The 72089-nt window shown below is 35.6% G+C and overlaps 4 protein-coding genes and 2 long non-coding RNA genes across 7 annotated transcripts; 5 read left to right on the forward strand and 1 right to left on the reverse strand.

Annotated features, from left to right (window-relative positions):
- Positions 1–15726: 15726 nt before the first annotated feature.
- Positions 15727–19953, forward strand: LOC107791036 (uncharacterized). Of its 2 annotated transcripts, XR_012704094.1 has the most exons (5): positions 15727–17572; positions 17652–17780; positions 17853–18500; positions 18579–18764; positions 18834–19953. It is a non-coding gene; the product is annotated as an uncharacterized LOC107791036 (long non-coding RNA). The 2 variants fall into 2 exon arrangements; XR_001649161.2 differs by having other exon boundaries at positions 15727–17780.
- Positions 19954–22362: 2409 nt separating this feature from the next.
- Positions 22363–23318, forward strand: LOC107791040 (uncharacterized). The gene has a single exon (XM_075241154.1). The coding sequence runs from the start codon at positions 22467–22469 to the stop codon at positions 23025–23027; it is 561 nt and encodes a 186-aa protein (XP_075097255.1). The 5' UTR covers positions 22363–22466; the 3' UTR covers positions 23028–23318.
- A 952-nt stretch (positions 23319–24270) lies between these two features.
- Positions 24271–27269, forward strand: LOC107791037 (uncharacterized). Its single transcript, XM_075241139.1, has 4 exons — positions 24271–24717; positions 25182–26009; positions 26550–26927; positions 27021–27269. Exons 2-4 carry the CDS (start codon positions 25803–25805, stop codon positions 27120–27122), a joined length of 687 nt encoding a protein of 228 aa, XP_075097240.1. The 5' UTR covers positions 24271–24717; positions 25182–25802; the 3' UTR covers positions 27123–27269.
- A 3694-nt stretch (positions 27270–30963) lies between these two features.
- Positions 30964–33652, reverse strand: LOC107791034 (uncharacterized). Its single transcript, XM_075240484.1, has 4 exons — positions 33546–33652; positions 32565–33115; positions 31888–32459; positions 30964–31374 (listed from the first exon to the last, which is right to left on the reverse strand). The coding sequence occupies exons 1-4, from the start codon at positions 33650–33652 to the stop codon at positions 30964–30966; spliced, it is 1641 nt and encodes a 546-aa protein (XP_075096585.1).
- Positions 33653–46409: 12757 nt separating this feature from the next.
- Positions 46410–48492, forward strand: LOC142174783 (uncharacterized). The gene is made up of 3 exons (XR_012703837.1): positions 46410–46538; positions 46869–46936; positions 47855–48492. It is a non-coding gene; the product is annotated as an uncharacterized LOC142174783 (long non-coding RNA).
- Positions 48493–66314: 17822 nt separating this feature from the next.
- On the forward strand, positions 66315–68489 carry LOC107791041 (uncharacterized). The gene has a single exon (XM_016613028.2). It carries the CDS (start codon positions 66865–66867, stop codon positions 68224–68226), a length of 1362 nt encoding a protein of 453 aa, XP_016468514.2. The 5' UTR covers positions 66315–66864; the 3' UTR covers positions 68227–68489.
- The last annotated feature ends 3600 nt before the right edge of the window (positions 68490–72089 follow it).

Raw genomic sequence — 72089 nt, forward strand, 5'->3', positions numbered from 1 at the left:
CCTGGCCCGGCCCGGCCCGACCCACCCATTAGACAACTTTAAAAAAGAACTGCCATTGGCTCATTTTATCTACTAACTAATGTAGCAATAGTGTTGGAAAGTTGCGTTTGGACATTTTCTTTCTACTGTTGCAGTTGATCTATCTTGAGAACAGAAATTTAAAAGCATCCCATATTTATGTAAAGTTCAGGGAAGGGTCGCACCGCTAAGGGTGTGATGTAGACAATCTATCCTAATGCAAGCAATAGTGATTGCTTCCACAATTCGAACCCGTGAGACAATTTTACGATTGCTCCAAAGTTCCTTTCAAGAGGAGTCCTCGAGAGAGAATTTTAAGAAGGGGGTATCTATCCATGTTCTTTACTTCTTTAGAATTACGTTTTCAGGGGTGGTGAGATTATAGTTTTGATGAGATTGCATACAACTGGTTCAACTTGCCCCTCTTCCCATTCTTTTATATTGTGTGTGTTTTGAGTATATTCATACTCTAATTATATGTGGGGCTTGTTTGGTACGAAAGATAAGGAATAATTAATTATGCAGTTAAATTTAAAATGAGTTTATCTCATGTTTAATTAGAATAAAATTGCGTATAACTAATTTTGGGATTATAATATTTTTTTATTCCTGTAAAATAATTAAATAAATAATTTCTGAATAATTAATTCTGGGAAAACTTATTTCCAACCAAACGACCTATAGAATATAGATGAACCCCACAGAGTATAGATGAACATTTGTTAGTCTAATTAGCTTCTAAATACTCTTTTTTAACTTCAACTTTAATTATTCTTTTTCTCAAACTTATATTTTTTAATCATATTGATATAAAAAAAAATTACAACTTAGAGTGTTTTTGTATAATATTTTAATATTTAAATTTTAATTTTAAAAATATTAAGGTGAACTAATTCAATTTAACTTTCTCAATAAATAAAATATATCTTATAAATTGAATAAATTAAATAATGTATATAATTTAGATCTTTTCAAAGTACGTGAAATATAAACTATATGTACCGACTTTATCTCTAATCCCCCTTTATAATACTCCTCTATCTTTTTAACCCTCTCTCTCTCTAAAAACCCTCATCCAGACAACTCCCAATACCCCTCTTTTGCATTTCATTTTCCTTCCCTCTTTTTCTCTCTAGAAAATTCTTCAGAGCTAAAATCAATTATGGCACAGAAGAGAGAGAAAGAGGAGACCGAGCTGAAGGTTCCAGAATCCATCCCTTTGTGTTCCCCAACTCTACCAATTTCTGCTCCGCCGCCGCACCTCTCAGCCAACGATACGAAAAGGTCACCTGAGATCTCAGATCTGAAACTTTCGACTAGCTCGCTGGAGAGAATAGATCTGAAACTCTCTCGCACCAAAGAATCCAGATCTAGCTCCGATAGCTCGCCGAAGAGCATAGATCTGAAACTTTCCACTAGCTCGCTGGAGAGAATAGATCTGAAACTCTCTCGCACCAACGAATCCAGATCTAGCTCCGATAGCTCGCCGAAGAGCATAGATCTGAAACTTTCCAGCTCCGATAGCTCGTCGGAGAGATTAGATACGAAACTTTCCGGCACAGACGAATCGAGATCTACTTCCGCTACATCTCCGGAAAGTACCGATCTGGTAGGTCGAAAAGCGGCGATGAAGAGGCCGAGGGAAGCTAATAGGTGTTGTGGAATAGGTTGTCGTAGGAAAGTTGGATTGATGCCGTTCCGGTGCCGGTGCGGGGAAGTGTTTTGCTCGGAGCATAGGTATTCCGATCGGCATGACTGTAGTTATGATTACAAGGCAGCTGGTCGTGATGCGATTGCTAGGGAAAATCCAGTAGTGAAAGCTGCTAAAATTCTCAAAGTTTAAAAATTGGAAAATTTGAAGATTTTTCCCGAAACTCTTGAAGCAGTCAAGATGGGGGTGGTGGTTTTGGGTGTTGAATGTTGGGGGTGTTGTTGTAAATTTAACAAAAGGATGAGGGTATTGTTGTCATTAAGTTATTAAAATAAGTTAGTGGAGAACTTTTCTTTTTTCTTTCTTTCCTTTTTTAAGTTTTATATCTGTTTGTTTTAATTTTGTGTTGTGTTGTACTCCTGCATTGTGTCAGGAAAATTATTTATCCTTACTGCTAAAGTCATTTGTCCTTACTGTTAACACTAGTACTTAACCAAGTAATTTAGAGGGGTCCTTCGGTAGAATGTAATAATGTGAATATGGTATATTAGTAAAGCTGATATTAGTTATATTGACATTAGTTATGTTGATATATTTTATATTTTTTATTTAATGTTTGATTTGATATAGTACAATCACAAAGAAATATAGTTCATTTTTTTTACCTTTTAAAAATAGATTTCATAGGATAAAATCGTAATTTTTTATTCCCTGTTTCTAATATTTAGAATTTAAAATTAACTAAAATTTTACATATTAAATAATTTTCTTATTTGAACTACTATTTAAAAAGTCCTACAATATTTAGGATGTTATAATCAATTAGAAATTATCTTATAGAGCTACGTTGTCTTTTGTCATTTTGCTGACCTTATCGTATTACTTTTGACTTGCTTTTTTGAGTTACTTGCTTTTTTGAGTTAGCTACAGAAGGATCAATAATTATTAATTTCAGGAATTTATATTTTTATTTATAACTCACAGTTTTTAATATATTATTATACATTGCTTAAAAAAATAATCATGAATATAGAATGTACGTGCAATACTTATGTGATTGCTTTACAAAAAGTAATCCTTATACTAGTACTATAACTAAAGCAAAAAAGCCCTTTGCGAAATGTCGTTCGTCTTTTTTACCCTTTCAAAATAGATTTCGCACTAGACAAAATAGTAATTTAGTTCTTTTTCTAATATTTAAGTGTTTGAAATCAACTAAAATATTGACTACTACATATTTTCCTATCTTAACTTGTACGAGTCCTAATTTGCACATACATTGTATCTTTAATTTATAAAAGCTTTATTATTATTTTCTTATATTAATTCATTAATTAATACTTCTAAGTTTTATACAAGGAAATCAATTGATTTTTCCGGAAGTCAAATCTCCTACTCCTGATAATTGTCTAACGAAGTAAAAACAAGTTATGTAAAGAAAATATATTTCTATGGAACTCATTAATTAATTAATACTTTTTCTAAGTTTTATACGAGGAATTTAATTGGCTTTATCCCATTATGCTACCTCATAACATTAATTACACAATGTTAAAGAGGCACGTAAATATTATTAAATAATATATTTGAATTATAAAATAAAATTTAAAAAGTATAAGTCATTGAAAATAATAAATAATATATCTCGACTCTCATGAGTGATGATTGAAAATTTTATAATTATTCAAGTTCTTCGCTTGTACGTTATTCAAGTACGATTACATTTATAACCAATGCTAATTAAAAGAAGGCAATAATTGAGTTTAATTTATATAGATGTTAAGCCATCAAAATATACATATCAAAAGGAAGGTCCTAAAATTTCCTCAATTTCTTCTACGTACTTTTGGTCATTTATTAGCAACCAAAAAGAAAAATAGAGAAGATTGCTATATAACAAATAAATGTTGCTGCAAGCAAATTCATGTGTATCAAATCAGTATCGCCTTATCGCAGTTCGCACTTATTATGCAACAAATCGTACCAAAAACCATTCATGAACACACATATACCCTGATTATATTTCATAGACATTTAAAAGTTAGAAAGAACTATGCTATTTAAGAAATAAGATTTAATTCACCTTCTGCTTAGTGATGTATCTATAATTAAAAACAAAGAGTACAATAAAAAAAATTAAAAGGACACAAGAAATTTGCCCCAGAAACGGATGAATGTAAACAACTAGTGGGCATACAAATTGTATCTAATTAAAATATTTACATGTACAAGTTTTAATTTACTTAACACCGGAAACTAGTTCTTATAGTCTAAACAACCTCATAATTTGGCTATAAGATTTTCAATTTTCATTTGAAGATGAATTTTGAAATTTTTTTCAAAAATTTGAAAAACTCCAAAAAGTTGTTTTTCAAAAATTTCACTCATATTACTCACAAAACCTCAAAAATAGCCCAAAATTGTATTCATGTCCAAACACACTCTAATTTTCAAATACCATTTTTACTTTTAAAAAAAACCACTTTTTTTTTGGAATTTTACAGTTCTTATGTCCAAACGCCCACTTAATTTCTATAACGCGGTTTTTGTTCTAGGTTGCGATGCGTTTATTGGCATAAACTCTGCTAAGTTTTTACGTGTAATACCATAGTAATATTATTTTTACTGTATTTCAGTGTATAGATACTTTGGGAACATGGAATTTTACGCATTCATAATCAAATTTATGAATTACTTGATTTGATGATATTCCATATTGTAATACTCATTACATCACTCTATTTGTAGTATTTGTATGTGGTATTCTTTTAGATCGTTTGTTGTATCATAATATACTATGACACTTGAATCTTATAAAAGAAGATTCATACACTTTTAGGTTGATTAGAATTCACAAATTTTAGGGTTATATTTAATTTCTCCTTTCTTTTTTTCCTTTTAATTTAATATCGTAATTATTTCCGTTATATACTTATATGTCCATATATTTCTTTTTTCAAAGTTATCAAACCTATAGTAGCTCGTAGAATGGATTCGTTAAGATAATGTAGTTTGGTTGTTTAGTGGCTTTTTTACGGCTCTATGAATTGGACGATCAAACTTTAAATTGAGTTAGATAAAGTAAAAAAGGTCGATTCCTGCCACATTGCTCACATCCAAAATATGTAGGCGAGCCTGTTTGACCAAGTTTTTTGGGAAGTCAAAGGTAAATATTTCTTTTTAAATATACTTATTTTAGAGAGTTAAGGTATTTTGAGGTGCTTTCGAATAGTAGTAGAAGCTTTAAAAAAAAGTACATTTTCCGATAAACATGGCCAAAGTGTTTCTAAGCATGAATTTATCCCTAGAATTTAACTTTGTCATTACATTTATATTTTTAGATAAAATATTTTTTTTTTTCAATTAAATGACCGTTATATTTATCTCTACATCAATTGCTATTACACATAATTTATTTTTATTCAATATTCCATATTTTTTTTATCGATAGGTGCACAATACACGTGCAATGCACGTACACTAAAACTAGTCTTAAGAAAATTGGGTCCACTTCCACATATGAATGCTTATCCACTTCGCTCTATTTGGATTTGTGTGACACACTAAGCAAATAAACACCCTAGGCATCCTATCCCACATCGACAAAACTCGAGAAAGATGTTGGGTATATAAGTAGATAAGTTTTAGATCAACTCGTGAGGGCCTAGGTCCAGAGCACACAAAATCACTAAATTGTAGTGACGCGTTTTAAACTCCTGAGGACCTAGGCCCAGAGCGGACAATATCACTAGCGGACTGGGCTGTTACAGATGGTATCAGAGTCAACATATGGTGTGATACCCTAGGCAAATCTCACATCGACAAAACATGGAAGAGATAGTGGGTATATAAGTAGACATGCCTTAGACCCTAGTGACGCGTTTTAAACCCGTAAGGATCTGGATTCAGAGCGAAAAATATCACTAGCGGGCCGGGCTGTTACATATGGTATCAGAGCCACTCCGCGTGCAACCTTGAACGGTGGTGGGACAAACATCAACAAGGACAATGAGTCCCTAAGGGGGTGTATGTGATACCCTAGGCAAATCTCACATCGACAAAACACGAGAGAGATGATGGATATATAAGTAGACATGATTTAGATCCTAGTGACGCATTTTAAACCTATGACGGCCTAGGCCAAGAGGGATAATATCACTAGCGGAGTGGGCTGTTAAAACAATTTGTTTGTATTTTAATATATTTCTAATATTGACACTTTCGACCTTTTTGTTGATTTACATTTGCCAGATATAACAAATAAAATAAAGTTATAATTTACTATATGTAAAGCTAATATATTTTCATTTTTTTGTTATGCTTTGTTTACCTCGAAATACGAGTAACAATTAAACTTGTAATGTGGTTATAAGGATACGTGATCTAATTCAATGCCAATTGATAAATAGCTAAATAAATAAAGGAATTTAAGCGATTTAAATAGATCAAACCCGTATAATTGCAAGTTATCGACCCCGATCTGGATTTAGACTCGAGATCAAATGCCAAGAACAGTAAGAGTAGCAATATCAGGATGAATAATAAGAACTATAAAGAGTCAAGAACGAATAAAAGAGTGTTTGTATTTCTCAGTAGAAGTGTAAGCGAGAACTCATGTATAATGATAATTGTATTGATCTCTTACAAATGAATATGGTTCCTCTTTATATAGTAGAGGAATACTAAATAAGGAATGACTCTAATATCGGAAGTAAAATACATGATTGATATCATTAATCGTTAATGGTTCTACCGATTCCGACATTCTTGTTGGGGTTGATGGTCGATTGCGGATAATACATGACTATGTTACTGCAACATTAATCTAGCCTAATCTCGATTCCTCGGTCTTCACGTCCCTCGAGCCCGAACTCGCTTCTGTACAGGTTCACTCTCGAGGTATACCCCCGAGCTCATGAAATCGGGTCTCCTTGATTTTTACCTTATACAGGTAGTCCCCGCGTTTCTTACAATGGAAGAATAAGAAACGATTTGAGCCTAGATTTCTCGATACCTCGGTCATGATGTCGCCTCCATGACATAAGCGACAGATGTGACCAGAATGTCCCGCTGGTTTGGTTCCCAAGAACCATCAATGCTTGTCAGTCGCTGGTCGGCCCACTAGTGACATCCGTCGCACCTCCATTTTTTTTAAAGTGATAAAATAAGGATTATGTGTTTTTAGGAGGAAAGATTAGGGAATGGAGCCCTATATCTAAAATTCTCAACTAGGGAATGGAGGCCCTATGTTGGCAAAAAAATGCGACTAGGGAATGGAGGCCCTATGTCTAAAAATCTCAACTCAGGGATTGAAGCCCTAATGTTGGCAAAAGGAAACTAGGGAATGGAAGCCCTATGTCTAAAAATCTCAACTCAAGGATTGGAGCCCTAATGTTGGCAAAAGGCGACTAGGGAATGGATGCCCTAGGTCTAAAATCTCAACTCAGGGATTGAAGCCTTAATGTTGGCAAAAAGGCGACTAGGGAATGGAGGCCCTATGTCTAAAAATTTCAACTCAGGGATTGGAGCCCTAATGTTGGCAAAAGGCGACTAGGAAATGGAGGCCCTATGTCTAAAATCTCAACTCAGAGATTGGAGCCCTAATGTTGGCAAAAATGTGACTAGTGAATGGAGGCCCTATGTCTAAAAATCTCAACTCAGGGATTGAAACTCTAATAGTGGCAAAAGACGACTAGGGAATGGAGACCCTATGTCTAAAATTTCAACTCAGGGATTGGAGACCTAATGTTGGCAAAAAGGCGACTAGAGAATGGAGGCTTTATGTCTAAAAATCTCAACTAAGGGATTGGAGCCCTAATGATAGCAAAAGGCGACTAGGGAATAGAGGCCCTATGTCTAAAATCTCAACTCAGGGATTGGAGCCTTAATGTTGGCAAAAAAGCGACTAGGGAATGGAGGCTCTATATCTAAAAAATCTCAACTCAGGGATTGAAGCCCTAATGTTGGCAAAAAGGTGACTAGGAAATGGAGGCCCTATGTCTAAAAATCTCAATTAGGGATTGGAGCCCTAATGTTGGCAAAGAAAAGGCGACTAGGGAATGCAAGCCCTAATGTTGGCAAAAGGCGACTAGGGAATGGAGGCCCTATGTCTAAAAATCTCAACTCAGGGATTGGAGCCCTAATGTTGGCAAAAGGCGATTAGGGAATGGAGGCCCTATGTCTAAAATCTCAACTCGGGGATTGAAGCCCTAATGTTGGCAAAAAGGCGACTAGGGAATGGAGGCCCTATGTCTAAAAAATCTCAACTGGGGGATTGGAGCCCTAATGTTGACAAAAAGGTGACTAGGGAATGGAGGCCCTATGTCTAAAAATCTCAACTTAGGTATTGGAGTCCTAATGTTGGCAAAGAAAAGGCGACTAGGGAATGGAGGCCCTACGTCTAAAAATCTCAACTTAGAGATTGGAGCCCTAATGTTGGCAAAAAGGTAACTAGGGAATGGAGGCCTTATATCTAAAAATCTCAACTTGGGAATATGAGCCCTAATGTTGGAAAAAAGGCGACTAGGGAATGGAGGCCCTATGTCTAAAAAAATCTCAACTCAAGGATTGGAGCCCTAATGTTGGCAAAAAGGCGACTAGGGAATGGAGGCCCTATGTCTAAAATCTCAACTTAGGGATTGGAGCCCTAATGTTGGTAAAAAAGGCGACTAGGGAATGGAGGCCCTATGTCTAAAAATCTCAACTCAGGGATTGGAGCCCTGATGTTGGCAAAAGCGTAAAAGATTGAGGTTGGGAATCCTAAGCTATCATTTTTTTAATTTTCTTCTTATTTTCTTTTTTTTATTTTGTTTTCCTTTCTCATTTTTCTTTTAATTTCAAAGAATGAGTAAATGCGGGAAAGAAAAATTGGAGGGGACTTCCCTTTTTCATGGATTGTTGCTGCAAAGCTGTTTCTAGCACTTGCGCATTTTTTCCTTTTCTTTTCCAATTGCACCTGCTTCTTGCACGGTTGCTTTGGATTGCACCTGTTTCAAATTTTTCAAACAAAGAACAATTGTTTAGTATGAAACGGTGGTTGGTTTTGTGGCCTTGATTATTTTTGATCACTTGACCTCGACCCAACTTCTTTGATGAAGATCCCAATTGCAATTGCTTGTTTTGTGGGGATCAATTTCATTTCAGGCCCTGAGAACCTCTGGTTCTTTTCCAGATTTTGCCATGATGGTTGGTCGGTGGAACTCAACCTTTTCGACTTATTTTGCCTTCGTAGGCCTTTCCTTTCTACCTTCCTTTTCTTTTTCTCTCTTTTTTTTCTCTTTTTTTTTCATCATTTTTTTTCTTTTCTTTTCTTTTCTTTTCTTCGGAACATTGGGGAACTTTTGGCTCCTCAAATTTTGCTGCAACGGCTAGTTAAGTGGGACTTAACCTTTTCCAACTTTATTTCGCCTTCGTAGGCCTTTCATTTCTGAATTCTTTCTTCCAACTTCAATTTCAGTGCATTTGGGGTACCTTGACTTTTCGAACTTTTGCTGAGATGGTTGGCCACGTGGAACTCAACCTTTTCAACTTTATTTTCCATTATAGGCACTTCGATTTGATTTTCTCCTTCCAAGATTTTTCAATTCCGGAGCATCGGCCGCCATGACCAGTCGAGGTCGACTTGATGCACCTGCTGAGGCTGGGTGCTTTTTGCACATTAGCTCGTATCAAATGAGAACCATGTAAATCAGTCTTACCATCCTTTCTTTGTCTTAGTTTCGGAACAGAGTTAGACCGAAAGGGACTCGAAGAAAACAAACAATGGAATGGAGAATGAGTTTTAAAACAAGAAGTGTCCCTTTTGGGGAAAGGAAAGAAGGACTTATCTGGAGTACATGAGGACTTCAATGAACATGACATGCCTTTGGAACTGGATACCTCATCTGTGTAAACCGTCCGACTCTCAGAAATTCATCACAGCTTTGCCTTGAAACCGAGGAACCTCGCCAGGACTCTGTTGATGCTAATAGTTACGAGGATCCTCTTTTCGATCAGGGGCGCCCTTTGCGGGTTTTCACGGGCTGACCTCTCTTATTTCTCTTCTCACCATCGCCTCATAGTGCTTTTTGTGAGTTTTCACTAACAAGACTCTCATTTTCCATTTCTCTGCCTACCATCGCCTTACGGTGCCTGTGTGGGTTTTCACCGATAAGACTCTCTCATTTTATTTCTCTCATTTTGTTGTGTCAGATCCAAGTAGATGTATTCTCTGATCCTTGAACATTCTCACCGATTGATCAGAAGGACTTGAAAGGATTTGGGTAAAAATGATTTGGATGGAATTACAACTTTGGAACCATTCAGGCGGAATCATTGCCGAACCACTATAACATCTGCCCCAGTTTCACTTTTAGGGGAATTTGGATTTTTATTTTGGTGTGACTGAACCCCATAGAGAGGCTGCCTACGTATCCTTTCGGAATCAAGTCGAACGTAGTTCAGGAAACTTTGTTTTTAATTTTTTTTCTATTTTGTTTTATTTTCTTTTCTCTTTCTTTTTCCTTTCCTTTTCCTCTTTTTCATTTTTCATTTCTTTTTCTTCATTTTTTTTGCATCTTTCTTTTGCTTCTCTTTTTTTTTTCATTTTTGTATCTTTCTTTTCTTTTCTTTCAATCAAATTTTTTTTTAGCAACACTTTCAAGTTTCAAAAAGGGTAATCAAAGAAGAGTAACCGACTCAAAGGGTTTGCAAATGGTTGGTAATGTTTGGGTAGCGAGAATAAAAGTCTTCTTCATCCCAACAGGAGAACATTAATACTATATAAAGGATCCAACATAGTACTTTTTTACTGCATTTACATTGACAGTTGTTTCAAGGACACTTCCTTCGATGTGTCCCAGGTACAACGCACTCTTTTGGCAGTACTCTTGTTGTAATGTATGGACCTTTCCAATTCTGGAACCAATTTTCCTTCAGATGTTCCAACTCTTTGTTTTATTTCCTTAAACTTATCTTCATTGCGATCTAATCCTTAATTCATTATTTCGAGGTCTGACAACTTTCAGGATGTAGGCATGAAGTCCGCAAGCATGTCATGTTATTGAAATCTGCATTTAATAGAACTAAAAAGAGAATGAGAAAAATGACAATATTAAGAAAAGAGACATTCCTGGATAATGAAATATTAATTTCATTTGATTTTTTTTTTATTTTTTTCAATTTTTTTCAAATTTTGAAGATAGAAGGGTTTACATCGGAAAGTAAGACAATAAAGTAAAACATTTGGATCACACCCTGAGATAATCCGGACGCAGAAATGATAGCAAGACTAGCTACCGAGACTCCCGTATGATGGGATACTTTTAGGCTTGGCTACCATTTTTTTGCTTTTCTTCTGTCTCGACAATGGCTGAAATGGCCTTCAGTGCTGGATCAAATTCCTCAGCTTCACAAATCATTCCGACTATTGGCCAGATGTTGTAGGCAGGCAACCGATTGTTCATCACATTAGGAGCTTCTTCATCTCGAAAAATGATTATTTCAGCTTCAATCTGATCTCCAACTACCCTTTTGAGGGTCCAACAGTCATCTATACTGTGTCTCATTGCTCCAGAGTGGTATTCACATATAGCATCAGCTCGGTGCGAGGGGGACTCAGGGTTCGGCCGGTTCGGGGCCACTGGCTGCAATAGATTTAGCCTGATTAGCTTTTGGAACAAGCTTGAATACGATTTACCAATAGGGGTGAACTGATTCTTTCTGAAAGACTCTCTTATGGGAGAACTGTATTGGGGAACATTTTTTTGATGATTATATGGAGCTTCGTAAGGATGGGCATTTATGGAAGGTGGAGCTCGATTTTGTGGATAATGTTGTGGCCGCGCGTAAGATTGTGCACTAATCACCGCATAGGGAGGCAATGCCACGACATAAGCACCATCTTGAAGGGGGTAATAGTGTGGTGGGACAATAGGAGGCACATATGACTGGCTGAATCACCTACGGGCCCCCCTCGAGCTTGAAACTATCATGGCTCCCTCCTCACCCCCATTTCTGTTCATCAAACCCTTCGAACCATTTTGAACATCTGATGATGTGGCTTCAAAAGCAGCATGACTCAAGATTCGGCCCGTTTTTAAACTGTTTTCAACCATTTCCCCAATTTTGATAGCCTCAGCAAATGACTTTCCCATAGCGGACATCATGTTCTGGAAGTAGTCCGCCTCTTGGGTCTTTAGAAAGACCATGACCATTTCAATTTCATCCATTGGAGGCTTTACCCTAGCAGCTTGCTCACGCCATTTGACAACATATTCGCGGAAGCTTTCCACAGTTTTCTTTTTCAAATTGGACAAAGTGTTTCTGTCGGGAGCAATGTCCACATTATATTGGAACTGGAGGACAAAATCTCGGGCCATATCGTCCCACACGTGCCAATGAGTAACTTCTTGATCCGTATACCACTCGGAAGCGATTTCGGTGAGGCTTTCCCCAAAATAGGCCATTAGCAGCTCCTCTTCTCCACCAGTGCCTCTCAACTGGTTACAATATCGTTTTAGGTGAGCGACCGGGTCTCCATGCCCATCATACTTTTCAAATTTTGGCATCTTGAAGCCAGCTGGCAAATGGACATGGGAAAACATATAGAGGTCAGAGTATGACACACTGTTTTGGCCACTCAGACTTTGCATGTTTTTCAGACTTTGTTCCAGGCTCTTCATCTTCCGAGCCGTTTCCTCTTGCGCGGGATTTTTAACAACCTTTTCTTGCTCCCCCGAGAGATCATATTGAGGAGGTTGAGTGAAAGAGTACGGGGTCACATATGTTATTTCTGGTTAAAGCTGTGGACCTTGAAAGATAAATATTGGAGGTGGTGCCATTGAAGATGGTGCCTGGGGGCGAACCACAGAAGGCATGCCAGGATCATTGGAGGGCATTAGAGGGTGCCCGCATGGGATGAGCGGGTTGGGCATAAGGGCGTTGGTAACCTCACCTAACCTGGGGATCAATTCAGGGAACCCAGGGATTGCACTTGGCGGTTTCCTACTATTAGACCAGGCGTCCCACATTTCCAATATGCGGAGACGCCTCATCTTATTCTCTTCAGCAGCTGCTGATTCTAGCTGCATAATAGCCGATGCCGGGCTATCCTCAGGACCGATGATTGGTAGATTGCTTGCAGAGGCCATTTGTGCCTTTGGATCTTGTGAAGGAGGGGAGACTAGACTACCAACAAAATCAACCACCAAAACCTTGCTAGTTTGCACATCCAATAACCTTATTAGTTTTGAAATATTTAACATATAGGAAATTGCACGTGGGGATGCAATGCACCTAACAGTTAAATGTTTCTACCGTGTGTTTGAATGGTTGCATGTTTCATCCCTGCCGTAACTAGCCTTTTTCACTTTGTACCTCTTTTCTTTTATTTCTTCCTCTCTTTAATCACTCTTGATTTTTTTTTATTTTGTCTCGTTTTTGCCGCTCTTTTATTTTTGCACTCTTTTTTTTTTTTGTCACTCTTTTTATTTTTTGTCACTCTCTTTTTTTTCTTCTTTTTTTTATTCACTCTCTTTTTTTTTTCAATTTATTTTTTCACTCAACTAATTTTATGGCTATGATCGAATCCGATGAGGATTGCCTACGTATCATGACGCCGCATGAATCAGATCTTCCGTAGTTCGGAATGATCGAAAATGGAGTAAATAAACTAAATTTTTTTTGTTGGAATTTTGAAAGAAATGCTTTAAAAGAAGAAAAGAAATATATGTATATTTTTTATTTTGATTTTTTTGTTTTAAACTATTTGCTTTAAAAGTAAAAAGAAAATATTTTTGTTTGAATTTTTATTTGTTTTCTCCTTTTTCTAAAGAAGAGAAGAAAATATTTTTGGATTTTGAATGTTGCCTCTTAATTTTCAAAAGAGGGACTTTTAAGAAAATGTTTTGGATTTCTGTGTTTTTATTTATTTACAAAAGCACTTCTAAAGAAAAGCGAAAATATTTTTGGACTTCAATTTTTTCAAAAATATTTTTTGAAAGAAAGACTTTTAAACAAGGAAAAGATTTTTTTTTCATTTTTTTTAAATTTTTGAGAAAAATACTTCAAAATAGAGGAAGTCCGTATTTTGGATTTTGATTTTTTTTTTTCCGTATGAAAGACTTTAGAAAGAAGGAAACTACTTTTTTGAGTTTTTAAATTTTTTTTTTTTTTTTTAATTTTCTAAGGAAAGATTTCTAAAGAAGGGACTAAAGGAAAATATTTTTTTTGAAAATTGGGGTCGGAATCGATGAGGTTTGCTTACGTATCTCACATCCGGTGAGAATCAGACCCGCATAGTTTGGTCAGATTGACGGAACATGGGAAACATGACACTTGAAAATTTTGGCTCATTTTGAAATGACCTTTTTTTTCAGAATTTCGGCAGAGTTTCAGAATTTTCTAAATACCTACCTCTCACTCCTATTTTTGATTTTTGATTTTTTTCTCTTTTTTCTCTTTTTTTTTTAATTTTATTTTATTTTCTTTCCCTATTCTAAAAGTCGGTCAACATGCAAGCCGAAACAAACAGATGTGCAAGTAGCACGTAAGATGCATCAGGATGGTCTTTCTAATTTGGGTACACCTGTCCTAGACGGACCCAACCCCTGTGTTGAGTCCCCAAAGTCAAATGCACGTGATGCAAACAAACGTTCCTACTAGGGATCCGGCGTGAGATTGTGTTACTCTAGGTTTAAAACCCTAGGTGTATTGTTCTAGACCTGGCTTACCCGAGCGGACAGCTCGAGCCGAGGGGGGCAGCGTACCGGGAATACAGAAGCTTCACCGGCTTTGCAACTTGTCTGAACCTTGTTCTAAAATTGGGATATGACTCTAACAGAAAAGAAGTCACACGAAGTGCACACTTCCTAGATGATTTAGAAGACTCAGGCAGAAGAGAGTTTCGTAACAGTTTTATATACAATTCAAGCAATATCAAAGCGGTAAAAAGCATCATTTAGCATATTAGGTTCAAACACGTAAAAATCATATAATAAATAAAAGCCAACTATAATAGTTATTCCAAGCTCGAATTCTGAACTCTGAACCAGAGATTCTGGGTTCTTGTCCCCAACAGAGTCACCAGAGCTGTCACACCTCCTTTTTATACACCCGAGGGTATATAAAGGAGTTTTTTCCAATTTAAGTGACATTATTCGAAATGAGACTATTTTATTTATCAGAGCCGCCACTTGGAATAATTTATGGTGTCCCAAGTCACTGGTTTATTTTAAATCCCAAATCGAGAAAAGTTCGACTTTATTTTAAAAGTCTACGAACCAGAAATTCTAAGTAAGGAATTCTGTTAACCCGAGAGAAGGTGTTAGGCATTCTCGGGTTCCGTGGTTCTAGCACGATCGCTTAAACTATTAATATTGACCTATTATCTGATTTACTACATGTTTTAAACCTATTGTGCATTTTTTAGCTTTATAACAGCTTTTATTTATTTAATTTTTTTTTTTTTAGGATTTATGGATTTATTTATTGAACAAGTTAAGATTGTCGTACACTTGTTTTTTTGGAACATTCCGTGAACCAAGCTACATGAAATGTACCCGCGATTCGCGACATGTTTATTTTTTATTAATATTCGAAGTTGTTATGATCGAGTCACATTAAATGCACATCCGAATTTGGGGATTAGGTATCACAACTATGCCACGAGAATCGTACCCATAGCCGTGATGATTTATTAACCGCGCCTAAAGCAAGCTACGGATGTTCAAGGGTGTTTTCTATACTAAGTTAATATTAATGCAAGGGCCATAGATTAAGCGATTCGATTGTGAATGGCTCGCCTCGATTTATTTTTAAAGATTTGTACTCAACTACACCAAGTTAATTGCAAGTCTCGTGGCCCGTTAAAGTTAATAATTTCAGATTCTTGCCACAATTTCACAGGTAATAGTCTACATTTGCTTATAGAAGCATGACATTGGATACAATATACGCACGAACACCAAGTACAGATTTCCAAACAGCAACATCACATTAAGGAAAATGGGAGAAAACGAGTCTTCTACTGCAATGAGGATTTAACATTTTTTTAAATAATAAAATAAGAAACATGTACATAGCAATATTGAAGCTCGCATACCGATTATTACTTGCAAACAAATTAATGCATGAGTAAGAAAAGCCAAAACCAAGAAAAACAGATGAATACATAGGAAAATAATCCCAAAACTAAGAAAAACTTTGTATATTACATGAATTTTAAAACCAACAGAAAGTATTCATATTAGACAAATAAGCTTATCTACATAACTAAAAATTCACAAATAAACGACTCATCAATCAGAGACAGCGCAATTACTATTCGAAATAAACATCAAAGCAAGAGTTTCATCTGTTCAATATCAAAAGTAGAATAACTTAAAGAAGCTCGTAACAAAGGGATAAATACGGAGAAATCGGACCTTTATTGCTGAAATGTTTCAGCAATAACCAAGAGTTTCTTTAAAGTATTGCTATGGTTGGAGGTTAACAAAGCACGGTACAACAGTAGAGCAGCAGCAAATTTTCAACCATAGCAATACTTTAAAACCCAAAAAAAATAGAAACAAACAGCAGCGGCTCGTTCCTGAAATTTCCTCTCATTTTAGCAATGGTTTCGGGATTGATTTTGCACTTATTGTGAAGCTGTCTTGCTGAGTGTTTCAGGTGGTTTTAAGGTGGTTTTTGGACTGTTTTTGGTGCTATATGGTGGCTGATTTGAGCTGTTTTTCGTAGCTAGTTTTTGAGGAAAAATACCCGATAAAGAAGAGCTAAAACATGGCCAGCCTCTATCAAGTTATGGCATTGTTGCTGCGTTTTCTTGCCCTTCCCCGTTCCCTCTGTTATTCGCTCATCTCCTCATCCCTGTTTTCCTCGTTCTCCCCTTTTTTCTTTTGTGTGTATTGTATGTGTTATTTAAGAATGAGTGGGAGTGGGTGAGGAACATGAGTGGAGAGAGTGAGAACTTGAGTGGGCAAAGTGAGGGAAATGGGAATTAAGTGGAGAAAGTAGAGGAAGTGGGAAGTGAGTGAGAAAAGTGAGAATAAATTAATATGATAAAAAATTAACTGCTCACAACATCGAACCGTCATTTGAGATCTATAAATACCACCTCTCCAATTGATTTCAAACTTTGCTTTAAACTTCTCATTTGCTTTGATTGAATCTTCCAACCTTCAAACTTTTCTTGCCTTCTTCATATCTCCACCAGTCTTACCCCTACTTTCTACCTCTTTCACTTATATATATATATGGATACGACTTCTAAAACAGTGCGCAAGAGGAAAAAGCCTCTTCTTCGAAGCCAGACGATGACAAGACGCCGATGGAGCCACACGTAGAGGTGTGTGTTCCTAGGACGTGTAAACTAACTTCTGAGTTCAAAGTGGACAGGGCCCCTTCAGTTCCCGGTCGGTGTGAGCCCGTGTGCCGTTACATTTGCTCGATATCTGAAGGTGGTCTTGAGCAAGTGAAAAAGGACTGCAATTGGAGTAACAAAGAGGTGGTGATTCCTTCACCAGAGGAGGATATCACCACTTATGTAAAAGGGTTTTTGAGTGTTTACACTTACCCTTTCACATTGGGGCCAGTGGATCCGGTTATACTCGATTTCTGCCGCCAATGTCGAGTGACCCTGGGGCAAGTCCACCTTTCGTTCTGGCGCATCGTGATCCTGCTCAGATTCTTTTCGAGCAAGGTCGAGGGGATGTCATTCACTATCGACCATCTAATAAGGTTGTACAGCCCTCGGCTCTACAGAGGTGGTTTGATAAAGCTCCAGCGCCGGGCTACGAAAATAGTGTTCTTGAGCATAGATGAAGACAAGGATCGGGGCTAGATGGGTTGGTTCATCCGATTTCGAACCTCTGACTTGATTTCTGCCGAGAAGATGTCATTCCTCGAGGAATGGAATATGAAACATAAGTCTGATTTTCGTTGTTGATGTTTGATTTCTTGTTTGATTGATTTCTCTCCCCGGTCTAAGTTCCATTTCGTGGTGCAGCTTCTGCTTGGTTCCCCGGTGCGATCCTGGATCTCGAAGGTTGGGTTCGCCAACTAGCCTCCACCTCTTCATACTCCGAGCGTTGCTGGCGAGATTTGGCCAACAGTCAATGAGAAGCAAAGAACCATGGTGAGTTCCTCTATCCATATGCCGATTCCTTTCTGTAAGAATATCAATTTTTGACTTAGTCTTCTCGTGTAGGCCTCGGAGAGAATGTAACCATGAAGCCACCTCCGCCAGGTGAAAAGGGGGTTCCACAGCCGCCCAAGGAGAAGAAACCACGAAGGGCCTCGACCCTTGGTACGCCGAAGCTCTTCCCGAAAATCGAAGATTGATACCGTGGCTTTGCCTGCCGATGTGGCTCAAAGACTTCGGGAAGATGACGAGGCAACACAAAGTGATGATGACAGCATTTTGATAGCTCCTAGGGAGGGGAGCACTGCAACTTCTGAGGTTGCCGATCCGACAATGAATGAGTCCGCTCGATCTCATGTTGGGGGAATCTCGGAGGGAGATGCGAGCGGAGTCTCCGAGCCATCGAGCGATAAGGGTGCTCCTCGCTGCGCCAAAAGATCGGCGGATGTTCCCGAAGGGTCTAGCTCCGAGGCCCTTAGAAGAAAGGAGAATGCCCCGAGCGACTTGCTTAAGGAAATAAATATAGACGATTCACCGCCCGGTCTTTCATTTTCTGAGGGGCAATTCCGAGACGCTCGGGCTATGAGAACTCCTGATGCGGAGCTAGCCCATGGAGAGAGTGACATATTTTGAGAGTGCTTCGACGGGGTCGAAGATGATTCCGAGCCAGATGCGTCGCTTGTTTTTAACGAAGCTCAGCGTCTCTTGAAACGGGTGAGTATTTTTCCCTTTTCACTCATGCTTATATTTAGTTCGTATCTTTTCAAGACTAACTCATTTCCTCATGTGCAGGCTTTGGTGCTTCATTGAGAGGCATCTTTCAAATATCGGGCGGAGTTGACCCGATGTAAAGCCGAGCTCAAAAAGCTCGTAAAGGAGAGGGATGACCTGAAACTCCTTCAAAAGGAGGAGGAGATTGCGACCATTCGAGCTGAACTTATGAGAGCTCGTCAAGATCATACTGAGCTTATCAAGAAGGTAACGTAATTTCTTGAAACTTTGTAAAATATTAATTCAGATTTGGCGATGAACCATTCGGTTTCGCAGTTTCAGCAGAAGGGCGAACTGGTGCTGCAGCTTCAAGAAGAGGCCAAGATGAAGGAGGCTGAAACTCTAGGGTGGAGGCAGCACATGGAGCGTCTTGCCTCGGAGAAGGATTTACTTCGAGCCCAGTTAACTTCAGCTGAGCGCCAGCTCTAGGGTGCGAAGGAGGAAAGTCTATCTCGAGCCCTGAGTACCTCGACCGTCAGTTCGACCCTCTCTGCGTACTCTTCCATCAGGGTCCCCGCCTAAGTCCACATTCAGAGCAATATGCAAACCGACACCGACTGGGTTGATGGGTGGTGCTCCTCCGAGGTCAGCTTGTGGCACCTCAATTCCTGGAGCTATAATATTCTCGTTCTCTCCGTGGAGTCCGAGACTGTTGTCATCATGAGTAGCTGTGTTTTGTGAGTTTGACATGATTTACCCCGAAAACAAAATTCTTGACAAGAAACAAGCGTAAAATAGTGTGTTATATCAGAACTAACACTGAACAATCACTATTATCCTTAGCCCCACGGTGGGCGCCAAACTATTTACATTGAAATATGAGTAACAATTAAACTTATAATGTGGTTATAAGGATACGCGATCTAATTCAATGTCAATTGATAAATAGCTAAATAAATAAAGGAATTAAGAGGTTTAAATGGATCAAACTCGTGTAATTGCAAGTTATCGACCCTGATCTGGATTAGACTCAAGATCAAATGCCAAGAACAGTAAGAGCATCAACATCAGTATGAATAATAAGAACTATAAAGAGTCAAGAACTAATAAAAGAGTGTTTGTATTTCTTAGTAGAAGCGTAAGCAAGAACTCGTGTATGATGATAATTGTATTGATCCCTTTACAAATGAATATAGTTTCTCTTTATATAGTAGAGGTATCCTAAATAAGGTATGACTCTAATTTCGGAAGTAAAATACATGATTAATATCATTAATCGTTAATGGTTCTACCGGTTCCGAGATTCTCGCCCGGGTTGATGGCCGATTGCGGATATTACGTGATTCTGTTACTGCAACGTTGATCTAGCCTGATCTCGATTCCTCGGTCTTCACGTTCCTCGAGCCCGAACTTGCTTCAGCACAGGTTCACTCTCGAGGCATACCGTCGAGCTCATGAAATCGGGTCTGCTTGATTTTTACCGTATGCATGCTTATATAAAAAGAAATTAAAATTCTTAAAACATGCGCGACGCGTGTTCTCAACAACAAAACTTTTGATCTGGTGGTATTGAGGAGAAAGTATTCACGTAATAATACCTTCGCCTTGTGTGAATAAACTAAAAATAAAACTTAATTACGTACCTACTCTTTTCGTCATAAAAATTATTTTACTATTTCAATTTATATTTTAAAATATTATATCAATTTTATTTTTTTTGGATTCCCCTCCCCTTTTGATTTCTTTTTAAATCCAGTTTGTTGGAGTTATTGCTCCTTTGGTGACTCTAACCCAAGACTCTGAGGTTGTAAGTGGGGGTGCTGGATACAATATATTGGCAATTTGATACGTTATATCAATTTCAACTTAATTAAAGCATTAAATGTAACATAATGTGTACCCTCCCCAGACCCCATGTTGGGATTAAGCTGGGTTTGTTGTTGTTGTTACCCTTTTTGATTTATCATCATTAGTACTAAGCATTAAATGTAACATAAATAAAATAAAAGAAAGAATTTATAAAGGTGATTGATTGATTGATTGATGGATTTGTTGTAATTGTTGGTTGGCCATTGAAATTGATTTGTACAATCCATGATTTTAGATGAAGTAGCTGCTTGACCTGGTGTAATGAAATTCTTTCAAATAAATTGACCTGCGTTTGTGTTATCGTTGAGTGATCTGATGTGGGTGTGAGAATTTCTAAAGACCCTTTTGATTTTCTGTTCAAGGAATTGATTTTTGATTTGTGTTCTTGATTGATTTTAGACTTTGGAATCAAATGAGTGAATATATTTTTTTTTTCTTGAGAAGGTGCTTGAATTTGCTAATTATTTGTCTTAGTGTCTTGCTCCTTTGTTAAATCGAGCAGCATTTCATGATTTCTGGAAGCATCATTTAGATTAAGTAGCTGCTCTAGCTAGTGTAGTGAAATTCTATAAAAGAGAAATGTCTTGGATTTGCGTTTCTTTGATTGTCTTGTTATGGGTGTGAGAATTTTTAAGACACTTTTTGGTTTGTCGGTTAAATTTGATCTTTGATTTGTTTTCTTGCTCTCCTATTAGCTCTCCCCCATAAGAACCCCATGTGCGAGTTACCCAGCATACGGCTCAAGTGGTGAAGGCCCTTCCGGTCGCGCTTGGTTAGCGCTCAGACGCAGCCAAGCTTACTACTAGCCGATGAATGTTGATGTCAACAACAACAACCCAGTAAAATCAAGTTCGTGAGGTCTGGGGAGGATAGAGTGTACACAGACCTTACCCATACCCCAAGGGTTAGAGAGGCTGTTTCCAATAGACCCCCGGCTCAAGCAGACGAAAAAGACAATATATCAGTGCCAACAACAACAGAAAGCATAAAAACAATAACAACATCATAAGTACAAGAAAAATTAATTTTTCTTATAGGATGCATTTTCCCAAAAAAAAAAAAAATTGCTTATAGGATGTGAAGATAACTATAAATGTTTCTTTGGATTTTGTCTTCGCCACTGGCAATGAGATTGGTTTGTGGAATCAAATCATTCATTCCATAACCTGATATTTCTTATGTTTAAAATAAATAGCTGCTTGAGTTGGTGTAAGGAAGTATTTTGAAAAATTGGCCTGCAGTTGAGTGTCTTAATATAGCGTATAAATATTGTTGAAAACCTTTTTTGGTATCTCTCTCACACACACACACCAAAAAAAAAAAAACATTTATCTTTTCTATCACTGACTATCAAATTGAATAAACCAAGTTGTTTATTATATACACTCAAATGTATACTTTTGTGATTGTATAAGACAGTAATTGTCATCTGTTGAGAAATATTTCTTGCTAGAAGCCTGAAAACGGGATCGATGAGTCTAACACTCACCTGAAAAGGAAATTGGAATTCATTCACAGCATTATATTGCGTTTAATGCTTTTCTAACTTAGGATGTTATCACAATACTCTAGTGATTGTAAAGATAAAGGGGCTTATGTACCTAATTCTTTGGTCCTCCACAAACTCTCTAATGGTCGGAAAGGCACATTGCCTTTTCAATGGGTATATTTTTGTGTTCTTAAAGACAAATAAGTGGATATTGATTCTTGTGCGAGTGAGAGTGGAAACGAGGGAAGGGGAAGAAGGGGGTTTGAGAACGTAACCAAATGAACATGCAAATGTTGGAGAATGGTATGCCAATAATATTGGGTTGAGAATTAGTTGACAGATACTTCATTCTAAGTTGATTTGAGGTGTGTCTGTAATTCAATATAATGCTGAGCTTGTGAAATGGAACATTTGAGGACTTTCTTTTTTGGTAATTAATTCGAGTACTTTTTTTTGCAAGTGTGTTGGTAGAATGGTGTTTCAAACAAATTTTGAACCCAAAAATACCTATATTCATTTGTTGCTAACTCGTATCGTCAATAGACATTTGTCTGCATGATTTGCTTGCTTACTGTTTCTATTGTTCAGGTTTAGAAAACCAAAAGTAAGAGATGGTCAGAGCATATTCACAAGAGCACACATATAAGCACCCATGGGAACGTGTAACTTCTGCATCCTGGCGCAAGTTTGCTGATCCGGAAAACAAGCGCACTCTATCACACATCCTCGAGGTTGACACATTGAACCACAGGCTTGATCCCAGTTCAGGGAAGCTTTATACTACTCGTGCCATAACTATCCATGCACCAGGACCATGGTTTGTTCGTAAAATCATTGGTCAGGACATCTGCCACTGTGTAGAATCAACTGTTGTCGATGGCCAATCTCGGTCAATGCAACTCTCCACTCGAAACATTAGTCTCGAGAAGTACATAGAAGTGGAAGAGAAAATCAGGTATGACCCTCATCCAGATAATCCAAATTTATGGACAGTCTGCAAGCAGGAAACGAGTATTAGGATTAAGCCGTTTTCAGCTCTGGCTTCAATGGCAGAGAAAATAGAGCAGAAGTGTGTGGACAAGTTTCAAGCAAACAGTGCTAAGGGAAGAGAAGTGATGGAACGGATGTGCAAGTACCTTGAAGCTGAATCCACCAGAGGCATTACGGCATGATTTAGAATCCAAATTTACGTTAGGCTTCTTGAGCGCTAGTATTCAACCCCTCCTTTAAAGGTGCGAGGTGAGTTCTTAATGATCACTGTTGGAGATGAATATCATAGCATGTAAAAGAGGACACCAATCATGGATTGTTCCTTCTCTACTTTTTGTAAGCTGTAGTAGATGCAATAACAAAGTTATCCATAGCATTTCATTGTGACAATGTTAACTGGAAAATACTGCAGTTTGAATGTGTAGACATTCTGTGCTTCATCTTTAATGGTTTAACCAATGATCTTATATTTATATCTTGGGGTGTATATAGGTCGGATTGGTTCGGATTTTGCAATTACCAAATCAAACCAATTGTGTCGGGTTATTAAATTTAAAGACCAAACCAATAAAACTCGGGTTTTTCAATCTTGGATTTTCGGGTTATTCAGGTTTTTTCTGGTAAAATCTTCGTTACACAAAACATATAACTTGTGCTTAAAATATTTCTTTAATCCTAGTAACATACAACTATGTAAGGTATTTTTCAAGAAAATAATATGAAATATGAGATGTATCATGGCATTATCCTAAAATATTTAATAATAAAGATAATAAAATTATGTAATATAAATATTGCTAATTAAAAAGTCATAATAAAAATAAATATAATCTAAAAGTACTAAGTCATGCTAAAATAAGTAGACTAATAAGGGAGTATTGATTACATGACTAAACGCTAAAGAAAAAATAAAAATAGGTTATGCATTTTTATTTGAATTATTGCAAAATAAAAAATAGATATTCAATACATTGTCGTTCGTAGTATTGAATTGAATATCTTTTGATAGCGTTAGTATTGTTTTGATTTTGGTTTGGGCTTATGTTAGCATTATTTAAGTTAGGAAATTTTACTTCCTATAGAATAGGTTAACCCCCTATTTATTTAAAATAAATACCATTTAAATAAATTACCTCCTATAGATATGTTATATGATTTATAGCAATATTTCTAATTTTGGGTATCTCCTACACTTAAGCCATTTTACACGCTATATTTTATTTCCTCTCTCCATTCTCATATTTTATCTCTCATAGACACCCGTTTTCCATACAACTTCTCAATACAAGTTCACCCTCTCTCTCTAAATTGATACAATATATTTTTCATTCCAAACCCCTCTGTAATCGCACTAAAAATCAAAATTCTCCTAACCCACAACGCTGCTTCCTCCTTTCCCAATCTCGGGTAAACCCTAATTCGATATTTATTGTACTGATTTGTTTCTATAAGTAGTACGGTAAGCAATTTTATTTTTTTTGATTTTTGCCATTTTTGTTTATTCTCAACATCTCTACTTACCAAATTGTATCTAATCAACAGTACCCAAGTCGTATTCTCACAATGTCTGAGAGTATAACCCGCAAGTTGATTACTAGAGGTGTACCCACTAAAATTCTCAATTTCGTTGGTCCCTCTTTCTCATTGCAAATCACTCAAGGGAAATTGGATGCAGGTTTAGCCAAAAATATGGCTTAGGAGAAGAGAACAAAAGCTCGACATGAAAATTTCAAAGAAACCCAAGTCGAGAAATCAATGAAGGAGACAAGAATGGAGAAAACGAAAAAGAGGAAAATCCATATCTCTGAAGCTTCATCTGTCAAGGGGAAAGAGGTTGAAGCAAGTAAAATCTCAGATAAAGTTGAAGAAAAGGTAATTTTCTGACGTATTCTTCTTTATTATTAATGTATTCAGTTGTATTTATACGTATGTATATGTATTCTGATGTATTATTATAGTTGTATTTTTAAAGATTTTCAAGGTTCCCATCACTGTATTTTATTCTACTTTCAATGTATTTATTTTATTGTTTGCAAATGTTTAATTTTCCAGTATGTATTTAGTTGTATTCATATGTATTCATGTTAATGATATTTTATGTCATGTGTGTTGTATGCAGTTGTTTTTATATGTATTTAGACTTGTCAGTGTATTTAGTTAGATTCGTATGTATTCATGTCAGATTTACTGTTAAATATGTTGTGTATTCAGTTATATTTATACTTCTAAGTGTTTGAAGTTGTATTCAATTATTCATATGTATTCATGTCAAATTTACTGTGAAATATGCATTGTATTAAATTGTATTTATATGTATTTATTCTTGTTAAATGCAGGGAATTAAGTTTTTTGTGAAACACCAGCCAATATTTGCACTGCATATCAGTGTATATACTAACACTAACATAGTCTCCGAGCTAAAAGAGAACCTTACTCCAGAGCAGTACAAACAGCTAGGTAATACTTGCTTTGGAAATTTTCTTCAAATGAAGCGTTGTGAAGTCCAACATCAACTCTTCAGATGCTTCATGGCTCTCCAGTTAGAAGGAACTCCTAAAAATATATTTGCAATACACGTCAATGGTACTTCATTACATTTCACATTAAGGGAGTTTGCGCTTGTGACTGGCCTCAAATGTGTTGGTAATGATGTTGATTTTGAGTTTAGTGAAAAAGTTCCTAATCGGCTTATTGAGACTTACTTTGGAGGTGTTAATCTTGTCAAGAAGAAACATTTGATGAAATGATTTGCTGACAAGAACTGGGGTCCCAACAATTATGGGGATGCCTTGAAGATATCTTTGTTGTATTTCATACACACCTTCATTTTTTCATTTGAGAAGAAAAATACAACCATACCAAGGCTACATTTTGACTTGGTAGAGAGTGGGCGTTATTCTGAATATCATTGGAGTTTAAAAGCATTTGAAACACTGACAAAATCGATTACCAAGAAGATGGATGCTCACAAGAAGTATTACAGGATAGCTGGGATGCCCCTAGCTATACAAGTGTGGTTTTATGGGTGTTGTTCAGATGTCGATCCCAAAATTGCACTCCGGGTTGATGACGTGGTCCCCAGAATACTCAATTGGAGAACCACCGGAAATCAGCCAAACTTTGCTTATCTGATGAACGGCATGTTCAATGACAACGGAAACATGGTAATATACAATTTGTATCATGGTTAGTTTAGATTTTATTAATAATTAATTCTGCATACATTTGCATACAGAAGTATACAATTGCATACAAATACATTTTTGATGCTTTAATACATGCTGTAGTTTCTGATGTAGTTTCTGCTATAATATTTGTTGTCATATTCTCACATGTATGCTGCATACAATTACATACAAATGCATACAGATTTTGCTTACATTTGCATACAGGAGACTGCATACATTTGCAGGGGATGCACACAGCAGTATACAGTTGCATACAGTTGCATAAATATGCTGCATACACTTGTATACAAATGCATACAGAAACTGCATACATTTAAATATAGCTACCGCAAACATTTGCATTCATATACATACAGCAATATACAGCTGTTGTAGCCTTCATTATTAATTCTTCATATAATTGCATATTATTTCCCAATCATTAGTGCTGCTTTAATTTCAATAGAAATTTCAGTTTGATTCCAGATCTGCATGTGTATGTTTGTAGTAAGACTTTGATTGTATTTCGTTTTTCAGATTGTTTACAAGGACATCCATCCAAGCGATATAGAGCTTGCCGTTATTCAGATTCCTCCTGTAGGCACTGATGTTGAGAACAAACCTACTCTTGCTCATTCAGACAAGTCGGGAGAGGATTCGGACGACTTTTCTCCTACACCCAATCTTCAATGTAAGAAGAAACATATTGCAAGTATTGGTCTATCTTCATCACCGCCCCATAAAAAGCGCAAGGAACCCGAAAGGCATCCTAATGAAATAGAGTATCAATCCAAGATTCCTCTTGTTTGTGTATCTGAATTTGGACAAAATGTTTTGCATGACAATAAGCTGCCAAATTCCAAAAATGACGAAGTATCTTCTTTGAGGAAAGACCTAAATTCATTCAAAGAATACGTGAGTATTTAACCACATATTAAACATTACAGTTTAGTGCTTAACATTCATATATATTTGGCGCAATCTTCTAATTATTTCTGTCTTGTTAAGGTTGTGGGAGAGTTCAAGTCTCTGAGAGCATTTATCAATGATAACTTCAAGATGCTTTCTGACCATCTTCAACAAAATCAGCAAAATAAAAGTTTACACTAGAGAAAGGAACCCATAGGAAGACGTGATGATGGTATTGACACAGATGTCGGAGATAATGTTGAGGTTTAACATTTTTAACATCTTTAGCATTTGTTTATATCTCCAGTTTTCTGTTATAATTAAATAATTGTATTTTAAAAGTTTTATGTATTCGACAAGCATTTAACTGCCTCATTAAAATGATAAATGTATTTGACCAACTCATGTATTTAAATGTATTCATATGTTTGTTAACCTTAATATGTAATTGGAATTAACTGCTGTATTTAAATATATTCAGCCGTATTTTAATATATTCTGATTTGTTAATCTTGAATATATGTGTTGTATTTCACTAAGATTTCCATTACCAAAATATATTTTCTTACTGTAATTATATGTATTTAACTGTATTCTTAGACCAAGTTACTACACTAACAATAATACATACAACTAATAGAAACCAGTGCTTAATGCTCAATGTGTGGAGTCAAGAGGTGAGGGGAATACTACATCAGAGGTGCAGTGCAACATACCATCTACAGGTCAAGAGGGTGTATCTACAGAATTCTATGTATCTCAATTTGAGCTGGACAGCAAGTTTCTTCCCAGTCAAATTCCAGAAACTAGAATTGTGATACACAACAGTGCAAAAAAGCTGAATCAACCCCAGTACCATCTCATAGGAATCGACGACCAAGTAGATGGTATTCTTCGCCTTATGAGTCTAACTTCGACTCCGCAGGTTAGTTTTCTTATAAACTAAAGATCTATTTCCTCATGGTTTTTAAATTTAAAAGTTCTACTCACGAATTCAATGAACAACAGGTACCTCAGTAAAGTTGACCCCTATTTTTGGAAAAAGACACCCCTTTTAGGATGATTCAATAGCAGGGCCACATCCTACATTAATCATTCAGGAATATGACAAATGGGTTCGTGATGGTCTTTTCGCTAGACATGATCAGAGGTTAGTTTTCCCCCGGTATGTGTATTAAGTTTTTATATTTTAAAAAATGTATATAATGTTTTTTATATCATACTTGTAGAAGTAATTTGGAAGACCATTACAAGAAGAACAAGTCAACACTTCATATACCATTGGATTTTGGAGTTGATCAAGTTAATTCAAAAAATTGGTTTTACCTTCTATCGTTTGACGGGAAGCTATGGGATGACAACGTAAGTTTTTCCCCTAACTGACTAATTTTCTTTGAATAACAACATGCATTTGATTGTATTCTGTTGTAGTATTTTTACTATTTTCAAACACTCTATATGATGCAATGACATCATTATTCAGCTATAGTCAGTGTTATTAAACTGTTTTAATCAGCTGTAGTCAGTTGTATTTTTCTTGCTCTCAGCTGTATTAAGTTGTTCTCAACTGTATTATTCATATGTATTTCTCTGTATTCAACTGTATCATTTAGCTGTATTCAGTTGTATTTTTTTTTTGCTTTCAGCTGTATTCAGTTGTTCTCAACTATATTATTCATATGTATTTCTCTGTATTCAGTTGTATTCAACTATAGTCAGTTGTATTCAACTGTTTTAATCAGCTGTAGTCAGTTGTATTCAGCTATTTTATTCAGTTGTATTCAACTGTATTATTCAGCTAAATTCAGTTGTACTCAACTGTATTATTCATATGTATTTCTCTATATTCAGCTATATTCTTTAATAGTTTGATTAATTGGACTCACACCGTGTAATTAAATTTGTGTATAGCATATTGACGTCATATTCTACTATCTGAGAAAGAAGGGAAAGTACAATCAAAAAAGCAACTTCAAGTATACAATTGTTGATTGTATATTCAAGACAAGAATCGCTGAAATCTTCGACAGGTATACTGATACAGATAGTAATGCTAATGTAGCCAAAGAAGAGGATGTGGTATTTGAGTACATAAGGGGCTACAGATTGCTAGCAAATGTACCTTGGCATACTGTGGATAATGTCTTGATACCAGTCAACTTGAAGGACAAATTACACTGGGTATTGGCTGTTGTCTCATTCAAGGAGAGATATATCAAAGTGTATGACTCGTATCATGATGCATATATAGCTTCTGAGATTGATAAGCTAGCTAAGCGTGTACCTCTGTATCTATCAATCAGTGGCTTTTACAGAGATAGTCAAGGCATAGATTGGTTTACTTACTCAGCATACACTGACAAGTCACATAATGATCCCTTTGAAGTTTTTTTCATATCAGATCTGCCTCAACAGAAAGCTGGGAGCATGTAAATATTCAATCATCATTCTTGTATGTTATATACAAATCTAATTGTATGAATTATTTTTAATTTTTTCAATCAATTATTTTTTAGGGATTGTGGGGTGCATGTTGCGGCATACGCAGAGTTTCTAAGCACTATTGGTGAGATTCCACAAATAACATTTGATTCCAATCTACTCTGTCAAAGATATGGTGCTCTCCTCTGGGACTATGCTATGCAGAAGATAGACGCTGATGCCATAAGCGAGAATGAAGCACCCTCAAAGATTGTTAGGCAAATCACGGAGTCAGATTCAAAGATGCAGATAGTGTTAGAGTAGCTTTAGGTTAATGTAGTTTTGGAATGTAGTTTGAAGAAGAATATTGTTTTGAGTAGTTTTTTGGTGAAGATGGTATTTAGTTATAAAAACTTATCACTTTATCAACAGTGTTCGTGTATGACAATTGCAACTTTTCAATCGTTGTTTCACTGGTTTGTTCATAAGTATTCGTGCTTATTTTTCAGTTTAAATTCATATGTATCTTACAGGATTCAAGTATGTATTATTCAGTAACTTGCTTGAATAGGTTTTAGGTATTGAACATGTTAATATCAAAGTCAGAAACTTTATGTATTCTGATGGTAGGTTATATTAAAGAATTCAGATGTATTTTTCTGGATTCAGGTGTATTCAGTTGTATTCAACTGTATTATTAAGATGTATTCAGTTGTATTCAGCAGCATTCATTTATATGTATATTTCAAGTTCAGTTAATACATACTCCCTCCGTTTCAATTTATGTGAACCCATTTGACTGGGCACGGAGTTTAAGAAAAGAGAGAAGACTTTTGATCTTATGGTGTAAAATGAAGCACATATATTTTGTGTGACTATAAATCATTCTGTAAAGGTAAATTGTTCCAAATAAGGAAAGGAGTCATTCTTTTTGGCACGGACTAAAAAGGAAATATGTTCACATAAATTGAAACGGAGGGAGCATTAAAGAATACAAATTTAGATGTATTAAACAGTTTATACGTATTCAACTATAGTCAGTTGTATTCAACTGTTTTATTCAGTAGTAGTTAGTTGTATTCAACTATATTATTCAGCTGTATTCAATTGTATTTTTTTGTATTCAGCTATATTCAGTTATACTCAACTGTATTAATCATATGTATTTCTCTGTATTCAACTATATTTCTTTGTATTAAGCTATATTCTTTAATATGTATCTTTCAAATTCAGTTAATATTTGTTAAAGAATATAAATTCAGATGTATTAAACATGTTATTGTTGAGTTAGAGAATATAAATTCAGACTTATTGAAATTATTATATTACAACTGAGTATATAGATGTATTCCGGTGAATTCTGACTAGTTATGTATATAACTCAGGCACTGTCTATAATAAACTGTCAAAGTATATGTAGATAAGGTTATATTCGATTGTATCCAACACATTAAGGTAACTATATGTATTCAGAATCTATTCACGAAAGTCATTTCTGAAATTATTACTTGACAATGAGAATTTATTACTTGACAATGTCATCATAAGTATTGACAAATCGTTGAAACACCAATACATGTTAGAGTGTTAACTATTTATTACGTGGAGCATTTCTACACGTTCACTTGTTATGTCCTCCCTGCCCACATATGCTACATGAATGTTGACTTTTTGGCTGCAGCAATTCACTTAAAGGTTTATTGCGCTTCTTCTTTGGCTTTCCAAGAGGTGTTTTCCATTTGGGTGGTAGTACAACCTCCTCTGCAACATGTGCTGGTATATTCCAGTCATATCTGTCTGGTAGCGGGTACACATGCACATCGTATGTCATTACAACAGTATTTGATTTGTAATAGTTAGAGCAATATTCTTCTGGCATTAGAAACTTGCTCTTCAATACAGCCCAAGCATGTGGGCATGACAATTCATCAACTTGGAACCTCCCACAAACACATTTTCTCTCTAACATGCAGACTGTGTAATTCCTCCCTCCATCGTTAACCGTATGTAAGTATTCAGTTGATGGTACCACCTACATTTAAAAATAGAAATATAAGTTTTGAGCACATATAACTAAATTATCATATGTATAATGTTGAATTACTCAGTTACATACAACTGAAATATTTGCATACAGATGAATACATATTATATTTAGACCAGCAGACTATTAACTGTAATTAGTGCAGAACTTATCAAAAGTCTGTTGTACTTTAGGCAGCAGGAGGCTAAAAAAACATTAGAAGGATACGTCATGACAATACATATTAAAATTATATATAATACAGATTTGTTAGTTGTATTCTGATGTATTCGAATAGTTTTTGCAGCATGTTTTTAGTTATATTCAGTTGTATTCATATCAGATCTTCGAAAAAATATGTCTTTTATGTGTTTGAATTTAGTTGTATTCATATGTATTCATGGTAGTTGTATTTTAAAAATGATTGTATTCAGTTGTATTCATGCCATTAATTCAGAAAACAATTAAGCTATATACTACAATGACATTAAAATATAACTTACAGTCATACGTGGACATTGCCTCATTCAAAGTATGCATCTCCTGGTATTTTTCTCCAAGCGTCGTGTATGTCTGTGTAGCTTCTTTGCGGTTACTACAATTCCAACGTCCAAACATCTTCCTAACTTCTTTGAGAAAGTTGTATATTGGCAATTCCATTGCTGAAACTAATGCGGCATTGATTGACTCAGCAATATTTGACGTCATTGTCCGTCCCCTGTTAACAGGTGCATACAACCTAGCCCACTTTTCGTATCCAGCTAACTCTAAGTATTCTTTCACCCTAATATCTACCTTCTCCACCTTCTCCATTAGACTGTCAAATTCAGCTTGTGTGTATGCTTTTGCCATCGAGAAGTATATCTCGCTCAACTTGGCATGACTCCTTTTGAATTTCTTATATACGTTGTTCCATAGATGCCATATACAAGCAAATTGTGGTACATTTGGATACACTCTCGATACAGATTTAATGATACTCTCATTTCTATCTGAAACGATGCACATGTTTTCCCTGTCACCGTATGCTATCTTGAATTGCTCAAAGAACCACGTCCAAGCAGCATCGTTCTCTGAATCAATAACACAATATGCTAGTGGCAATATATGACTTGTAAATACAATTGAATACATATTTTTAGAACATGTATTTCAACATTTAAAATATTAACAGATTGTATTATAATTCAGATACTCACCTGCACCATCCAGCGTGCTTGCCGAAACAAATGTCCCGGTGTAGTAAGATTTTAGGTGACTTCCATCCACAACAACAATGGGTCTACAATGATCAAACCCCTTTATAAAAGCATACAAAGATATATACACGTACATGAATTCACTTTTTGGCGATTTTACCATTATGATGTGGGAACCTAGATATGTCATATCCATTGTATAGAAGTATCCTCGTAATTTTTTGTATGAATCAGTCGGTTCACCTCTCAAAAAATTCATTGACTTTTCTTTAGCCCTCCACGCCAACATGTAGCTAATGTCTACACCTAAATCTGATTTCACATCATCAATAATATCCTTTGGGGTGTATTTCCTCTTATAATTTGTAAGCTTAGGCCTTATCATACCACATATAAGGCTGTTTCTTGACTGCCGCTGCTCATACACCTTGTCCTTCAGCGGATATGTATGGTTATCAATGAATTCTCTCACTTTGAATAGTTCTGATTTGTTAATGCTTGAAGCCTTAAACCTCCATTCACAATCTTCTGAAATACATGATAATGCATAACTGCAAAGTATTAATCATTGTACATATGATTAGCATAAGTGTTTACAAAAAAAATTCACTCATATACACACGAATACAATCTGATTATTTTACATACTGACATCTATATATATAAATCTTTATACTACTGAATTCTATTATAGTTATATGCATTAAATACAATGAATACAACTGAATACTATTTTGGGTATATGCATACACTTAAAACCACAATAGACAAAATAAGAAAATAATTAGAGCCACTGTAATGTAATTATACCAGTAAAATACATATGAATACATGTATTCAAGGACCATAAACAAACATATGTTAACTACATCTATGATAATCAAGAGGAAATCCAAAAATACACATAAATACAACAACGTTAAACTTACAACTCGAATCAATAATAGAAAATACAAAAAAAAAACTTAAATACATGCAAACCTGACAGCATTAGACCTATCAACCCGGAATTCAAACCTTTGAGCTATAGCATAATTCTCCATCACCTCTTTCAATGTAGCCTTATCCTTATACACTTGTCCAGCCATAACCTCCCTTTAATTAGTTTGTGAAATTATCAAATCCTTGTGGAGTTCGAACACTCCAATCACTTCTCCTGAATTGACAAAATCTAGAGTCAGTGTATTATCTGTATCGGAATCGTACCTTTGAACTGCTTCGTCTATTTGCACAATGTCGCCTTGATTTAAACTACCTCCGAATACAAGTTCTTTTTCAATAGTTGTTATGCACAAAGGATACATACCAAATTCTCTGTTCTCTTTTTTCAATTCTACATACACTCTGTAACCATATCATTGTGTATTTCCATTGGCGTGCAATTTTCTTCTACTTTGTATTGAATTTTAATGGACTTTGAGCTCAAATCTATACCCAGTTGATTAGAAATTGAAGCAACCAGATCATTAAAGGAGGCATACTCCTTTATCAGTATTTCCTCAATTGAAAAATCGATGTAATTGCCCTCATCGTTCGGAATAACGCAACAACACTGTTAAACTTGTCATATGTATAAAAGGAACTATACCGTATTTTGTATATAATTTGTATCAATCTAATTTTCCGTTGTTGAATTGATATCTGCGAACAGAGAAAAAGGAGAAGTGAATGGAAGAACTTCGAACAGATGTTGCTCTGGTTTTCGCTGTTTTTTTTAGCTTGAATCGTGTATGGCAGAATACAGATTAATGGGTACTAGTTTTTGTTCGTTAAGTTAAGTTAGGAGAATATCATGTGATTGGATTTCCTTCCCATTTTAACTAGTTTAACCTTCCAGATTTTGCGCAGATACGTTACTGTATTCACGTTAATGCCGCGTGAATACAGTTAAATACATATCAACCTTACCTGGAATTCCCTTTTTAACACCTATTTTTTCTATTGTATTAATGAATACAATAGCTTAAATACATAAAATACATTATATAAAAACATAAAAGGTATCTATAACACGTAATATAACAAAATGTATCTATAAATGGCTAATTAGACCTAAAAGTGGTGTTTTATGAAAAATTCTCTTTAAGTTACTAATATTAATGGTTATAAAACTTATTGGAACATTCAAAAGTTCTAAGTCTAACCTTGAAATAATATCTTAAAAGATAAAATTATGAAAAAGTTTAAGAAATATTTATAAATTACATCACAATAAGTATATTTATTTATTAAATATATCTAAAATTTCTATATATGTGATGTTGGGTTGGGTTGGTTTCGGTTTGACTTTCTTTAGTTAAAACCAAACCAAACCAATTATGGTCGGGTTTTTTTCCAACACCAAATCAAATCAAACCAAACCATAGTCGGATTTTTTTTTCTCGGTTTGACTCGGATTATCGGATTTGTGCGGTTTGTCCCTTATATTTATATCTGTCTATCTGGTTCACTTCTGAAGTATCTAAAACAAATTGAAGAATTTATGTTCAAGAAGAGCTTGTATTTAAGTGCATTTTATCCAAATAGTACTGTCATTTTAGTTCTAACTGGTAACAACACAACTTCATTATAGTCGGGCAGCCTGGTGCATGAAGCATTCCGTATTCACGCAGGGTCCGAGGAAGGGCCGCGCCCAAGGGGTGATGTATGCAGCCTACCCTATGCAAACATCAGTGACTGATTCCATGACAAGCATTAGTGGCTGATTCTATAGCTTGAACCCGTGACCCATAGGTCACACAGAGACAATTTTAGTGTTGCTCCGAGGTTCTCCTTCAACTTCATTATAGTCGATCACCTTCGTTTTAGCAGCTGATTATCTTTCAAATTCCCATTCACTGTTCATCCTCGAGGAAGACCTTTTGAACTAGACGAGCGTACCAACTTTAAGCACGATACCCTTTCTAGATCTTGTCAAGTTTTTCTGCCTTCACAACCAGATTTGCCTTTGCTATAGCATCCTGGGCAGCAGTGCGATAGTTGAACTGGCATTCATGTTTATCTAAGTAGCGGTGTGATCCAAAGTAAAGGTTACCACCACAGCAACAACGACGACCCAGTAAAATTCCACTAGTGAGGTCTGAGGAGGGTAGTGTGTACGCAAACCTTACCCCTACCCTGAGAGAGTAGAGAGATTGTTTCCGATAGACCCTCGGCTCAAAAAGACGAAAAGAGACAATATATCGGTACCATCAACACAAATCATAGAGAAACAAAAACAAGAAAATAGACGAAAAACAAAACAATAACCAGTAGATAAGGCCGGCATTATGAAAAACGGAAGATAGTAAAGGTTACCACAAGGCATTTAAATCCAGTTATTCAGAAAAAAATCTGCTTTCTAAGTACTCTACCAACTGGTAGACAAGAATGCTCGGACTCTTCAAAAATGTAGTTGAGTGCGTGTCGGATCCTTTAAAAGTAGTGTATTTTTTGAGGATCCGTTTTTTGAATCTCTCTCGGGAGGAGTTCTCTCACTACTAGAAATCCGGAAAAAAACGATCAAAATTTAGCGATCAAAATTGGTCTGTGGGAAAAAGCGATCAAAGTTGGTCGCTAAACTAGCGAAAATAATAAAATAAATAAAAGAAACAAAATAGCGACCAAGGTTGGTCGCTACTTGGTTGCTATATTAGTCAAAATATTGACTGGACTGGTCAGACTTTCTTGGTCAAACATTTACTGAGATTAGTGACCAATGTTGGTCGCTAAAGTGGGACCCACCTACAAAATTTTAATAATTATATTATTATTTTAAAAAAATTATAAAATATAAATATATATAATATAAAAATGGCGACCAACGTTGGTCGCTACTTAAAGGGTAGGCAGATACCGACCAACTTTGGTCGCTTAAATGGGGCCCAGTTATACAATTTTAATAATTATATTATTAATTTAAATATTATATGAAATATAATTAAATCTGATTTAAATATAGCGACCAACTTTGGTCGCTAAACTAAATTCTTGAATAAATAGCGACCAAAGTTGGTCTCTATTCAGGTCAACAATGGTCAAAATTAAAAATCACTTTTGTATTTACTATCTAAATAATATAAATATAAGCCGTTAATACTTTTGTAATACAAGGGATGAATAGTACTATGACTCTCTCTCTCTCTCTCTCTCTCTCTCTCTCTCTCTCTATATATATATATATATATATATATATATATATATATATATTATATACTTACGCTATATTATGCACTGAGTATAAGTCTATTAGGTAATATTATATCGAATATAGCTTACATATATAATATATATACTTACGCTATACTATGCACTAAGTATAAGTGTATTAGGTAATACTGTATCGAATATAGCTTATATATATATATATATATATATATATACTTACGCTATACTATGCACTAAGTATAAGTGTATTAGGTAATACTGTATCGAATATAGCTTATATATATATATATATATATATATATATATATATATATATATATATATATATATATATATACTTACGCTATACTATGCACTAAGTATAAGTGTATTAGGTAATACTGTATCGAATATAGCTTATATATATAATATATATATACTTACGCTATACTATGCACTGAGTATAAGTGTATTAGGTCATACTGTATCGAATATAGCTTATATATATATATATATATATATACTTACGCTATACTATGCACTAAGTATAAGTGTATTAGGTAGTACTGTATCGAATATAGCTTATATATATATATATATATAATATATATACTTACGCTATACTATGCACTAAGTATAAGTGTATTAGGTAGTATTATATCGAATATAGCTTATATATATAATATATATATATACTTACGCTATACTATGCACTGAGTATAAGTGTATTAGGTCATACTGTATCGAATATAGCTTATATATATATATATATATATATATATATATATATATATATATATATATATATATATATAATATATATATATATATCTATGCACTGAGTATAAGTGTATTAGGTCATACTGTATCGAATATAGCTTATATATATAATATATATACTTACGCTATACTATGCACTAAGTATAAGTGTATTAGGTAATACTGTATCGAATATAGCTTATATATATACTATATATACTTACGCTATACTATGCACTAAGTATAAGTGTATTAGGTAGTATTATATCGAATATAGCTTATATATATATATATATATATATATATATATATATATATATACTTACGCTATATTATGCACTGAGTATAAGTGTATTAGGTAATACTGTATCGAATATAGCTTATATATATATTATATATACTTACGCTATACTATGCACTAAGTATAAGTGTATTAGGTAATATTGTATCGAATATAGCTTATATATATATATATATATATATATATATATATATAGCTTAAATTGAATTAAAATCCTAAATTTATACTACATATGTACATAATTTTAAATTGTATTATATAATTAATATATATATATATAGCTTAAATTGAATTAAAATCCTAAATTTATACTACATATGTACATAGTTTTAAATTGTATTATATATATACATATATATATACATATATATATACATATATATATATATATATATATATATATATATATAGCTTAAATTGAATTAAAATCCTAAATTTATACTACATATATATATAATTTTAAATTGAATTAAGAGTAATATAATTTTTTTAGAAATAGCGACCAACTTTGGTCGCTATTTCTAAAAATTCAAAACTGATTTACCTACCAAAATAGCGACCAACTGTGGTCGCTATTTTTAATTCCAGAGTGTCAAAACCGGGATCCCCTCCCATTCTTTCTAAAAATTTCCCTAAATCTCTCTTTTCTCTCTCACACTCAACCCCCCCCCCCCTTCCAACTCCCAGCACCAGAGGCCCCACCCACGCCACCAACGACCACCGCCCAGCTGCCGCCGCCCTGTCGCCGTCGCCTCTGCCGCTGCTGCGTCTCTCTCCTTCTCCACCTCCTAAAAATTCTAGGTTATAATTACTATTTATATCTTTTGTGTAAGCTTATAATGTTTTGTTTATTAGCTATAAATTAGTTTCAAATGACAAGTGTTTTAATTGATTATTTAACATTGTATTTTATAGAAACCTAGGGTTTAGGTTGTATTTATCATTATTTAACATTTTATAAAAATCTAGGATTTATAGAAATCTAGGATATAAATTGAAACTTTTAGGATATGAGTTGAATTTTTAGGATATGAATTGAAACTTTTAGGATATGAATTGAAACTTTTAGGATATGAGTTGAACTTTTGGGAAATAAATTGAACCTTTAGCATATGTATTGAACCTTTAGGATATGACTTGAAGTTTTAGTTTATGTTTAAACTCGTAAGATATGAAATGAACTTTTAGTTTTTAGGTTTTGTTCTTGTGAATTGAACTTGTAGGATATAAATTGAAGCTTTTATGTATGACTTGAACTTTTTAGGATATGAATTGAAACTTTTAGGATATGAGTTGAACTTTTAGGAAATAAATTGAACCTTTAGCATATGTATTGAACCTTTAGGATATGACTTGAACTTTTAGTTTATGTTTAAACTCGTAGAATATGAATATAACTTTTAATTTTTAGGTTTTGTTCTTGTAAATTGAATTTTTAGGATATGAATTGAATTTTTTAGGATATGAGTTGAATTTTTAGGAAATAAATAGAAATTTTAGGATATGACTTGAACTTTTGTGGATATGAATTGAACCTTTAGGATATAAATTGAACTTTTAGTTTATGTTTAAACTCGTAGGATAAGAATTGATGAACTTTTAGTTTTTAGGTTTTGTTCTTGTGAATTGAACTTGTACGATATAAATTGAAGCTTTTATGTATGACTTGAATTTTTTACGATATGAGTTGAAACTTTTAGGATATGAGTTGAACTTTTAGGAAATAAATTGAACCTTTAGGATATGTATTGAACCTTTAGGATATGACTTGAAGTTTTAGTTTATGTTTAAACTCGTAAGATATGAATATAACTTTTAGTTTTTAGGTTTTGTTCTTGTGAATGGAACTTGTAGGATATAAATTGAAGCTTTTATGTATGAGTTGAACTTTTTAGGATATGAATTGAAACTTTTAGGATATGAGTTGAACTTTTAGGAAATAAATTGAACCTTTAGCATATGTATTGAACCTTTAGGATATGACTTGAACTTTTAGTTTATGTTTAAACTCATAGGATATGAATATAACTTTTAGTTTTTAGGTTTTGTTCTTGTGAATTGAATTTTTAGGATATGAATTGAAACTTTTAGGATATGAGTTGAATTTTTAGGATATAAATAGAAATTTTAGAATATGAGTTGAACTTTTAGGAAATAAATTGAATCTTTAGCATATGTATTGAACCTTTAGGATATGACTTGAAATTTTAGTTTATGTTTAAACTCGTAGGATATGAATATAACTTTTAGTTTTTAGGTTTTGTTCTTGTGAATTGAACTTGTAGGATATGAATTGAAACTTTTAGGATATGAGTTGAATTTTTAGGTTATAAATAGAAATTTTAGGATATGACTTGAACTTTTGTGGATATGAATTGAACCTTTAGGATATAAATTGAACTTTTAGTTTATGTTTAAACTCGTGGGATAAGAATTGATGAACTTTTAATTTTTAGGTTTTGTTCTTGTGAATTGAGCTTGTATGATATAAATTGAAATTTTACGATATGACTTGAACTTTTTACGATATGAGTTGAACCTTTAGGATATGACTTGAACTTTTGTGGATATGAATTGAACTTTTAGTTTATGTTTTGGAATTTTAGATTGCCGGAGGATTATTAGAAGAGGTTGATGACGTTATTAGACATGCAATAGAACTTCCACCAAGAATAACTAAGACACAGTACCTGGCAAAGTGTGCCTTTAATTGTTCTTCTCATTAGCGACAATGATGATGAGAAGACAATGGCATGTGTTTCAAATAGTGATGGTGTAGGTAGGAATTTAGTATTTTCTAAGTAGATAAAAGAAGAGCTTATAGAGTAATTCTGTACTTCATTTTCCATGAAGAAAAGACGTTTAATTGAGAGTGACAAGGTTGATGAAGACGAAATGTGTTCCGTTGGTCATGGCAGTTCCCATAGAATGAGGATCATAAGACTCTATGATGACAGAGATTATAGGAAGTTTTGTTCTAAATTTTCTTTCAAGTCTGATCCGTACAAGCTTAATGTGATATTGGTAATATTTCTTCGGATTCAGACAATGATTTGACCGACAAAAGTATGGAAATGCTCTTATAAAGAATTAAAGGTAAAATCTTTTCAGCATCCTTCTCTACCAAGAAAAACATTTTACCTTTAATTCTTTTTAAGAGCATTTCCATACTTTTGTCGGTCAAATCATTGTCTGAATCCGAAGAAATATTACCAATATTATATTAAGCTTGTACAGATCAGACTTGGAAGAAAGTTTAGAACAAAACTTCCTATAATCTTTGTCATCATAGAGTCTTATGATCCCCGCTTTATGGGAACTGCAATGACCAATGGAAAACATTCCGTCTTCATCAACGTTGTCACTATCAATCAAACTTTTTTTCCTCTTGGAAAGTGAAGTAGAGAATTCCTCTATAACCTCTTTTATCTACTTAGGAAATGTTAAATCCTACCTATACCGTCACTATTTTGAAACACATGTCATTGCCTTCTCATTATCATTGTATCTATAGAGATCAACAATTGATCAAAGACACACCCTGTCAGGTACTGTATCCAAGTTATTCTCTGTATCCAAGTTCATCCCGAGTAATAGTACCACGAGGATAATCACCAAAGCCACCAGACAGCTTTATGATGCCAATGAAGCAAGATGAGTTATTCAATGAAACTCGTATTGTAAAGAAAAAGAAAGAGACTGATTCAGAAAGGAGGGTCGAGCCTCGACTATATACATGTAAGTTTTTTACTTTTCATTAAGTATTTTGGTTTACTTTTATATAAATTTTGAAATACTAATTCAATATATATAATTTTTCATATAGGTTCGCTTCATATGCAGCTGACGTGGGGGAATTCATACGCAGTCAACCACCTAATGAATCGGGCGAGGCAATCCAACTTTCGGACGAGGATGCTGAAAGAACACTCCTTGAGTACTTTATATACTTTGAACTAGACAAAAAATTTAGTTCTATTATGTTAGTTCTTTTTAGTTCGAATGGGCTAGTAATAAGCGTTAACTTAGTTTTGTTAGCTTAATGTGTTAGTTTTATTGATTGTTGCTTTTAATTGTTGTTGTTGTTGTTGCTGGCATAAAATGCCTATTTAGGATGTTTGGTAAGCTGGCAGGTGGTGTAGCTGCCAAAACAGGCAGTTTCTGCCAAAAATATACCAAGAAAAGCGACCAACTTTGGTCTCTATTTGGTCGCATTTCACTATAAAAAAAATAATTTTCTGGGCAATAACGACCAACCTTGGTCGCTACCTGCCCAGATTTCTATTAAAAAAATACAATTTCTAGAAATATAGCGACCAATGTTGGTCGCTTATCTTTAAAAAAAATTAAATTCTTGAATTTAGCGACCAACTTTGGTCTCTATTGTCCAGATTTTAAAATATAATATTTGGATTAGAGACCAAAGTTGGTCGCTTTCTAATGATTAATGATAAATTAAAAACAACGTATTTCATATGTAGAGACCAACTTTGGTCGCCAAATTTATATTATTAAATTAATATAGCGACCAAAGTTGGTCACTAAAGTCAAAATCAGAATATTTGGTCCTTTTACCTTAGAGACCAAAGTTGGTCGCTAATTAGCGACCAACTTTGGTCCCTAAAATAAAGGGACCAGCAATATTGCGACCAGGCATGTTTGGTCGCTTTTTGGTCGCTTTTAGGTGTGCAATTTTGTGAAATTTTGTGATATTTTTGGATAATTATTTGTATTTATTTGTGCTTGTTTATTTGTTAAATTAATAAAAATACAAAAATATGTCGCATTTTGCATGTAGGATTTAATTCTACAATTGTTAGTAATTAGGTTTGTTTTACAAAAAATAAAAATTACAAAAATAGGCATCTTTTGCATTTTTAGCATTTAATGTCCAAATATACAATTTTATGCTTAATTATTACTTAATTTTGCATTAATTGTTATTGGTAGTTAATTTGCAATTTTATAACTTAATTTAGTTCTTAATAATGATTTAGTATTTTTATAATTTAGTTTTAGAAAAATAAAAGAAGAAAAGAGAGCAAAAATACAAAGGAAAATCGGATTGGGTCATTTCTTCAATTTCAAACCGCAGGCCCAAATAATTGCCCAACCTTCCCCATGACCCGGTCCTCCCCATAATTAAACCATCCGCCCAACCCCCTCCCATTTTTCATTTTTTTGTTGAAACCCAAAAACAAAACCCTAAAACTAAGAAACACCCGCCCCCCTCCATCTTCTTCTTCTCCAAAATACCAAACCCCCCAAGCATCCATGGCTGCCCTCCCTTCCGACCAACTTCTGCTCCTCCTCCTTCGTCCCTCATTCAAACCACCAAACGACACAACCACCCTCGCGTCCAAACGACCCCCCGTCCTCCATTACATTAAAACCACACAACCACTTGCAAGCTCGAGCTCGACATCCATGGTCGTCACTGCTGCGTCTTCGTCGTCAACAACCAGTCCGTCGAGCTCCACCATAAAAGCCCAGTCCACTGTTGAGCTCCTGTTGCTTGACCAGTTGAACTTTCTGCTTGTTGCGTCGACCTTCTTCCATCTGCTTCGCCGTCGCTTCTGTTGCGCGTCCACCATTTACGCGGCCAGAATGCTGCTGCGTTCTTCTTCGCCATGGTTGCTGCTGGACGTTGTTGCCTCACCCTCGTCTTCTTTCTTCTGCTTTGCGTACAGAACCAAACGCACCCCCCAGCTGCTTTTGTTTTGTTCGCTGCTGCCCGCACCCTTAAGTCGGCGTTGCTTCAGTTTGCTTCTTAGATTCGTTCGTCGTCGTTTGGTCGAGCTTTGGTCGAGGTTTTTCGAGACAGTCCGTACATATTTCGTGTCGATCCGGTTAGTAGATTTTGAGTTTTATTTTGTCCGTATTTCGTTTTGATATTCTCGATTCTAAAATCGGCAAATGTTTGTTTTTGTTCATTATTTGGTGAATTTTTCAGTTTGTTTCATGTTTTGTTTTATCGTTCTTGTTTATTGTTTAGGTAAAAATTTGTTAGTTTAATGTTTGTAGATTCAAATTGAAATTTAATTAATTATTTCTTTAATTTGTTTCATGTGTTGTTATGTATTTTCCAGAAATTATTAATGTTGTTTGAATCCATCATGTTTGTTGTTTAAAAAATAGATTTAGTTCATGTTCATCTTTGTTTGAAGTTCATGTTTAATATAGTGATTTAATGTGAGTTTATGTTTGTTTTGATTTGTTGATTTAGTTTGAATCATGTATTTTGTTGTTTGTATCGTTGTATCCTTGCTCATTCATTGATGGTCTAAATTAACCAGGATTGGTTCCCGATATGGTTAATTCATTCCATTAATTTTGAGTTATGTTGTTCATCGTGTTCATGTGATTTGTTGTTGAAGATTGTTGAGAAATTGGTCATCTTGACTATATTTTGGTTAAGTTTTGATTAATTGATTGTTTAGAGCTGATGGGGGTAATTTGGTAAATTGCATTGTATTCAGGGGTAAAATGGTAATTGCAATAAGGTCGGAGGGGTAGTTTGGTAATTGAACATTATTTTGATTCTTTATGTTAAGCATGGGGGACAAAATATAATGGGGTGGGGTTTGATATAATTGTTTAACATAATGGGGGACAAGACAAAATATAATGGGGAGGAATATTGCATTTGTTTATGTTAGGCATGGAGGACAAATTATAATGGGTTGGGAATGTGGTATTTATTTAATGTAGGCATGGGGGACAAGGTTTAAAATAAGGAAAACATTAAGTAGTGGGGACAAAGCATGCCTTGGGGGAATAATTTCGGGTTGGGAATTCAAGACTTGTCTTGCTATATATATATAGGGTCATTTGACACATTTGAGGGGGGACTTGAATTAGAGATTAAGAGAAGGAGAGATTATTATTGAGAGACTTAGAGATTATTATTGACAGACTTTTACACTTGAGAGGGAGGGTTTTAGACTGAAAAGAGAAAGACAACTTGAACTTCTACTTGAATAAATTCCGTTTGTCTTTTCTCGAGTGTTATTCAAAATCAGTAAACTACTGCATCTTGTATCTGTCTCTCTTCTGCTTTGACTGCGATTGCACTTTGGCATCGTTCAGCAGTTGGAAGTCATGAACAACTTCATTTTAGGTATATTGACTTGTACGTATGGTAAGAATTGAATTTCATGAAATTCGGAGTCAAATTGGAAAGAAACTTTTCATTGCGGCAACCTTAAGTTGAAGAAAATGGCTAAGATTGGAATTTTGAGTAAACGACCTCGGAATTGGGATCTAAAAGTTCCAGCATATTCGAATGATGATTTCGGACTTGGGCGTATGTCCGGATTTGGTTTTGGATAACCCGTGAGCATTTCGGCGTACATTGTGGAAGTTAGTATTTTAGAAGAATTTCATAAACTTGGGTTGGAAGGCATTTCAGAGTTATAGATGTCCGTTTGGGATTCCGAGTCTGGGAATAGCTCTGTATGGTGATTCTGTAGTTGGGAGCGCAATCGGAAGTGAATTCGGATGTCCGGAGGTCATTTTGAAGTCATTTGGCTAAATATAGGAATTTGAAAGTTTTTGAGAAAATTCGACCGGAAGTAAAAATTTTGATATCGGGGTCGGAATGCGATTCTGAAAGTTGGTGCAAGTCCGTAATATCGAATGTGACTTGTGTGCAAAATTTGAAGTCATTCGGACTAGTTTTGGTAAGGTTTGAGACACTTAGTCTCTCTTAAGGAAGCATAAGTTGGAAAAGTCAACCGGATATTGACTTATGTGTTAGAGGGCTCGAAATGCAAATTTTGTGGTTCGGATAGCTTCGTTAGGTGATTTTGGACTTAGGAGTGTGTCCGGAATATTTTTGTGATGACCGGGGTAGAATTAAGCTTGAATTGACAAAGTATTTTGGCGAATTCGGGTTGATAGGTGAGATTTTGATCCGGGAGTCGGAATGGAATTCAGAGAGTTGTTATAGCTTTGTTATGTCATTTTTGATGTGTGTACAAAATTTCAGTTTATTCGGACATCGTTTGGTCGGGTTTTTGATCGAAAGTGTATGTTCGGAAATTTTTGGAAACTTAGGCTTGAATTCGATGAGTTTTGGATAATTTGATATTGTTTGAGGTGTTTTGATGATTGGAGCAGGTCTTAATGATGTTATGAATTATGTGGGAATGATTTGTTGAGGTCCCACTGGCCTCGGGTGTGTTTCGGATGCCCAACGGGTCATTTTTGGAAGATTTTTGCCGTTTTAAGCATAAATGTAATGATCTAAAGGTTCATTTTTAGTTCTAGAGATCCAAATTTGATTTCGAGACTTCCAGAATTTAAATCATGAATTATAGGACTGATCTGGAAATTTTGGTTTAATTTCATCAAGTCACGATTAGGTTTTTGACGTGAAATGTGAGTTAATTGTTTAACGAGCGAAATGGGTATTGAACTGGGCAAACGAGCTCCGAATTGAGTTTCGATTGAAGGGTTGTGTTCGTATTATTATTTGCAACTCATAGGAACAAGAATCGTCTAATTCCGAGTTCGTATGATGGAGTTAGAGCCATTTTAGTGAAAAATGGCTGTGCTGCAAATTTCATAAAAAGCTGCTGTATTTTCTGCAGCGGGTGAACAGTGACCAGTGAACAATGTCGTGAATAGTGACCCGTGAACAGTGTCGTGAATAGTGACCCCGTGAACAGTACTTCCGAAATATTAACATTTCATCCGCGAACCCAACCCATTTTTCCACCATTTTTGAGCAACCTTGAGAGCTTTTGGACGGGAATTGAAGGGGTTTTGACGGGAAGTGATTGAAGGTAAGTCCTATGAACTAAATACATGATTATATTGTGCAATCATCCTTGAAATTCATGAAAATATAGCCAAATTGTAAGAAAATAGGGCTTGAAATTGAAATTCTAAATTTGGGATTTGAGGGGTCAAATGGACTCTGATTCTTGTGAATTTGGTATGTATAGACTCGTGGCGATATAAGGAACATTTTGATGTAAACATTTCTGGATTTTGAGAAGTGGGCCCGGGGCTCGGGTTTTGCAAATTTCGTGAATTTCGATATTTTTCGATTGCTTTCGATTGGGTATTGTCCCTTTAGCATAATTCGACATATTCGTTGCGATTTTGGGCAGATTCGACGCACGTGAAGGCCAATTCGAGGGGCAAAGGTTTTGCGAGCTAAAGAAGTAGCCGGTTCGAGGTGAGTAATTGATGCAACTGTTGTTCTGAGGGTTTGAAACCCCGGACTTTCACATCGTAACGCTATATTGAGGCGTGACATGCATCCCATGGCAGGTGCGGGGTCGTATATGATTGGGGATTGTGACTTGGTCCATCCCGAGTGATAATTATAGTATGTTGGCGACTGATACGCACATGTATTGATGATATTTGGGCTTAATGCCACGTTTGGGGGCCTTGTGCCGACTTGTAGAATCCTTCGGGGATTAATATCATTTAATTTCAGTCCAAGGTTTTAATTACTGTTTTGCAAACTTAGCCGTAATTCTAAGTGTTGAAAACTCAAATGACATTTTAAATGTATTTCGGGCTGGAAACTTCTATTTTGTAAATGCCCAAGGGGCTTATTATATTATTTTCTGGACTGATTATAAAGTGACTTGAAACAGTGGTAACAATGACACTGTATGATATACTTGAAACAGTGGTAACAATGACACTGTATGATATACTTGAAACAGTGGTAACAATGACACTATGTGATATACTTGGAACTGTGTGATATAAATTGGTCAGGTAACAATGGCTGACCGGTCAGGTAACAATGACTGACCAAGATATTGCGCTTGGGCTGTAGGAGCCCCTCCGAAGTCTGTATACACCCCCAGTGAGCGCCGTCGACGATAAATAAATATGGATGGCTCGGGCTGCACGCCGCAGTGGGTACTGGAATGTACCATCATATGCATTGCATTGCATTCATGTATTTGTATTTATACTGTTGTTTAGCTGCTCAGTTCCATATGTTGCTGTATATTTGGATTTTAGCTTACTTTGTGTATTTACTGGATTTTCTTATCTTCGGACTGTAGTTACTTTTATTACTCACTGGGTCGGAGTACTCACTTTACTCCCTGCACCTCACATGCAACTGCAGGTATTGATCACCCGGTAGCGGGATATTAGCTCATTGAAGGTATTACTATTGTAGCTGAGCAAGGTTACCGCCAGCGTTCGTGGCACCGGACATTGTCTTTAGAATTTTAGAATTTAATTTTGTATATTATTGGCCCTGTAGTTGTGTTCAGGATTTCTTTAGATGCTCGTGACTTGTGACACCCCGGTCGGGTTATGTTGGGCTTTAAACACTGGTTATTATTGTCGTTAAGCTGTATTTATTTATTCATTTATGTTTAATAATTGTTGAAGATACGATTTGGGTTAGTTGGCTGGCCTTGTCTTCACGAGAGGCGCCATCACGACCGGGTTAGAAAATTGGGTCGTGACACTGTCTCTCTTCTGCTTTGACTGCGATTGCACTTTGGCATTGCTGATTTTTCAATCCGTTACTGGGTTACTCTCTTGTTGTTACTGGTTTGCGGTGTTGCTGAATCTGTTGTTGCTATGTTATTATTGTTGCTGACTTCTCCTTCTTTTGCTCTTGTACTGCCATTTCCAGGTACACATTTGTACGCTCTCGGCTTGAAGCAAAAATAAAATATTAATCAGGCTTTGTTCCTATTGAGTTCCTCCTGTTTAGATTTGTGTTTGAATATAAATTTCCATTCTTTGTATAAAAATGTAGTTGATTGATTAATGAGTAATGGGGTTGCATATGTATAACTTCTTCATCTAATAATATTAGTTTAAATTAATTAAAGTTGTTTCGATATTATTATCTATCTCATGTTCTAGTATTATAGAATAATAGAATATAGAATGAAAACAGTTTTTCTTTGTACAAACTCGATCGCAATTTTCCATTCACCTTAGCCGTAAAATAATAATGAATAAGTTATGTTTTTCAGCATGTAACTAATTGAGAAATTTTCTTTTATTTTTAGAAACAAACTTAATAGAAGAAATGTAGTCACTGTAGGTTTATCCTTAAAAATAAAAATGAGACGAGCCTCGCCAAATAAATCACACATCGCTGGGGCCCTCACTAAATACATAACCATTGACTAGACTTTGGATTTGGCCGTTTAATGAACCTTCACAGCCTCTTCCTAAAATAACAATATGTTAGTCTCTTTAGGACGCGCCTTAATAAATCTTACCTTCTTAAACTCGGGTGCGCATTTATGTGACCCAAATCCAAATCTCAACGGAGTCGAAATGTGTTTCTAATCACGGGTACATTGATTGTGACGTGGTTCGAGATGCGTGTCCATGATGTTGCAAATTCCTTTTAAAATACGAGATGAGCCTCGCCGAATAAAAATACAAAATTGCGGGGCCCTCAATAAATATTTGCTTTGAAATTGCTTAGACTTCGGGATGGACCGTTTAGCAAAATTTGGTTGGCCCTACCCAAAACAAATGATACGTTAGTCGCTTTAGGCGCGCCTCTAATAAATTTAATTTTCTTAAACTCGGGTGCACATTTATGTGACCCAAATCCAAATCTCAACAGAGTTGAAATATGCCAACTACCACGGGTGCATTGATGTGACGTGGTTCGAGATGTGTTTCCACGATGTTGCAATTCTTGATAAAAATAACAGTAAATGATAAAAGCAGTTAAAAGTTAAATTTTGCACATAGGTTCAACATGTATTTAAATCAGATAATCAAGCCGAATATGACAGTTGAGCGACTGTGCTAGAACCACGGAACTCGGAAATGGCTAACACCTTCTCCCGGGTTAACAGAATTCCTTATCCAGATTTCTGGTACGCAGACTGTAATATGGAGTCATTCTTTTCCTCGATTCGGGATTAAAATTGGTGACTTGGGACACCCTAAATCTCCCAAGTGGCGACTCTGAAATAAATAAACCAATCCCGTTTCGATTGTCCTTTAATTGAAAAAACTCTCTACGCTCCCCGCGGGTACGAAAAAAGGAGGTGTGACAGCTCTGGCAACTATGCTTGGGACTCAACCCAGAACCACTGGTTCAGGGTTAGAAATTCGAGCTTAGATAAATTGTTATATTTGGTTTTATCTGATTTTTACATGTTTGAGCCTAATGTGCTAAATGTTGCTTTTACCGCTTTGATATTATTTGAACTGTACATATAAACTGTGCCGAAACCCTTCTCTTCTTACCTCCGGGGAGAAGCTCGCTGGTCGAGACTCCCTATTCTGTTAGTGTCAATACCTGAAATAAGAAAGAGGCCGGATAAGTTACAAAGTCGGACGACCCCGCGGGTCCCCGGTACGTAGCCCCCTCCTCGACTCGAGTTGTCCGCTCGGGTACACAGTCTAGAACAAATACCCAGGTTATGAACCTAGAATAACTCAGCTTCATGCCGGATCCCTAGTAGGAACGTTTGTTTGCATCACGTGCATTTGACTTTGGAGGCTCAACGCAGGGGTTGGGTCTGTCTAGGACAGGTGTACCAAAAAATGAAAATGACCATCCTGATGCATCTTACTTGCTACTACTTGCGCATTTATTTGATTCGGACTTGTGTGTTGACTGACTTGTGAATATCAGGAATAATATTTTGAAATTGAAAAAAAAAAAGAAATAGCGGTTAGGGAATTGATTGTTTATTTTTGAAAAAACCAATACCCAAATACTGTCAAAACTCTGCCGAAATTTTGAAAAAATGAGAAAAAGAATGTCTTATTAGTTTGTTTTATTAAAAGCAAAGGAAAAATAGAAAAAAAGAGTCGTTGTTCTGTCTTGTTTTTCAAAAAAAAAATAGAAAAGGAAAATAGTTTGTCTTGCCATGAAAATGAAAATGAAAATGAAAAAGAGTTTTGTTTTTAAAATGGTTTTATTTATTTATTTATTTATTTGTTTATGAAAATGCCAAAAATAAAAAAAAATATTTTTTCATTTTAAAAAATATTTTCTTTTAAAAAATCCGAAAATATTTTGATTCTTCTTTTAAAATTGAAAAGAAAATTCAAAATTCAAAAATATTTTTTTAGAAGCATTTCTTTTATTAAAGGTAAAATTCCAAAAAAATACTTTCTTTTTCTTTAGAATAAGAAAAAACAAATGAAAATTCAGACAAAATATATATCCCTTTTACTTTTGAAATTCTCAAAGTTCAAATCAAAAGAAAAGGAATTCTTGGAAGTCTTTCTTTCAAAAAAGAAAATCAATCAAAAATCCAAAAAAAATAATACTTCCTTTATTCTGTTAAAGCAGTTCTTTCACAAATTCAAAAAAATAATAATTTAAAATTAGTTTATTTTCTTTTGTTCCGTCAAAACGAGCGAACTACGCGGGTCTGATTCTCACCGGATGTGAGATATGTAGGCAAACCTCTTCGGTTCCGGCCCACCATATTCAAAAAAAATCCAAAAATATTTTCCATTACTCGCTTCTTTAGAAAGTCTTTTAAAAAAAAAATACAAAAATATTTCCTTCTAATCTCTCTCAAAATCCAAAATATTTGTTTAAGAATTCAAAAGAAAATTCAAACTTCAAAAATATTTTTCCTTTTCTTTTGTAGTATTTCTTTCAGAAATTCAGAGTAATAGTCCAAAAATATTTCCTTTTTCTTTAGAAGATTTTCGAACTTTCCAAAAAAAAGGGAGTTAGTTTATTTCCTTTATTTCTGAGACCCGAACTACGCGGGTTTGATTCTCACCGGATGTGAGATACGTAGGCAACCCTCATCGGGTCCAACCCCCCTTTTGCTAAAATAGCTAAAAACAAATAAATATATAAATAAAAAACATGTCAAAATTTTAATTCTGTCATGAATAGGTCGGGTGATGCTGTTTTGTCAAACATAGCCGAATGTTCCCGAAAGGGACGCCGGAAGGTTGACCTTGCATAAACAACCACTCTTTGGGTCATGTTTAAGATGTGGTCCAGTTGACCCCCACAGCCTTAAAAATCTTCGTCACCGAGACGTTGAAAGGCCGTGTTTGTAATGTTGAGTTTTCTATTTTTGAAAAATGATAAAAAGAGTCATGAATAAGTCGGGTGATGCTGTTTTGTCCAAAATAGCTGAATGTTCCCGAAAGGGACGCCGGAGGGCTAACTTTGCATAAACAGCCACTTTTCGGGTCATGTTTAAGATTTGGTCTAGTGGACCCACACAGCCCTATAAATCTTCGTCCCGAGGCGCTGAAGGGTCGTGTTTGCAACACCAGGTTTTTATTGTAATTTGAAAAGAAAAAAAAAAGTCAGCGGTCAGGTGAATACTGTTTGGACTTTTTGTCAAAAACAAGCCGAGCCAGCTTCGGCCGCGTCTTAAACCGTTCTTGCTGAAATAGCCTTAGAGTATCTTTCAGTTGTCGAAAGGCTGTTTTCGTAAAAGAACGGACAAGCTTGTAAAGTGTCATAAAATAATCCTCCCCGGCCTCAAAATTCATGTGAGATTTGGAAGGGACCACATTTGCAAAAATAGCCGTTTGGTTGCATTTGTCAAACGGGGAAAGGAAGCTGGCCTTTTTATTTTGGAGTTTGTAAATCTTTTGATTAAAATATGTGGGTTGTTTGATTTTAGAGTTTGTAGGTCATCTTCAAACCATTGAAACCCAGTTTGTTTTAATATGAAAATTGATAAAAAATATTTATTGTTTATCTTTTATTGGTCCGAACTACGCAAGGTCTGATTCATGCGGGGTCATGATACGTAGGCAATCTCCATAAGATTCGACCACAACAAAAAAAAATGAAAAAGAGAAAAATGAAAAAAAGAGAGAGAAAAATGAAAAAAGAGAAAAGAAAAAAAAATCGAAAAAAAGAAAGAAAGAAGAAAGAAAAAAGGAAAATATGCTGTTAATAATGAGGACCGACTGAGTCCATTTGTACCTGTTTCATTTTGAATCACAAAGAAAGAAGGTGGTTGGTTTGTGGTAAGCCGGACAATGACACCTAGAACATCGCGCAGAATCCTTCACTCGCACATCATGATGCACACTTTGCGGGGATTGGGCCTGATAGCAGAAGCACTCAAATCCTATTGGGGACTTGTTGACTAAGGTTGATGATATTGAAGTTGGTAACGGTCTGGACAATACTGATGCGAAGCTCAGTGGCTAAGATGCCAATTTTGATAAAGTGGGAGGACGCTCCGTTCCTTGGTTAGCAAGAGAGAAGCTTGTAGTGGCTTATTTTGTTGTCATTTCTGTTTGTTCGGATTATTAGGATTGTAATTCGGATATTGTTTTGTGTCAATATCTTTCCGCTTATCTTTCCATTTTTGTCATAGCGGTTTGTTTAAGTTTTGTCCAGTTTGTTTTAGGATTTTATTTTGGTTTGTTTTGTTCGTCTTGTTATTCAAACCATTCCACCGGTAATCTAATGCAAAATCTGGTCTTTTATTATTTCCAGTTTTCTTTTGTTTAGTCCTTTTATCGTTTTTATTCAACGCCGATTCTAGTGACATGACATGCGCACACAGTTTGGGCCTAATCTTAAAAGTTAATCACAAAACCCTGGGAAGGTGATCAAAGCATTTAAAGGAAATAAGAACGGTTTGAGATTATTTGGAGCCCGAGTCATGTGGAACTAGGGCAAGTAAAACACAAAGAAAACCGTTTAAAAGCAAGATTCGCCAAATTGGCATGAGGGTCGTTCATGATAATGAAAGTGAGAGTGTCGCCCAACGGTGTTTAGAAATGACAAACGAAAAGCAAATGTTGAATATAATTGTCAAAGTCCAGCACCATCAGAAGAGACTGCGGATCTTTGTTTAATTATGTTGTTTGCACTGGGCATGTTTTGAAGACTGGAATGACGAAGGCATTTTGTTCTGCTACCTAAACACTTTATCCTTCGTTAACCCCTTTTGAGCCTTATTGTTTTTCTTTCGTACCCCTCGTTCGGAATTAGTAGCAACGAATAGAAACTCAAGCATGGCATAAAACAAAAAAAAAAAAACAAAACGAAAAAAAGAGAAAAAGAAAAGAAAAAAAAAAGAAAAGAGAAATGATAACAAAAAGAAAAAAGAAAGTCAAATGAAAAAGAGGAATTGTGAACTACATTTGACCTGATTCCTGACGTAGGCGCTTCACGGCTCGGTCATAGTTTTGAAAAATGAAAAAAAATCAATTAAAATATCCCCAAGCAAGAAACTGGGGCAGAGGTTGCGTTCGTTGTAAATAAATCTAATTCCGAAGGTTGTAACTAATAACCCAAAATTAATGCAATTTTTTGAGCCTTTAATACCCTTTTTTTTCTAGCCCTATCCAAAACCCACATTCCGGTCCAAAGAAAGACCTTCTGATCAGTCTTTAAAAGATGCCAAGTCAGACAAATGAGAGTCTCACCGGTGAGTATAACATTCTGTTCCACAGCAGAAAGGACTCTAATCTCCAGCAGAGAGAGTCATACCGGCAACACTCCAAATCCCCAGCTGGAAAGTGATACAAATGAGAGAGTCTTATCGGTAAAAATCTGCACGGACACCATAAGACGATGAAAGCTGAGAGAAAAGACAAAATGAGGGAGGCTTGATAGTGAAAACCCTTTGGGCACTACAAGTCGAATAATATTGAGAATCAGATTGCTAGTTGAAGGTCTCGAAAGACGATTGACGGCGAAGGATAGGCCACATGTGCATGTCATGACCATTAGAGTCGGTATCTGCGTTTGATAGATTTTTGTTTATAGTTTCTTTTGTTAAAGAGTCATCTTTTTCCTGTGTCTTTTTATTCTGTTCCCTTTTATCTTTTTTCTTTCATAGAAAAATTCCCCAATAGAGTCTGTTTGGTCAGAACAAGTGAGAATTGACTTCAAAATATGCCACCAGCTTTCCCATTATACAAGATGAGATCTGACTATTACATCCAAATGGTATAGTCGGCAAGGAACAAGCGCGAGTTCAGTGTCAAAAAAGATATCCCCAGCAAAAGGGAATTGACAAAAGGATTGACGAGTATCAAGAGGGATATCCTTGCCAAAACCAAGGTTATAAACCTCAAGGCCAAGGCCCATGAGCAAAGCAAAGAGAGCAGTGAGTATGATTTGGCGAAATCCATACTAGACTAAAAGGTCGGGGAAATGCCAGTTTCCGAGCTATGTCACAAAAGAAGAGGGATATCCCCAGCAGAAAGGGATTATCCCCAGCAAATAATATCATCCCCAACAAGTTGTTGAACGCAGAGCAAGGAAGGAAAAAGGGAAAAGCCATCCCAGTAGGAGTATCACGACCAACCACCATGCTTTAAACTAACAGATTTTGTTTGAAACAGGTAAAGGAAATGGCATTGATGCCAGAAATGCATGCCACAAGGGATATTATCAAACTGGGGCAGAAAATTTTCCTTCCATTTAGAAAATTTTCTGGAAGTCAGGTACCCATTCGGGGAAGAATAAAGATAACGCCAGTCTCAAGGGAAGTGGTCTTAGAACCAGTGTTGCCCCCAATATAATAAGTTTCAATGGAGGAAGTTATTCCCCAGCAAAGGGATGAAACTTGAGCTCAGAAAAAGCAAGAGGCCAGCATCATTCCCAACAGCCTTCCGAAGAGTGAAGCACTAGTTCTGAAGGAATCAGAATCCCCCAGCAGTGTTATCCTCGGCAGCGTTATCCCCAGTTGATAACATTTTATCCCCCAACAGGTAAGTAAATAATCCCAACAGTGTTATCCCTAGCAGTTTCGAGGAGTCCAACACAAGTTTGGTGAAAATCGGTATCCTCAGCGGTTCCTTTCGGGGAAAGGCAAATGAGTCTTAAGGGAGTTAGTCTTCAAAGGAAGAAGCTAATAATAATAAATAAAAAATAAATAATAATAATAATAATAATAATAATAAAAAAGGGGGGGGAAGTAGTTTTGCAGAGGAATGAAACATCCTACTTAAAAGGAAGTAGTTCTGGAAGGAGTAAGATAACATATTTACTCAACGGAGTTATCCTCAGCAATGTTATCCCCAGCGGATCATCAAGATGTAGAAGCATCTTCGACAGATTTTCGACCAAGTTTCAAGAGGGTCATAATGGGGAAGGAAGAAAAGGAAAATTCATCCCCAGCAAAATAATCCCCATCAAGTTTTCGAGGTAAGACATTTTCAAGTTTCGAAGATATTTTGGGTTCATCCGCCCTCGAATAGGATATTTTGGGTTCATCCGCCCTCGAATAGGATATTTTGGGTTCATCCGCCCTCGAATAGGATATTTTGGGTTCATCCGCCCTCGAATAGGATATTTTGGGATCATCCGCCCTCGAATAGGATATTTTGGGTTCATCCGCCCTCGAATAGGATATTTTGGGTTCATCCGCCCTCGAATAGGATATTTTGGGTTCATCCGCCCTCGAATAGGATATTTTGGGTTCATCAGCCCTCGAATAGGATATTTTAGGTTCATCCGCCCTCGAATAGGATATTTTGGGTTCATCCGCCCTCGAATAGGATATTTCGGGTTCATCCGCCCTCGAATAGGATTTTATCTTTAAAGAAGTTGTTGAAGACAGGCGCCCACCTGAATAACGAGAGGAATACTTTTTGTCTGTTCATTTCATATTCTAGGTCGCCCACCAGTATAATGCGGGCATACCATTTTTCGTGTCATTACCATTAGGCGCCCACCTGTATAACAAGGGAATACATTCCACGTCTTTACCAATAGGAGACGCACTTCCTAAGTCTAGTTTTACCAATAGGAGACGCACTTCCTAAGTCTAGTTTTACCAATAGGAGACACACTTCCTAAGTCTAGTTTTGCCAATAGGAGACGCACTTCCTCCTAAGTCTAGTTTTACCCATAGGAGATGCATTTCCTCCTAAGTTTGTTTTTACCCATAGGAGAGGCATTTCCTCCTAAGTTGTTGTTGAAATCAGGAGCCCGCCTGAAGAGAGGAATGACGTTTATTTTAAAAGTTGTTGTTGAAATCAGGAGTCCGCCTGAAGAGAGGAATGACGTTTATTTTAAAAGTTGTTGTTGAAATCAGGAGCCCGCCTGAAGAGAGGAGAGGCGTTTTATTTTTAAAAGTTGTTGAAATCTCGCCAACCTAAAGAAAGGAATGGCATTTTATTTTCAAAGTTGTTTGTTGAAATCAGGAGCCCGCCTGAAGAGAGGAGAGGCGTTTTATTTTTAAAAGTTGTTGAAATCTCGCCAACCTAAAGAAAGGAATGGCATTTTATTTTCAAAGATGTTTGTTGAAATCAGGAGCTCGCCTGGAGAGAGGAATGACGTTTATTTTAAAAGTTGTTGTTGAAATCAGGAGCCCGCCTAAAGAGAGGAATGGTATTTATTTTAAAAAGTTGTTGTTGAAATCAGGAGCCCGCCTGAAGAGAGGAGAGGCGTTTTATTTTTAAAAGTTGTTGAAATCTCGCCAACCTAAAGAAAGGAATGACATTTTATTTTCAAAGTTGTTTGTTGAAATCAGGAGCCCGCCTGAAGAGAGGAATGACGTTTATTTTAAAAGTTGTTGTTGAAATCAGGAGCCCGCCTAAAGAGAGGAATGGCGTTTATTTTAAAAGTTGTTGTTGAAATCAGGAGCCCGCCTGAAGAGAGGAGAGGCGTTTTATTTTTAAAAGTTGTTGAAATCTCGCCAACCTAAAGAGAGGAATGGCGTTTATTTTAAAAGTTGTTGTTGAAATCAGGAGCCCGCCTGAAGAGAGAGAGGCGTTTTATTTTTAAAAGTTGTTGAAATCTCGCCAACCTAAAGAAAGGAATGGCATTTTATTTTCAAAGTTGTTTGTTGAAATCAGGAGCCCGCCTGAAGAGAGGAATGGCGTTTATTTTAAAAGTTGTTGTTGAAATCAGGAGCCCGCCTGAAGAGAGGAATGACGTTTATTTTAAAAAGTTGTTGTTGAAATCAGGAGCCCACCTGAAGAGAGGAGAGGCATTTTATTTTTAAAAGTTGTTGAAATCTCGCCAACCTAAAGAAAGGAATGGCATTTTATTTTCAAAGTTGTTTGTGGAAATCAGGAGCCCGCCTGAAGAGAGGAATGACGTTTATTTTAAAAGTTGTTGTTGAAATCAGGAGCCCGCCTGAAGAGAGGAATGGCGTTTATTTTAAAAGTTGTTGTTGAAATCAGGAGCCCGCCTGAAGAGAGAGAGGCGTTTTATTTTTAAAAGTTGTTGAAATCTCGCCAACCTAAAGAAAGGAATGGCATTTTATTTTCAAAGTTGTTTGTTGAAATCAGGAGCCCGCCTGAAGAGAGGAATGACGTTTATTTTAAAAGTTGTTGTTGAAACCAGGCGCCCACCTGTATAGCGAGAGGAATACTTTTCAGTCTTTAAATTACATGTTAGGCGCCCACCTGTATAACGAGAGGAATACATTCAGTCTTTTCATTTCAAGTGTTGAAGTTGGGAGCCGGCCCATATAACAGAGGCATACATTTCAGTCTTTTCATTTCAAGTGTTGATGTTGGGAGCCCGCCCATAGAACAGAAGCATACTTTTCAGTCTTTACATTTCAAGTGTTGAAGTTGGGAGTCTGCCTATAATAACAGAGGAATACATTTCAGTCTTTACATTTCAAGAGTTGAAGTTGGGAGCCCGCCCATAGAACAGAGGCATACATTTCAGTCTTTTCATTTCAAGTATTGAAGTTGGGAGCCTGCCCATAGAACAGAGGCATACATTTCAGTCTTTTCATTTCAAGTGTTGAAGTTGGGAGCTCGTCCATAGAACAGAGGCATACATTTCAGTCTTTACATTTCAAGTATTGAAGTTGGGAGCCCGCCCATAGAACAGAGGCATACATTTCAGTCTTTTCATTTCAAGTATTGAAGTTGGGAACCCGCCCAAAGAACAGAGGCATACATTTCGAGATCAAGTCAGAAGACAATAAAACAGAGGGTTACAACAGGAATCCCCAGCAGTAAACAATAAAATCCCTAGCACCGGGAAACAGAAGGTTGCAACAAGAGGTCCCACCACAAATTCAGGCGCATGAGTCAAAAGGAAGAAAAGACGCGTCTTGAAAGAAGCAGCTGGTGAACATTAAATCATGCCCAGCATAACAAGTCTGATGAAGAGAGCCGTACCCACCAGAGGAACCGCCGAAAAGCTTGATGAAGAAAGCCATGTCCCTAGAGGACCGAGCAAAATGATGAAAACTGGTATTCAGAAAAGCAAAGGGCCAGTATCATTCCCAAATTCACGGAAGAAAAACACCGGATGAAACACAAGACGACAAGAAAGCAAGGCAACAAGAACAAATTTCAGTCTAGCCTAACTTCTTGTTTTCTTTTAAGCACGGTGTAACAAGGTGATCGGTAAGCAGTGATAACAACATGCAACAGCAGTAACATTGCAGTCCCACTAACCTGATTCCCCTTTAGCCAGGGATATGTAGGAAACCTTTGAAGCAAAGGTTCGGTTAAATCTTTTTTCAAAAAAAAAAATGCTTCACACGGAGTACTCGGATGGGCAAAAATCGCTCGCTTGAGCAGGCTCGCTTTATCAAATGATTTTCCTTGGTGTGCAATTTTGTGAGATTTTGTGATATTTTTAGATAATTATTTGTATTTGTCTGTGCTTGTTTATTTGTTAAATTAATAAAAATACAAAAATATGTCGCATTTTGCATGTAGGATTTAATTCTACAATTGTTAGTAATTAAGTTTGTTTTACAAAAAATGAAAATTACAAAAATAGGCATCTTTTGCATTTTTAGCATTTAATGTCCAAATATACAATTTTATGCTTAATTATTACTTAATTGTGCGTTAATTGTTATTGGTAGTTAATTTGCGATTTAATAACTTAATTTAGTTCTTAATAATGATTTAAGTATTTTTATAATTTAGTTTTAGAAAAATAAAAGAAGAAAAGAGAGCAAAAATACAAAGGAAAATCGGATTGGGCCATTTCTTCAATTTCAAACCGCAGGCCCAAATAATTGCCCAACCTTCCCCATGACCCGGTCCACCCCATAATTAAACCATCCGCCCAACCCCCTCCCATTTTTCATTTTTTTGTTGAAACCCAAAAACAAAACCCTAAAACTAAGAAACACCCGCCCCCCTCCATCTTCTTCTTCTCCAAAATACCAAACCCCCCAAGCATCCATGGTTGCCCTCCCTTCCGACCAACTTCTGCTCCTCCTCCTTCGTCCCTCATTCAAACCACCAAACGACACAACCACCCTCGCGTCCAAACGACCCCCCGTCCTCCATTAAAACCACACAACTACTTGCAAGCTCGTGCTCGACATCCATAGTCGCCACTGCTGCGTCTTCGTCGTCAACAACCAGTCCGTCGAGCTCCACCATGAAAGCCCAGTCCACTGTTGAGCTCCTGCTGCTTGACCAGTTGAACTTTCTGCTTGCTGCGTCGACCTTCTTCCATCTGCTTCGCCGTCGCTTCTGCTACGCGTCCACCATTTACGCGGCCAGAATGCTGCTGCATTCTTCTTCGCCATGGTTGCTGCTGGACGTTGTTGCCTCACCCTCATCTTCTTCCTTCTACTTCGCGTACAGAACCAAACGCACCCCCAGCTGCTTTTGTTTTGTTCGCTGCTGCCTGCACCCTTAAGTCGGCGTTGCTTCAGTTTGCTTCTTAGATTCGTTCGTCGTCGTTTGGTCGAACTTTGGTCGAGGTTTGTCGAGACAGTCCGTACATATTTCGTGTCGATCCGGTTAGTAGATTTTGAGTTTCATTTTGTCCGTGTTTCGTTTTGATATTCTCGAATCTAAAATCGGCAAATGTTTGTTTTTGTTCATTATTTGGTGAATTTTTCAGTTTGTTTCATGTTTTGTTTTATCGTTCTTGTTTATTGTTTAGGTAAAAATTTGTTAGTTTAATGTTTGGTAGATTCAAATTGAAATTTAATTAATTATTTCTTCAATTTGTTTCATGTGTTGTTATGTATTTTCCAGAAATTATTAATGTTGTTTGAATCCGTCATGTTTGTTGTTTAAAAATAGATTTAGTTCATGTTCATCTTTGTTTGAAGTTCATGTTTAATCCAGTGATTTAATGTGAGTTTATGTTTGTTTTGATTTGTTGATTTAGTTTGAATCATGTATTTTGTTGTTTGTATCGTTGTATCCTTGTTCATTCATTGATGGTCTAAATTAATCAGGATTGGTTCCCGATATGGTTAATTCATTCCATTAATTTTGAGTTATGTTGTTCATCGTGTTCATGTGATTTGTTGTTGAAGATTGTTGAGAAATTGGTCATCTTGACTATATTTTGGTTAAGTTTTGATTAATTGATTGTTTAGAGCTGATGGGGGTAATTTGGTAAATTGCAATGCATTCAAGGGTAAAATGGTAATTGCAATAAGGTCGGAGGGGTAGTTTGGTAATTGAACATTATTTTGATTCTTTATGTTAAGCATGAGGGACAAAATATAATGGGGTAGGGTTTGATATAATTGTTTAACATAATGGGGGACAAGACAAAATATAATGGGGAGGAATATTGCATTTGTTTATGTTAGGCATGGGGGACAAATTATAATGGGTTGGGGATGTGGTATTTATTTAATGTAGGCATGGGGGACAAGGTTTAAAATAAGGAAAACATTAAGTAGTGGGGACAAAGCATGCCTTGGGGGAATAATTTCGGCTCTCTCTCTCTCTCTCTCTCTCTCTCTATATATATATATATATATATATATATATATATATATATATATATATATATATATATATATATATATATAGGGTCATTTGACACATTTGAGGGGGGACTTGAATTAGAGATTAAGAGAAGGAGAGATTATTATTGAGAAACTTAGAGATTATTATTGACAGACTTTTACACTTGAGAGGGAGGGTTTTAGACTGAAAAGAGAAAGACAACTTGAACTTCTACTTGAATAAATTCCGTTTGTCTTTTCTCGAGTGTTATTCAAAATCAGTAAACTACTGCATCTTGTATCTGTCTCTCTTCTGCTTTGACTGCGATTGCACTTTGGCATTGCTGATTTTTCAATCCGTTACTGGGTTACTCTCTTGTTGTTACTGGTTTGCGGTGTTGCTGAATCGGCTGTTGCTGTGTTATTATTGCTGATGACTTCTCCTTCTTTTGCTCTTGTACTGCCATTTCCAGGTACACATTTGTACGCTCTCGGCTTGAAGCAAAAATAAAATATTAATCAGGCTTTGTTCCTGTTGAGTTCCTCCTGTTTAGATTTGTGTTTGAATATAAATTTCTGTTCTTTGTATAAAAATGTAGTTGATTGATTAATGAGTAATGGGGTTGCATATGTATAACTTCTTCATCTAATAATATTAGTTTAAATTAATTAAAGTTGTTTCGATACTATTATCTATCTCATGTTCTAGTATTATAGAATAATAGAATATAGAATGAAAACAGTTTTTCTTTATACAAACTCGATCGCAATTTTCCATTCACCTTAGCTGTAAACTAATAATGAATAAGTTATGTTTTTCAGCATGTAATTAATTGAGAAATTTTCTTTTATTTTTAGAAACAAACTTAATAGAAGAAATGTAGTCACTGTAGGTTTATCCTTAAAAATAAAAATGAGACGAGCCTCGCCAAATAAATCACACATCGCTGGGGCCCTCACTAAATACATAACCATTGACTAGACTTTGGATTTGGCCGTTTAATGAACCTTCACAGCCTCTTCCTAAAATAACAATACGTTAGTCTCTTTAGGACGCGCCTTAATAAATCTTACCTTCTTAAACTCGGGTGCGCATTTATGTGACCCAAATCCAAATCTCAACGGAGTCGAAATGTGTTTCTAATCACGGGTACATTGATTGTGACGTGGTTCGAGATGCGTGTCCATGATGTTGCAAATTCCTTTTAAAAATAAGAACGAGATGAGCCTCGCCGAATAAAAATACAAAATTGCGGGGCCCTCAATAAATATTTGCTTTGAAATTGCTTAGACTTCGGGATGGACCGTTTAGCAAAATTCTACGGCCCTACCCAAAGCAAATGATACGCTAGTCGCTTTAGGCGCGCCTCTAATAAATTTAATTTTCTTAAACTCGGGTGCACATTTATGTGACCCAAATCCAAATCTCAACAGAGTTGAAATATGCCAACAACCACGGGTGCATTGATGTGACGTGGTTTGAGATGTGTTTTCACGATGTTGCAATTCTTGATAAAAATAACAGTAAATGATAAAAGCGGTTAAAAGTTAAATTTTGCACATAGGTTCAACATATATTTAAATCAGATAATCAAGCCGAATATGACAGTTGAGCGACTGTGCTAGAACCACGGAACTTGGGAATGCCTAACACCTTCTCCCGGGTTAACAGAATTCCTTATCCAGATTTCTGGTACGCAGACTGTAATATGGAGTCATTCTTTTCCTCGATTCGGGATTAAAATTGGTGACTTGGGACACCCTAAATCTCCCAAGTGGCGACTCTGAAATAAATAAACCAATCTCGTTTCGATTGTCCTTTAATTGGAAAAACTCCCTATGCCCCCCGCGGGTACGGAAAAAGGAGGTGTGACAAAAGGGACCAGCAATATTGCGACCAGACATGTTTGGTCGCTTTTTGGTCACTTTTAGGCCTATAAACAACCAACTTTGGTCGCTTTTTGTGGTCGCTTTTTACCGGATTTCTAGTAGTGATAGAAAACCAGAAACAACAATATGGTTTTTGCTTCAAAGTTAAAAAGCCTGCATCTAGCGTGAAACATAATAACTAATCGATTACATTACATAAAGTCGATCTAAAATCAAGAAACAAAAATGATACAAACAAAGCTTACTCAAGATCCTCAAAGCTACTAATTATTATGAGCAAAGAACTTTAGAATAGCCATTTTTCTAAAGCATTCAAGCAAAATTCTATTCTGATACTTACAGACACAAGCTATACCCACTAGATCAAACAATTCTTAAAAGGTAAGATATCCAGAATGAAGCTCAGAGACATATGTTTGACCAAAAAGTATGAACCCTTTTGTTAAACTAATTAAATAAGAGGATAATGGATAAATCCTAGTTAAACATATTAAATTCTAGATTTCTAATATGTTTATGCAAATAACGTGGAGTTACGTTAAAATCTATTTAATGTGGTGAATATTAAATGACAGTGATGTGAGTGAAATGGGATAATGATAGGTAATAAATACATTAAATGCCACTAAATGTAAATAGAGAAAATGATTCATCCAAATATTGAATGGGGTGGATGATTCTTCTCTCTGACAACAATGATATAAGAGAAATGTACGTAGGAATGTAAAGAGCTTTCTCAGATCTGATGCGAGAAAGTGTGGGATAAACAACAAACCAAATCTTTATGGAAATGCAATGTTTGTAATTTACTTGGGAGTCAACTTTTCATGAGAATTCTTATCATATAGAATATTACATGTCCCTTTTCTTCTCTCTACCTTTCTACTTATACGGGGACATATCCCTTACCTAACATAAAGTACAAGTGCAGAGAATATTCAACAAATATTCCCCCCAAAAAAACCTCGCTACAAAACTAGCCGTTATGGCCGACCTGAGTATTCGACCTCGACCCTGGTTACTCGGCTCGCCAATAGATTCCTTCCATCTCGAGTACGACCTCGGCCTAATCGTCTCTTAATAATCTACGTTTGAGGAAGATCCCCTTGGTCAAATTTTGGCCCATACAACATACGAGGGATTAACCCAATGAACAAAAATGGTAATCATAATGCTTAATCAATATACTTAAAGATATCAATGTTCATGAGCAAAGTGCAAACAAACTTCAGGCCAGCAACTTTGAAAGCCTTGAACTAACACCATTTCCCAATTATAGCAAATACAATCTATACCAACCAGATACAAATTCTTGAAGGGTAACATATCCAAATGAAGAGCACACAAAAATTAAAAGATTATCCTAAACAAAAAAAAAGAAAAAAAAGAAGAGCAGTCATAAAACTTAATCAAGAACTTTAACGATACCAATTTTCACTAGCAAAATAACTTCACATGGGCGGATTTAGGGGCCGAAAGGGTGTTTACCTGAACCCCTTCACCGAAAAATTACACTGTAAGGTAAAATCTGTTTTTGACCTCTATATATTATGTTTTGAATCTCCTTGACGCAGCCCAAAAGCATAGCTTAGGGGTCAAGAGGTTCAAAACTTTTGTAAGGGTGGTTCTATTCCCACTAGCTACGACCTTTATAACTTTTTCCTTTTTTGAACCCCGATAATCCTGGCTCCGCCACTGACTTCACGGACTGCAACTTTATGCTTTTACTGTGACACCCTTTTCCAATAATCACAAACACAAACCATACCCACCACTAGTGGTGCCAAAATGGTTAAAAAAGCAGTTAACCACGGGTGGATAATAAACTTTTTAAAAACGGGCCAGATATAGATAAGAAACATATTATTCAATTAAAAAATGGATAACTAATGAGTTTAACTTTTACATTTGTAAAGCCGAGTTCCTCAAGTTTGGAAGACTAGGAATTCTACCAAAAGTAATTATATTCAAGAAGTTATGGAACCATATTATCCACCGGTTAACCCGTTTTTATCCGTATTTAATATGAGTCGGGTAGGATAATTTATCCATTTTTTCATTATTCGTTTTCGACCCTAATCATATCTGACCCGACCCGTCCGTTTGCTACTCCTACCCACCACAATCAACCAACTCAATCCAATGAAGCAAAAACATTCCAGTAAAATAAAAGATCAAACGCCATGCAAAAAGATAAAGAAAAAAATCTGAAAAGAGATATCTGTAGTACTAACAACGCAAAAGGGTACACAAATTAAATCAAAATAATACCCTATTCTCGAGGCAATCCACAAAGCAAACAACAATTTCATCTCTATCTCAAACGTTTCGTATTGGTTATAGTATTAATCAACTAAAATTCACCCTGTTTTTTTCTTCATTAATTCACAAATTATTAATGAAAAGAATTGGGAGGCATATTCTACATAAGAAGAGTAAAAAAAAATACTTATGGAAAGAAATTTAGATAAGAATGAATTTTGAGAGTTGTTTGTTTGCTTCTTCTGTCTTTTGGTTTTATTTTTCTGCCAAAGAAGTAGCTTTACTGAGTGTGTAAATTTTTATCACTTAATTAATTAATTTATATTTTTATATATTAAATCACTTTATTAAAATAATTTGATACATTTGGTATGAAAGTGCAGACAAACATTTACCATATGACTTTTTGATAAAATAATTTGATACCGTCGTTTTATGATGTCACACACCAATAATATAAAGAATAAAGTTGTAACATTACCAAAAAAAAATATGATACAAAGTAGAATTATTGTATAAAAAAGCAGGATAAAGAATAAAATATAATTATTTAATAATAAGAAAGGGCAAGATGAGAGAAAAAAGCAAGGCAACTATGCCACCATACCAAATTCGCCATTTTATAAAGTGACACTTTTCGTCTTTACGTAACAACGAATTTAACGATACGATACAATAAAATTTAAGTAAGAATCAAAACAAATATTATATTTAAAATAACAATATGATACGATACAATACAATAACAACCATCCAAACAAGCTGTAAATGATGATTATTAGAATAATTAAAACGAAAACGTCTTAAATTAGGAAGCCACTTCTCATTTGCTGATTAGCTCTCAAAACAGTAGTAATAAATTTTCTTCTTCCCCAATTTGCTTTATACTATCTTTCCCAAATTTGCTTTATACTATCACACCTACAGCCCTTTTACACTCCCCCCCCCCCGCGGCACCCCCCTTCTCTCTCTACCAAGAATCCATAGTCAGATCAATGAAGAGGTAAAAAGTTTGTAACTTTCTCTAAGGTTCAAGTATTGCTACTCTTTTCTTGGTATATATATTTTTTACCTGTTTTAGCTTTATGGGTATGTTAAAGATTTGATTTTAACAAGATTTTGGTAGCCCCAAAAATGGGTTCTTTGTATATATTATTATTTAGCTAAATTGGTGCTCAATTTTTCATGGATATTATCTTATGGTTCAAGATTCAATTTTTCTGGTGTTTTATGATTGATAGATTGAGTTGACTTAATAGTTGATATGTTGGATTGTTATGACTTGTGGGAGTTAGCTGTCTTTAAGTTTAGTATTTTGGGTATTTCAAGAATGTGTTTTTAGGACTGAAATGTTTGATTTTTAGTTGTGAAGTTGGGGTTTTTGGAGAAAATGAATAGTTCTGGTATGGGTGGTGGTTTTTTATCAGGTTATAATGGTGGATTTTTGGGTATGAATAGGCTACAACAGCCTCAATCGAATAGTAATAATCCAGCTCATGGTCATCAGACTAATCACAATAACGTACAATCGTTGATGAGTACGAAATTGGGGCTTGAAAATGATAAACAAATTGGTCTGATGGATGTCAAGAGTTGTATGCCATTTGGGAAGGATAAAGCTGTTGGGCCGAGTAATGTTGTGAATAATAGTAATAACAATCATAATAACAATACGAGCGATGAGGATGAGCCTAGTTTCACGGAGGATGGAAATGGCGATAACAATGGTGGGGCGTTGGGGAAAAAGGGATCTCCGTGGCAAAGAATGAAATGGACTGATAATGTTGTTCGGCTTCTTATACAAGTAGTTGCATGTGTCGGAGATGATGGCAGTTTAGAGGGTACTGAGGGGTTGAAAAGAAAATCGGGGTGTGTTCAGAAGAAGGGTAAATGGAAAACGGTGTCGCGAATAATGATGACTAATGGTTGTCATGTCTCGCCACAGCAGTGCGAGGATAAGTTTAATGATTTGAACAAGAGGTACAAGAAATTGAATGATATTCTCGGAAGGGGTACTTCTTGTGCAGTGGTGGAAAATCCGGCTCTAATGGATTCCATGCCGCAGCTTTCTGCTAAGGCCAAGGACACTGTGAAGAAGATACTTAACTCAAAGCATTTGTTTTATAGAGAGATGTGCGCTTACCACAATGGACAAAAGATACCTGATTGCAATGATCTTGAATTTCCTGTTCACTCTTCACCTGTTGCGGCACAGTGTGCAAAAGATAATAACGGCTCCCAGGGAGACGAAGCTGAAGAAAATAATGAAAGTGATGATGATGATGATGAATCGGACGATGAAGAAGATAACCACGGTGTTGATGAGAGAATGAGACGAGTTGAAGAAAATGGCAACTTCTTGCCACATACTAGTGGGAATGATAGTTTTATTGCTGAAATTAATGAATTTTTTCAAGACCCTACGAAATCGAGGTGGGAACAGAAAATGTGGATTAAGAAACGGATGCTACAACTAGAAGAGGAAAAGATTGGCATCCAAGCTGAAGCCCTCGAGTTGGAGAAACGTCAGTTTAAGTGGCAAAGATTCTGCCGGAAGAAAGATAGGGAGCTTGAAATAGAAAGGCTGGAGAATGAGAAATTAATTTTGGAGAATGAGCATATGTCGTTGCAACTGAAACGTAAGGAGCTCGAGATAGACAGTAAGAAGCCCAATATTTCTTTTAATTCTGCACCTCTCAGCATAGATAGACCGCGGGGAAGAGATCAGATTGATGCTGCTCGGTATCATTAGCTATTAATCATCGGAGATCTCCAAGTTTTGAGGCAACATGTATGTCATCGCCCCCTTCTGTTGTAAAATGTTATAAAAATGTTTTACAGCTCAATGCTTCAGCCAACTTGTTAGTCACTTGTTTTATATTCTCCTAGTGTTTTTCTCTAAAATTAACTGCATCGCTTTGTTAAGAAAGTTGTGTTTGGCTTTACTCTCGGCGATTGTCCAAACTTCTACCACCTGAAATCATTTAGAATATGAATCTTGTGTGCCTTCTAATCATCAGAAGTTAAGAACTAGACTGAACTTATATTTAAGCATTTCTGTGCGCTAACTGTTTCCTATACATTTGTTAAAGTTATGAGATACTGCTGAAGTTATCATCTTTCCTTTCTTGATCTTGGTTTTACGTTTATATTTGTGGCCTGTAGCAGTTCATATGTGGATGAAATCATTAAACACTATTTTCTCATACATGCACATTTATTGATTCTGAAGATCTTATTTGGACTAGAAACGGGAAGAGTAACGAATATTTGGAAGCATCATGTCGCCACTTGTACTTTGTTTAGTTCAGTATTTCACTTAGGACGTCCCTTGATCTACATATATTTTCTTCTATGTCATTATAAAAAAGAGATATATTTCCTTCTATGCTCTCTTATGCATCCAAATGTGGCTTTTGAAAAAGGTGAGCTTTCCGAAACTATTCTGTTTGAAGCAGCCAAAGCTCTAAACCAGCAGTAGCTCCCATCAACTCCCATCTGCCCCAGCTTTTCCTTTGCAGATTCAAAGATTTTGCTACCAAATGGTGCACCAGAATCTGCATCTGTTTCTAGACTCAGTGCCTGCTTGTACATACACCACACACATATATTTGCACATGCGCGCATGTGTATATTTGCAGTTGGTTCATTCTGTACCTCCTCTTGCTGCTGTTACTGCTTGTTGCTTTATTTTTACTGTTCGTTGAACTAAGGGTCTATCGAAAACAACCTCTCTACCTTTATAGGGTAGGTGTAAGGTCTGCGTATACTTTACCCTCCCTAGACCCCCACACGTATGGGATTAAACTAGGTTTGTCGTTGTTTGTCATTCTGTACCTCTTCGTTTCTAGTGACTGCGTATACTGCACCCGACTGTTCTCCTCTCTTTTCTCTTTGTTATGTTTTCTCATGAAAGCCTCTCTCTCCTTCTTTGTTCTTAGGAAATTTTTTGAGTTAAGCTATTTAGCTAGATTCCCATTCTTTACTAGGAATACTTGATATTAAGAAAGCAATAAATGTTAGTCTTTTGAGCTTTGTAGGTTTAGCTTCAATAGAATGAATGTGTCAAGGATACAACATTTCCTACTAGTAACGAAGCAAGGATAGGGGTGTCGAAGTAAACCGAAGAAGAAGCTAAGGGGAGTCAATATATAGTGTATATATATAATTATTATTATTTATTTTTTACATTTTTCAGTGAAGGAGTGTCAAAACATAGACACTACGTCCTATAGTCAAACACAGATATTACGTCCTATAGTCTTGATCGGTTGACTGCTACTTGATCTGTTCAATACATTTTTGTTTAAAATGAAACCAAACCAAATTTGTTGATTATAACAAAATCAAGTGACAACAAGACAATTGTTAGATCATCTCAAACGAAGCAAGTCAAGAAATGATTTGCAACTGTTCTTTGAGAGCAGAATCATCACTACTCGTACACACCAAAAATAAACAGAAAGCTAAATATTTTTGAACTTTTGCAGGAAAAATAATAATACTATTTAAAACAGCAAAATTATATTTAGGAGATATTTTCTAAAAACCTTAGATAAAACGGCATCGAACGATATTGGGCTTTATATTTGTCAAAGAGACAAGTCAAAACTAATAGTTTTTCCCTTTCTCCAAAAAGAGAAACCAATAATTTGTTAAATAATGCCTTTCCTGAAAAATCAACCAATACCTAAGACATCGAGTGCAGAAGTATATATATATATATATATATATATATATATATATATATATGTCCACTTTAGGATAGATATCTTATTAAATCCAAATAAGAACACACGCCTAGGCTTCTTGCGTCCCTCCACTGTCTTTATTAATAGGCAAATACTCCACAAATTAAAGAAACTAGTAAAAAAAAGGAAATTTATTAATCTTTAGAAATAAAGGATCTATCTTTCTTTATTCAAGCATTTTCATAAATTTTGGAAAAAGTCCTACGTACTATGTCTAATTTTCAATAATATCATAACTCAAATAGTATTTTTGCAAATTCGAATTTCATTGATTAAACGTCAGATTACGGCAAATATAACTCCGATAAATAAAGAGAAGGATTCCTACCACTATCAGAGGTAAATCCAGGATTTGGTGGTAACGAGTGTCACACTACTTGGAACAGTAGCATATAGAATTTTGAGTAAGCAATGTCGGTATTTATAAAAGAGAAGCAATAAATAAAGTTTATCAGAAATTAAGTAGACAATGAAGAGCCTTACCTCTTTGGTTTAGTTGAGTCTAAGTTAGAAGTAAGGGTGTTCATAAAAATCCGAAAACCCGAACCAAGCCGAAAACCAAATCAAACCGACCAAAAAATCCGATACTTTTTGGTTTGGTTTTGGTTTTGGTTTTGAAATTTAAAAACCGATCAAATTTGGTTTGGATTTGGTTTTAATTAAAAAAAATTGAACCAAACCGAATATAGGAGTAGCTATTTTAAATTTATTGTTACACCTATATATATGTATACCTTTATACAAAGTTTTAAATTTTATAGTAAATATTAATCGTTGGCACATTTAATACAGTTCTTTACCTTTACATTCTAGTTTAATTGGTATTTTTCTTTTGTTAAATGTAAGAATCTATTTCATGTTAAAAATAAGTATATTTTTAATTGAGTCCTTAAATTATTCATCACTATTTGATTCAATTATCATCAATATATCTTGGTAAATAATAGATTTCTCAAAGGGCAATTGATTTGATAGTGTTACGTTGAAAATGTGGTCGCCGAAATGTGTGTTTGGTAGTGTATGTCTTATATTTAAGAAAAAATCGACAAATAACCGAAAAAACCGAAAAACCGACAAAAACCGAATCGAGAAAAAACCGACTTAATTGGTTTGGTTTGGTTCTAATATTTAAAAAACCGACTTACTTGGTTTGGTTTCCTTTTTGGAAAAAACTGATCCAAACCGAACCATGAACACCCCTAGTTAGAAGAGATGTTGAGTTCAACTCTACCTAATAAAAACTTTTTAACAATAGAAGCTCACTTAAATATATGTCAAAAAAATTATCTAAGTTTGTCAAAAGATAACTCGTGGTTCGAACCTTTGACTAGTAAAAGTGAAGTTAAGCTTCTAACCAACACGCTAAGAAGCAGCAATTAACTAAAACAGCAGGAAACTATCTTTATTAGGTTGAATTGAGCGTAAGTGCAACGTGCTCAAAGGATATTTAAAGATGTACAGGGTCGGATTCGAACCCACGCCTCTTGCGAGCCAAAACTAACTCTTCACCACTAACACCTTGTGTTGTTTTATTACACTAGGTGGCACAACTAGTATTTATCCTATTTCTTGGACATATATACACAAAGTTTAACCGAGGCGTCCGGGTGGCATGGCACCCCCATCCACCTACATAGATCCGCTCCTGATTCCTACATTTTCATATGCATCACTGTTTACCCTTAAAATCGGATACAATTAAACTTGTAATATGGCTCTAAGGACACATGATTTCACCTAATACCAATTGATAAATGTAAAGATTAGTAATAGAAATTAACAATAGGATAAAGCAAATCAGTGTTTGAACGAAATTCAGTCCTCGAGCTTGAATACCCTCGAACTGATATGTGCAAGAATAGTT

This window comes from Nicotiana tabacum, chromosome 20, assembly GCF_000715075.1.
Source record: "Nicotiana tabacum cultivar K326 chromosome 20, ASM71507v2, whole genome shotgun sequence".
NCBI lineage: Eukaryota > Viridiplantae > Streptophyta > Magnoliopsida > Solanales > Solanaceae > Nicotiana > Nicotiana tabacum.

What these genes read in the sequence shown, in the direction of transcription:
- LOC107791040 (XM_075241154.1), top strand. Translation starts at nt 22,467, where the DNA reads ATGGTCAGAGCATATTCACAAGAGCACACATATAAGCACCCATGGGAA.
- LOC107791034 (XM_075240484.1), bottom strand. Translation starts at nt 33,652, where the DNA reads ATGGCTGGACAAGTGTATAAGGATAAGGCTACATTGAAAGAGGTGATG. An exon ending in GATAGGTCTAATGCTGTCAG is followed by an intron (nt 33,116 to 33,545) that starts GTTTGCATGTAT and finishes AATACTTTGCAG; the next exon opens with TTATGCATTATCATGTATTT. An exon ending in AAGCACGCTGGATGGTGCAG is followed by an intron (nt 32,460 to 32,564) that starts GTGAGTATCTGA and finishes TATTGCCACTAG; the next exon opens with CATATTGTGTTATTGATTCA.
- LOC107791041 (XM_016613028.2), top strand. Translation starts at nt 66,865, where the DNA reads ATGAATAGTTCTGGTATGGGTGGTGGTTTTTTATCAGGTTATAATGGT.
- LOC107791037 (XM_075241139.1), top strand. Translation starts at nt 25,803, where the DNA reads ATGGATGCTCACAAGAAGTATTACAGGATAGCTGGGATGCCCCTAGCT. An exon ending in TCAATGACAACGGAAACATG is followed by an intron (nt 26,010 to 26,549) that starts GTAATATACAAT and finishes TTCGTTTTTCAG; the next exon opens with ATTGTTTACAAGGACATCCA. An exon ending in TAAATTCATTCAAAGAATAC is followed by an intron (nt 26,928 to 27,020) that starts GTGAGTATTTAA and finishes TGTCTTGTTAAG; the next exon opens with GTTGTGGGAGAGTTCAAGTC.